We start from the raw sequence: 72,089 nt of genomic DNA on the forward strand, positions 1-72,089 counted from the left end.
GTAATATCACTTAAATTTTTTTATAAAATCTTCCTATTCAAACCCAATTCAATAAAAAATTTAATTTTGTTGTTATTTTAAATTGGTTATTAATTATTTAATAGATTAAGTAAATTCTGTCGTAGTGTATTTGTTGGTGTAGGTTAACTCATTTAACCTGTGAGTTTTACAGGACAAATGCTATTTATAAAAAAACTAAAATCCGTTTAAAATATGAAATATATGATCGGATTTTTTATAATACAAGTTTATGCGAGTGTGGGCTTAAAGGGATAGTATGCTTAAATGTGAAATAATGATATCTTAATAAAATTAACTACTCAAAGTCCATTAATTATTTATTACATATTAATATAAAACTAAATATAAAATACAAAAGATCACACCAAAACTCATGATAGCCAACTAATTATTAAACAAAAATAGTAATTTTTAATTTTGGAAAAGGAAAAAAAATATTTTTCAATAGTTAAAACAAAAATTCAGTCATTCTAAAAATATTAAAAATAACAAATTTCAAATTTTAGAAACATTAAAAACAAAAAATGTTCAATTTACAAGAATCGCATTTAAACCTAACTTTCAATTACTAGTTGATTTTAACCCCTTAACAGCTTATCTATTATTTACAAAACATAAAATATTCAACATTTTTTTTTAATTAAGAGTTCCTTTTAAATGCGTCCAAATGTCATACTCTTCTTTGATCATGTTAAAATAAACCAAAAATAATTTTACGTAAAATATTAGGTTAATTTTTAATGAAAAGTAATTAATCCATTTTAGTTCACTCTCGATAATTTTACAATTAATTTATTTCAAAATCAATAATTAAAATGTTTATTATCATATATATACATATATAATATTTCTCATATTCAATCAAAATGTTTTTAATTATTTATTCAATTAAAAATAATTCTATTTTCTAAATTTTAATCAGCATAAAAAAAATTCAATGAAATTTAACAATGATAGAAATATTTATAAATCACTACTTAACATATTCTATCCATTGTGTTTTGACCACATGTGAATAATGTAAGTAAAAAAAATGTTAAATTGAGTAAAGAACACAGAAGCTACTTTAGAAGCTTCTCGTCTGGTACGACCGTATATTATATTATATTTTATTTAATAACAGGTGCAGATCCTCTATAGTTGAACGCAAACCGAAACATACTATAATTGTTTTTTATTATTAAAAGTTTTAAATATATAATCCTTAAATAAAACATGTTAAATTAACCACCAACTGGGTGGATTTAATTTAACTTCTCAATGGTAAGGACAAAAAAAAAAGGAAAAAAACAAGTAACAGAAAATTTTTAAAAAATGAAAATGAAAGTTCTTAAGTTAAAAATAAATTAATAGAAAATATTTTTATATTAATAACATTATTTTTTATTATAAGAGAATAAAATTTGAAAAAATATATATGTAAACTTCATAATCAGTTCTGCTATATATTTGTGTTCTTTTCTTTTTCTCCATCATTTAGTATGAATGAATAAAATCACATTTTTTGAAAAAATCATTACTAAAATTTGTTATCAATTTTTCCATAAATTTGGCAACTATAATTTTTTATTTTGTTTTAAATAATTTTCATTTTTTATACATAAAATAATATCATATTAATTATTTTTTTCTTAATATGTTTAAGCTTAAACATATTATTTATTACTAAAAAAATATTAAATAGAAATTAATTTTAGAGAAAAAAACTTAGATAATTAATTAAATATCAATTTAAAAATTATTTATCAATAATAAAAACTAATTTAGATATTAATAATTATTTTAGTTTCTATAATAATAACTAATTTAATTAATATTTTTATTTTTAAAATCAGTTTTTAATTAATGATTTTTTAATAGTGTTGGATTGAGTTCTATATTTTCTTTCTTCTAGTTTTGAAGCTCGATATGTTTTTTCTCTTCTAAAACTCATTTTGCTTAGTGGAGTTAAAACTAATTTGCAGATTAGTTTTCCTTTTAAATTAAAACGTTTAATTACACTTTTATCATCAATTTATTAACTTCTTACAAAATTTATCCAAACTATTTTTTACTCGCATTTTGTCTCTTGTTTATCAAAGTATTATAAATTTTGCATTTTTATTATATTTTAAATGACATTAACATTTATGTTTTTCAATTTTGAATTGATTCATCACATTTTTAAATTTATTATAATGAATTAATAAATTTTTCTTTCTTTCACCTCCTTACCATTTCACACAAAAAAAAAACATTGAGGAATTGTTTTATAGTCCGGAAGAGAAAAATTAATTAAAATACAAATGAATATTTTATCATTTAAAATATATAAAATTAAATATAATATAAATTTATTTATTTAAAGCATTTTATTTCTATGAAATATAAAATCTTTTGATTTTTTTTCTAGATTTATGAGGTTCTCGTTTTTATTTATTTAATTATATAACATAAGACAACCTTACTTTGATAAGATTTTTTTTATTGCATGCGTAAGTTTTAGTGATATCATGTGAGATCTAAGTTTAATAGATGAATTTATACTATTTTTAAGTCCATAATGATTTAGTTTGGGAATTAGGTTTTCTGAAAGTAAATTAGAACTTTTTTTTGTTATTTTAAGTTTTTGGAGTATTTCGTTAAAAGAATACATGAATTGAGGTAAGGAAAAATAATTTGAATTATTATATTTATAAAAATTGGTTTAATGTAAAAAGTTGGAATTTATGTTGATGGGAGAGGTTTCACTTCAAGACCAACCACTAGAGTTATGACAAGGAGAATACAAGAAGATTCAGACTCTACTTGTGATGAGAGAGACACTCTCTTATACATGTTCAAAAGTGTCATAACCTAGTGTAAATTCTAGAATGAGTTTAAATTTAATTTTTCTTGTTTAAAAGTATATTAGAATTTTTGCTTTAAGTAAATTAAGGTTAGGGTTAGGTTTCTAAAACGTACATAAGATATAATTGAGTTTAATTACAACACACATTAAACCCTAGGTTGGTCATTAGACCTAATTAGGTCACATGGTGCACACTTGATCATGTTTGCCTTGTGACTTAAGTTAGGTGCCTAATTCAAACCTTTTTGCATTTGAATTTCCCACCAAATTGCTTGTAACTTGGTCGACACCTATAAGTTGAGGTGCTTGACTCATGTTTTAGTAGATCAAATATACGAGTGTTATGTTGTTAAACTGCAAGTCTAAGCAATCTCTTGTCTAAACCTCTCTAGGATAAACATCTTTTGTCTCCTCTTCCAACTCTCCAAGTGATATGGTTGAACCAATTATTCTTCACGCTCTTCATGACAACTCTAAGGAATCCATAGCTCCAACGGAGCCATCCTTGACACATCTCTTCCATTCAGCTTTCGCCAACTCTCACTCAATTTCAAGAAAAACCAATTCGAATGAAGGAGATGTTATCATTTGGTATCTATAGCTTTGGTTCTTCAAGAGCTAAGTATCTTCTTCTCTTAATTTTCTTTCTCTTATTTTGTGTTGTTCATATGACGTTATTGATTGTCTTGTTGGTTCAATTCCATTTTACTAATCACCTTATGATGTTTGTGTTAATTTCAATTGATTCAAAGTGTTTGTGTTCTTGAACCATCCATTTTAAATTTTTGTAGGATTCATTTGAGTGTATTGTGTTGCTTTTACATTTTGTTGAGTTTTTATTTCCATTTTATTCGGTGCAAATCCTTTTATTTTGAGTCATTTTCATTTTGAAATCAAGTTCAAGTAATGTCTAGTCATGTTCTTCCTAATTGTCATTAAATCAGTGTGGTGCCTTTGCTAATTGATTTTGGTTGTTTGTTTTAATTTGAGTCTTGATTCCAATCTGAATTTGAGCTATGATGCATTTTAATTTTTCACATATTTGATTTCTATACTTGTTGTTAGTTCCATACAAGTTTCAATTTCACAAAATTCTATTATGTTTTGAGTTTTCAATTCAATTTTTGAAATACAAATAGGTTACACTATTTTTTTCAGATTTTTGTGCTGACTGAAAAAGTTTATCATAATTTGAATTGTTGGTAAAAAAAATATGAAACTATGGATTTGAGTACTTTGAAGTGTTTAGAGAAAGTGAAAAAAAAAAGAATTACATCAAAATTCAAAATAGAAAAAAAAATGACAAATGAAAAACAGACAATGTAAAAAAAGTTTGGCTATGCAAATTTGAATTGAGCAGCAAATTTAAAACCATTATTGCAATCCATTATTGCAATTAATTGGCACATTGTTTCTGTGAATTTGAACGCCAATATTCAGCTTATACATTGAAGTTTTAGTGGTTAAAATTTCAAAGTTTGAATTCAAATATTCTCATCAGCATAAATTCGTCAAGTTGTGAAAATTTCTTACAAAAAAATTTTGTAGTGCATTTTGGTTTTATTCATCTATTCGAGAACCTTTCTTGGATTCCATTTGTGTGCTATCCTTTCTTTGTGAACCTTAGTCTTTTGCTTGACAATTTTTTGTCTACTCATTTGAAGTCATGTCTATCATAAACTCTCTTTGAAGTAGTCCTTAAATTTTAAATTGAGCTTTTGTTGCTTTGAATTGTTTGACCTCTATTTGTGGAAGTGGTTGAATCTCTTTGGCGAGTTGAGCTGAAAATTTTTGTGCAAGGTACATCACTAAAAGAGGTAAAACCGAATGCCATAGGTTGAATATCCTAAGGAGGTGAAGCAAGGGAGAACAACCTAAAGTTCACATAAAAACATAGCAATATAAGCAACATTAGGGAGTGCACATAATAGGAATTTATTTTGCATACAACTTGTTGACCTAATTTTCATTGTATTTTCTTTAAGTTGTAATTATTTTAACTTCTTTAATTAGTGGTTTAACGTCACGCTTAGTTCGGTGAGTGTGTCTTCAAGGTTCATGGTGCCAAGAAGCCTGAACTAGGAACTGTCTAGTCTAAAGCTTTCTATTAAGCAATTTTCAATTGTTGTATTGCTTTTCATATTTTTTGTTAAGTGTTTTCATCTATGTTTGTGCTCTTAGTAATTTTCTTAGAGAAAAGTTTGTGAAATGTTGTGGGATATTCTTTGGCTAAGAATGACTTGTTACTTAAGCGATCCAAGTGATCCATCTCCCTTTCCTTGGAAAATACCTATTTCATAAAGTCTATTTTTCTTTTTGGGAATTGCTTCTAACACAAACTTTAACATGTTTAAACACACTTCCAATCTTCATGAAAATGATTTGAGCTCTACAAAATCTATTGAAACAAATGAATAAAGACATTTAATCACTTACACTAAGACAATTACAACATGAGAATCAAATCATTGAGGAAAAGAAAGAAATGGATTCTCATCTTACAATTCTTGTGGAAGAGTTAAAACTTGTTAAAGAAAGAGATAAGTACATAAGAAAACATAAAAAGTCTCACCCATCTAGTTCTAGGTCTAGTGACTCTCATGCTGAGGAAAAAGGTCTTAAAATAAATTATTATTATCAACCTACACCTAGGAGAACTAGAAGAGAAAGCCAACCAACTGAGACTAGGGTTGACCTACCTTATTTCTATGCTAAGGAAAATTTTGAAGTATATCTAGACTGGGAGATGAAAGTAGAACAACTTTTTGCTTGCCATCATGTGAGTGAGGAAAGGAAGGTACCCCTTAACAACCTTAAGCTTTCAATCTAATGTAATGTATTGGTGAACTGCCCTAGAGAGAAAAACGTCTCCACCAGGACCCTCCCATTACCTATTGGAATGATCTTAGGGGAGCCTTGAGACGCCATGATATTCCTTCATACTACAATAGGGAGTTAATGGACAAGCTCCAAGGACTCCAACAAAAGAACATGAGTGTAGAGGAGTATAGGCATAAAATGGAGTTGTATATGATGAGAACATCCATTAGGGAGGAAGAAACCACCATCATCTCTAGGTTTCTAAGTGGACTCAATCTTGAGATAAGAGACAAAGTAGAACTTTTGCCCTACATAAACTTGAATGAATTCATCCAACTTTGCATAAAAGTTGAGCATCAAAATTTGAAAAAAAGGGTCAAGTCGCTAGGAAAACTCTTACTTTAGCTCTTATCCCATAAAGGAGTATAAGAAACAAAGGATGGATAGTTATTCTAAAGATAAACCTAAGTTAGAAACTCCCAAAAGCCCAAAGAGAGGGAAAGATATGCAAACCTCACAAACTCGCACTAGAGATATTCGATTTTTAAATGTCTTGGTAGAGGACACATAGCATATCAATGTTCGAATAGGAGAACCATGATCCTAAGGGGAAAATACGAGTATAGCAGTCAAGAAGATGAATCTAGTGAAGAGGAAAAATAAAAGAGGGAGAAAGCATATCCTTGTGAGAGGGAATTATTGATGATTATAAGAACCCTCAATAATCAACCTAGTGTGAAACATAAAACACAAAGAAAGAACATCTTTCATACAAGATGTAAAATTTTAGAAAATACTTGTTCTCTATTTGTGGATAGGTGGTTCTTGTTGCAATTGTTGTAGCACTAGGTTGGTTGAAAAGTTTGATCTACAAGTTATACCCCATCCCAAACCCTATAAGTTGCAATGGTTGAATGAAGAAGGGGATTTAACTATAGATAAGCAGGTAAAAGTCAGTCTTTTTGTGAGGAACTACAAAGATAATGTTTTATGTGATGTAGTACCCATCGAATCATGTCATATCTTATTGGGAAGGTCATGCCAATTTGATAAGAAAACCACACATAATGGCCTTACCAACGAGATCACTTTTACCCACAAAGAGAAAAAGTTTGTACTTTATCCTTTAACACCTGCACAAGTGGCAGAGGATCAAGTACAAATGAAAATAAAAAGAGATAATGAAAAAAAAAATCTTGAAAGTCAAAGGATAGTCATTAGGGACAATATTGAGGCGTAGGTAAAAGTTCTCTTTCCCACGAGGTCATTCAAATAAAAACAAATTTAAAGAAAAAGAAGTTAAAATAATTCTTCTATTTGAACAACCTTCAGGCCTCCTTCTTTCTAAAGGAGAACTTACATGCACTGCCACACTTTCAAAATCCAGTGTTCTACCTCTTAAGGTCAAAAGTCTTATAAAAGAATTTGATGATGTGTTCCCTAAGGAATGACCAATTGGACTTTCACCTTTTAGGGCATAGAACATCAAATCAATTTAGTGTCTGGAGCTAGTATGCCAAATAGACCGATATACAAAACTAATTCTGAAGAGACTAAGGAGATAGAATCCCAAGTTTAGGAATTGTTGGAGAAGGGTTGAGTCCAAAAGAGCCTAAGTCCTTGTGTTGCTCCTATTTTGTTGGTGCCTAAGAAAGATGGCAAGTGGAGAATGTGTTGTGACTGTATAACTGATATGACCCAACTTTACAAGAAGCTAACAACGAACTCAAAGGACTATTCAAGGCTAGGTCTAACATTTTAGGCGGAAACACATGACCCTACCATCTATTAGAAGATCCTTAGGAGAAGAACAACCGGGCATGGGCTAGAGTATCAATTATTTTTCCTTCTAGTATTTTAAGACAAGTTTAATTTGTAATCAATTAGGTTCACATTAGCCCAATTAGATGAAGAATAAGCTAGCTTAGGCTTCTAGAAACCCTAGTTTCTAAAAGATCACCCATGTGCCACCCATGTGCTCACCTTTGACCTAGATTCTAGAAGACTCCCCCATGTGCTCACATTTGACCTAGTTTCTAGAAGTTTGTAGTCATTTACGCCCCTATCCTTCCCTTCTTCCTCTCCAAGGCATCATATCTATAAATAGGATGCCTCCACTTTTGTAAATCATATTGAATGTTGAAGTAAAGAAACTTTGCTTGATTGAGTGTAGAGTGTTTCTATATTTTCTCTTAGTCTTATCTTGACAGAGATAACTGCAAGTGGTGACTCCATCCTCACTTGGAGCTTCCTCACCCAGGTGGTGTGATTCCTCTTCATTTATTTCCACTCCCTAAGCTTCCTTTACTTCTTACTCTTTTCTCTTCAATTCCGCCATTACTCTTCATTTCTTTTGTTCATTATCTCTTTAATTGTTCCGCCATTTTAGCTTTCTTTTCATTCCGATTTATTCATTCCTTTGTCTTGCTTTAATTTCCACAATCATCATCACCATCATACTAATTGTGTTTTTATTTTGATCTTTTGAAGAGAACCTTCACACTTACTCAACCACTTGGTTAAGTTCGTGTCCAATGAAAATTTTCACTGAGTTTCACCTATCATTGCTAATCAAAATCATAATCTAAGAAAAATCATCTAAAATGTGCAATTCAATCAACTCAAATAAGAGCCATCAACAATATCACAATCAAATATAGGCATCCAATTCCTAGACTTGATGATATGCTTGATGAATTGCATGGAGCCACAATATTTTTCAAGATTCATCTCAAAAGTGGTTATCACCAAATTAGAATCAAAGATGGTGATGAGTGGAAAATTGCTTTTATGACCAAGTTTAGACTATGGTTAGTGATGTCTTTTGGTCTTACTAATACACCTAGCACTTTCATGAGGCTTATGAATCATGTCCTTAGGGATTATATAGGTAAATATGTAGTAGTTTACTTTGATGATATCTTAGTTTATAGTCAGAGTCTAGAGTCTCATATAGTTCATCTTAGGGAAGTCTTGTTAGTTTTTAGTAATAACAATTTGTTTGCTAATATAGAGAAATGCATTTTTTGTGTTGATATTGTAGTCTTTTTTAGGTTTTATTGTAAAAAAAAATGGGGTTGTTGACCCTTAGAAAATCAACCATCAAAGAGTGGCCAACACCGAGAATGTAGGAGATGTTAGGAGCTTTCATGGATTAACAAGTTTCTATAGAAGATTTGTTCCCAACTTCTCTAGTTTAGCTTCACCACATAATGAGTTAGTGAAGAAAGACATTCCATTTTGTTGGATTGACAAACATGAGCAAGCCTTTCAAATGTTGAAACCTCAACTCACTAATGCACTCATTCTAGCTTTACCAAACTTTTCAAAAACTTTTGAGCTAGAGTGTGATGAATCAAAAATAGCATATGTGCAGTGTTATTGCAGGATGGACATCCAATTTCATATTTTAGTGAAAAATTACATGGTTCAGCCTTCAATTACCCCACCTATGATGAAAATCTTTATGCACTTATGAGGGCCCTGCAGACTTGGGGACACTATTTGGTTTCAAAAGAATTTGTCATTCATAGTGATCATGAGTCTTTGAAATATCTTAAGTGATGCGAATCAAGTCAACAAGAAGATGCTAAATTACACAATGAGAAGTCATCTCAAAGTAGAGACCTCACCAGAGGGAGAATTGGACAAGGACCAAAGCACCTAAAGTTCTTCCTACTAGTCTTCTTAATGATTAGAAAAATGTTGTAAATAAGTTGGGCTCACTTTAGGGGTCCAAAAAGCAAAGATAGGCTAGAATAAGGTACCATTAGCATAATAAGGGGTGTGGGTAGCATTTTAGCTTGTTCCTAGTTCGTTTGGAAGACATTTTGACCTAGTTTCTAGAAGGACAAGCCTAGGATGCGGGATTGACTTAGTCAAACCCTAAGGCTGCCCATTTTTTTCCTTTTTCCCGTCCTACCCCTTTAGTTTGTTCTCCAAGGCTCTTTCACCTATAAATAGGAGGCCTACCTAATGTATTTTACAAGTTGAATGAAATAGAAAAAAGTTATTCTGCACATTTTGTGTGAGATACTAGTGAGGCTTGTTCCTCTTAGTCTTATCTTGTGAGAATTTGAGAGCTCTCAAGTGGCGGCTTCCAACACTTATCTTGGAGTCATTTCATCATCTAAGTGGTGTGTTCATCATCTGAAACTCCATTTCTCATAAGCTTCCTTTTCCTTCATCTTTTGCTTCCATTTTCATTCCATTCAATTCATAAATATGTTCTTGTTTTGCTTCCTTATTTCTATTCGGTCATTTCCTTTTGTTATTGCTTTCATTGTTTAATTCCCGCACCATATCTTGTAATCATCTTCACCTTATACTTAACCTTCACATCTACTTAACCACTTGATTAAGTTAATGTCCAGTGGGGATTTTCCTTAGGTTTTCACTCTTAATTGCCTTAAAAATCTCAATCATAAATCTAAAGTGTCACTTAAATGAACAATCCTAAAATCAACTCACATCATTAAGGGTCAGTATAAGTTGAAAAAACGCCATGCAAAGTGGATGGAATTTCTAGAGCAATTTCCATATGTTATCAAAATACAAGAAGGGCATTACAAATATTGTGCTAGATGCTCTATCTTTGAGACATGCCCTCTTTTCTAAACTTGGAGCCCAAATTTTTGGAGTTGAAAACATACCTGAGCTTTATGAGAATGATCAAGATTTTGCATCCACCTTTGCTAGTTGCAAATATAGAGCATAAGGAGGTTTCTATATTTCTAAGAAGTATTTGTTTAAAGAAGGAAAACTTTGTATATCTCAAGGAACACATAGAAAACTCATTGTCAAAGAGTCACATGAAGGAGGTCTCATGAGTCATTTTGGAGTTGATAAAACTCTAGAGCTTTCAAAAGGAAAATTCTTTTGGCCCATATGAGAAAAGAAGTTCAAAGACATTGTCATAGATGTATTTCATGTTTAAAAGCTAAGTCTAAGACAATGTCTCGTGGACTTTATATTTCTTTGCCTCTTGCTTATGCTCCATTGGAAGATGTTAACATGGACTTCATTTTAGAGCTTCCCAAGACACAAAGAGGCTTTGATTCCATCTTTGTGGTAGTGGATAGGTTTAACAAGATGACTCATTTCATACCCTGCCATAAAGTGGATGATGCTAACAACATCTCCAAACTCTTCTTTAGAGAAGTGGTAAGACTTCATGGTCTACCTAAAACTATAATTTCAGATAGAGATCCAAATTTTTTTTATCTATTTCTGGAGAACTCTTTAGAAAAGGCTAGGAACTAAGTTGACTTTTTCAACCTCTTATCATCCTTAAACTGATGGACAAACAGAGGTAGTAAATAGATCTCTATCAACTATGCTTAGGTCGGTCATGAAAGGAAACCACAAATCTTGGGACCAATACCTTCCTCATATTAAGTTTGCATACAATAAAGTAGTCCATAAGACTACTAATATTTCTCCATTTGAGGTTGTATAGGAGAGGATTAAAAATCAAATTCATAAACAAAATGAGAAATACATAAAAAATTACAATAAGGGGAAGAGGGAGATAGTTTTTAAAGAGAAGAATGGGTTTGGTTGCATCTTAGAAAAGATAGACTCCCCAGTAAAAGGAAGTTTAAGCTTAGTCCCTAAGGAGATGGTCCTCTCTAAGTCCTCAAGAGAGTCAATAATAATGCATATAAGTTGGATTTGCCTGAAGAATATGGAGTACATGCTACTTTTAATGTTATAGACCTAACACCTTTTGCAGATAACACAAATGATGAGGCAGAGACTTTTGATTTGAGAACAAATCCTCTTTAAGAGGAAGGGGATGATGGTAGATGCCTCAACTCAGGACCAACAACTAGTGCTATGGCAAGGAGAATACAAGAAGATTGAGACTCTACTATTGTGGCAGAGACACTCTCTTATACATGTTCAAAAGTGTCATAACCTAGTGTAAATTCTAAAGTAGGATTTAAATTTCCTTGCTTAAAAGTAGAGTATAATTTTTGCTTGTAATTTTTCTTTAAGTAAATTAGGGTTAGTGTTAAGCGTCTAAAACCTACCTAGGGTATAATTGAACTTAATTAAAACTCACATTAAACCTTAGGTCGGTCATTAGACCAAATTAGGTCCCATGGTGCACACTTGATCATGCTTGCCTTGTGACTTAAGTTTAGGCACCTAATTCAAACTTTTTTTGCATTTGAATTTCCCACCAAATTGCTTGTAGCTTGGCTGACCTTATCACCTATAAATTGAGGTGCTTGACTCATGTTTTAGTAGATCAAATATATGAATGTTACGTTGCCAAATTTCAAGCCTAAACACTCTCTTGCCTAAACATCTTTAGGATAAACATCTTTGGTTTCCTCTTCCACCCCTCCAAGTGAAATGGTCGAACCAATCGCTCTCCACATTCTTCATGGCAACTCCAAGGAATCCATAGCTCCAATGAAGCCATTCTTGACACATCTCTTCCATTAAGCTTTCGCCAATTGTCACTCAATTTCAAGAAAAAACAATTCAGATGAAGGAGATGCTATCATATATGGAAATGGAACCTTAGGATACATAACAAATTTTTGGCTAAGGGTTGTTGATTTTGATGATGGAGTGAGAATTACTTGGTAGGAATTATATGTGATAAGTATTTTTTTAGTTATGTAAACCTTGAGTTTTTATGAGATGTATTATATTGATTTTAAATTAATCTATTATTATTTTGTTTTGAATTTTATTTATGTGATATCTTTGTTTAGGACTATATGAAAATGAAACTAATGATATAAAGATGGATAATTTGTGGAAATGAAAATTTTATGCAATACTTTTGATCTTGGTAAAATTATATTTTTTGGATATGAATTTATTATTTAAGACATAGATAATATTTCATATGATTAGTGGTAACTTCTTGGTAATCATACCAATTTGTCACAAGTATTAAATGAACAAAGGTTTAAGTATGGACTCCACATAGACTTGCTCTGATACCACATGATGTGAGTTGATTTTAAGATTACACATTTTATTGGTTGCTCTTTGTTTATGACTTTTAATTTACCAATTATGGTGAGAACCCTAAGAAGATTCCCACTGGACACGAACTTAACCAAGTGGTTAAGTAAGTGTGAAAGTGCACTTCATAAGGGCAAATAGAAAAACACAAGTATATGGTGTGGATGATGCAAAAAGGGCGGAAACTAACATAAACAAAGGTGAAGATGACAAAATATGGACCGAACATAAAAGATATAAGAAGATGAAAATGAAAATGATATGATAATTGGTGCAAAGAGGAAGCAAGAGGAATAAAAGGAAAAGATGAAGAGATAGAGAGAGCTTATGGAGAAAAGATGATGTCACGCCACTTGGAGTAGAGGGAATCCAAGATGAGTGATGCAAGAGCCGCAACTTGAGATATTACGCACTCAAGATAAGACCTGGATAACTAGAATCGCCACTTGAGATATTACCCACCTAAGATAAGACCCAAAACCATTTAGGAGACTAAGCTCACTAATCACTAAAGCAAAGTTTCTTTACTATTCAAAATCAAGTTGTGAATACATGAGGCAAGACACTCTATTTATAGGAATGGGTGCCTTGGTGGGCAAGATGGGTAAGGGTAAAAGGGGAAAAGAGAGAGGGGCGACCAAGAGGGGGTTGACCAAGGTCAAAACCGCCCCTTCTAGAAGGTAGGTCAACCTTCCTAAACCTAGATGCCTTGTTTTGACCCATTTCGCTAAGTACACTCCCTCCTATGCTATGTGAACCTACTCTAGCCTATTTTGCTCTTTGGACTCCCAAAGTGAGCCCAATTTATTACATACAAGTTTTTGTCTTTTAAGAAGACCAGAAAAAAGAACATTTGATGTTCTGGTCAAAACCCGGTTCTTCTTCTGCTGAGGTATGTCTGATGTTTGGTGGGGCATTGACTTGATTGTTGAGATGACTGCTCACAGTATGAATTGTCTCTTAAGTCCTTGGCCATCTTCTTGGCTACTTGGATTGTATCAACATAGACTTGTTATATATATAATTATTTTTAACTACAAAGAAAATAAAATTAAAAACTCAAAATTTGAAATTAAAAACAATTACATAAAATAAAAAGGCTTGATTTATATAGTGAAAGGTAGATATAGATAGATGATATATAATCAAAGACAATGATGAAGATCGAAGGTAATTCAAATATATAAAGAGATGTCAAAGATTGATTTCATTAACATTTACCATACAATTCACTTTAATCCTTATCCAATAGTTTTGATTACTCTATTAATTTAATGTTCAATGAATTTAATTTAAATATATGTTCTAGATTACTTAAGTAAGATTATAGTTTGTTAGTGAAATCTTCTAAACAATCAACATTAAAGCCAAAGACATAAAAATTGATTTATCATCCTTACCACATTCATAGGGATAAGTGGTAATAATATTTTTACATGCATCCTAATTAAAATAAGGTTTCCTAACCTTAATTAAAATTATCAAAGTGTGATTTGATTGATTAAGCCAAAACAAGCATTAAGAATAGAGTAAAAACAATTAATCTTAGTGTTTCATACCTTAGTAATATGTTACTTAGGGTTTCATACCTCCATTACTCTATTAATTTCTCTAACTAATCTTAGTGTTCTTTGTTATGGTATTGTGTCGTGATTACCCCTCTAACCTTGAGTTTATAACATTTTGTTTGGGTTTTTGTCTTGCAACCCACTCAGACTATGCCTAGGTCAGGTGTACAATAGCTTTAGTGTTCATGTGACCCTAATAGTTTGTTCAAGTAAGTCAAATTTTTGCTTGAGTGAAAATTCTTCTTCCTGGATTTGCTTATTAAAATAAAATGAAAATAAAAAGGGTAAATTTAAAATAAAAATAATTCTTATAGAATTAAATTAAAAATTAATAAAATATAAAAAAATGATAAATGTTTAAATAAATGCACTCACACACACATGACACTTATCAAATAGAACCAAGTTTAAATCTTAGAGTCTTGTCTAAGAAATCCATAATTTTGATAAAAAAAATATATGTTTTGACGTGTCTAATAGTTTAACTAGTGTGGATCAAATATAAATTTTTTTAATACTAAGGACACTAAACAAAATCTAATTAAGGGACTATATGAAGTATGCACACAAAATCAAACACATATAAAAACTATACAAAGTTTATAAGATAAAATGCATATAGATAGTACATGAAGTATATATGAAGACATAACAAAGAACTATATATACTTGAAATAAGGGGTGTTAATATTTTATGAGATATTTTAATATATAAGTCTTTTGAAAATTATTGAGTTGTACCAAATTGCCTTGATGATATTTGTATACTAATAAAGCTTGAAATGAGTCAGGTTTAATTTGTTGGATGTTGTGATTCCTTGGATTGTATATATGAATTATGATTTGGATTATGATCATCAATGTAATGATTGAGTGTGATTAATCATGAAAAACATGGTCAATGATGCTTCAGTAATAAATTTATATATGTATTCATATTTGAAAATTTATTTAAGTTAGTTTACCCTTGTTTGTGTTTTGTTTTATGATGATTATTAAAATCATATTTGGTATGTAAGCGGATAATATGCAGATAAGGACAACAATTCAAAGTAAATATTATTACTTTTTATATTTGGTTTACTTTATGATTTTGTATTGTACACACATCTACCTACTTAGTAAAGTTATATATTATAAGATGTTACAAACACCATAATGATTCCTTTTGACACAAACTCTAAGATTGAAAGAAGCACCAAAATTATGTTTAGCAAAACTAGTTATAAAGTTTGTTAAGATTGAAAAGTTAACAGGTAGCTATTAATAGTGCATATTTGGTTCTATATCAAACAATACCTATTTTGTTTTTAATAGTGCATATTTGGTTCTATATCAAACAATACAAACATTTTGCATAATTATGAGGTTTATAAGACAAATTAATTAATAAAATTTAATATGAGTCACTTTGACTATTTTGGTATATTTTTTGGAACATCAAAGGAGACAACCAAATCCAATAAATTCATAACTTCTATAAAGTGAGTCATAGTCTCACTCAATAAGACTTGATTTTTTTTTAATTGAATCATGATTTTACACTAATGAGATGAAATATTTCTAATCAAGAATAATGAGTTGATGTTTTTGTTACCTACATGCAATTTTCAAGCTAGGGACTACATATGTTAAGCAAAAACAGTGATAAAGAGGTGTTCTGGGTCAAAGTAGTAACTTTAAATCAATGAGTTCAAGTGTCTCTTACCATTTTGGACACATAATATTTATAGGCATTTCCCCTCTTATTAGCACTCATAGGATTAAGTTAAGTACCGGAAAACTAATTCGAGAGGTAGAAGATATAAGGTACCATCAAACAAGTTCCGACATCTACGGATTCAGTTGTTGCTCAAATTTTCAAAATTTTGGTAACATAGTTATAGTTTCTGCTAATCTCATTAGACATGACGGAGATGATGCCTTGGGACTGACACACCCATCACCTAATGGACGACCAATGATCAACGAACATGTCGACTGAAAGACAATGTTCTATTATCTAACTCTTAAGTCTTAATTCTCAATACTACCTTGAGATGTCCCTTTCGGCACGTACTCAACTAGTCATGACTATCACTCAAAATTCAGAACGATACAAGACAACATTTGAGTGACACTAAGTGAGAGGTTATTCTCATATAGTAAATATTAGTATAGAGCGTAAAAATTATCAATTTATGATATCTCATTAAGTGAGAGAACTTCAAAGAGTAAAGTCTAGTAAAATTACAAGCATGCTAAGCAAAATTGTAGTTTCAATTATGCATATTATCTTTATAACCAATATTATTTCAATTTGGTACACAATTGTTACTCTTAAAATTAGAATACTGAGACATATTCTCTTCATAACAAATAACAATAGTTACTAGTTATTAAATTAGGATTCAAAGTATTTACATTACTTCTCTTGTCCTTATTATTTAAAGGTGAACAAACATATATTAGTCCATGTTTGAGTTGAAATAAACGATAATGGAGTTTATTATGTTTTTTAATTGGATGTTACTTTTTAAGTATTATAATAATTATGGAAAATGTTAAAGTTTCATGTAGCTATAAAAAAATAGTTCTCTTGCCTACTATGTTATTATTATTTACAATTACAGTTGGTTTTAGGTGAAAAGTCAATATTTTGCTATAAAAATGACTATTTTTCTTGTAAACTTTTATTTTTCTTATTTTCCTCTAAAACTTTTGTTCGTCATTGTGTAATAATTCACATAGCTTAAATATTTTTGTAATGTTTAAAAGTGTAATAAGTTTAGAAAACTATAAATATTGTGTGGTTGCTTTTTGATTTTGCATGATTGTACATGTGCATGCACATCATAGGTAAAAATGCCAAAAAAACTTACGGAAACGTTCTTAAAACTTAAAACAAATTAAGAATTAATTTAAGATTAAAACTTAGATTTCATTCTTAGAATTCATAAAAAATAAATCAAGCACAAAATAATAAATTATCTTCACATTTAGTGTTTTTTATATTTGCAAATTTTCACAAATAATTGATTATCTACTTGGAGTAATCGATTATTCACTCTTAGAAATAAAATTGGTTTACAGAGATAATCGGTTTCCTCGTATACTAATTAATTATTTTGCTCCTGAAGGAACTTGAATAATTATTATTGTCTAACTGCTTAATAATCAATATATTTTGAAGATAACTCAACCACTTTTTTTTCACTTTGAACTATGTATAATATTGTTATTTTGCAATTAATTTGTTGAAATTAGAAACATAATTTAAATATTTTGGCTATAAGAACCAGTCCCTAATTTTTGGTGATGTAAGGAGAAAAAGAGACCTGGAATTGAAGGTCAAAGAATATAATAAATTAATAAGAAAGTTAATTACCTTCAACCAAATCTCACTAAGTAAATCCAATTCAAGTATGATAAAATAAGATAAAGAAAGTATCTACTCCTAATCTACCCAACATACTATTTTTGCTAATTGAATTTATGGAAAAAGGAATTCTAAGAAATACTGGTAGGGATGGTAAACACCATTGCCACCCTTTTTTTTTTGTGTTAGGTAATATACACCCACTTCACACTTTAATAAATAAATATTTTAATTATATTTAATTTATTTTTAAATATAAAATATTATTTTGTTGGGTTGTCAAATAAAAGTGTTTGTGATGATATATATATATATATATATATATATATATATATATATTTCTTTTGTGTTAGAATTACTATTCAATCTCTACCCACCCATGATTAAAGATTTCTATTTTTTAAGCCTAATTCCTCCAACACAATAAAACATTTGTAGTTCAACACTGATTTTTTTTTAGTGAATTGTATTCAATAAAAATGTTATTTTAACCGTCATACACTAAAAATATTAATTTATAATTATGATGTAAAATAATGTAATTTTAAAATTATTTTTCTCTTCAATTATAATTGATTCTCATTATATCAACATTCATCTAAATAGTAATAATTTGTTTGCTTCCTTTCCTTGTACTCTGCACATAAATAAATAATAGAGTCAATCCCCACACAATAAAGTCTTATTCATCACCTGACTCAACAAGTGCTATTCATCCCACCCTAATTTTACACCTGATTTAACTCAAAATTATTAGGAGCATAAATTTGACATTAATTTTTGTTTAGCTGGAATCATATAGGCCTTTATACTGTCCTCATGCACAGAGCATCTACATTTGACTAAAAAGTTACCAATCATTTGACAATATGTATAAAAATGTGGAATTTTCTTTTTTCCCAATCTACAACCAGGGCATAACCATTTCTTTCAACCATGACCTGAAAAGAGATATCAAATTGACTTTTTATTTATTTATTTATTTTTACCTTTTTTTAATGTATTAAACTTTTTGTGTCATGACTTTTGCTTTCCTTATTTTTACCTTGGATGAAATGATACATTACTTTTTCTTTTCAAAATATCTTTGTTACTTTAGTATTTGTATCTTGAAACTAGGGTTGACAAGATCATTCCATCTAGACCATTTTGACTTATCATCATTAGTTTGCCAAAAATGGATTAAGAGGTATTCATCTACAAATCATAGACTGTCTCCTTTAAGAGCATTTCACAAGCTAGGAAGAAATTTTAGTCAATTTATAGTAAAACACTCACACTTCAAAGTATGCTTTCTTATACCTTAATATATTGACTTCAATAAGATACTTAGTGAATTTGTATGGAATAGATTCATCATTGAGTTCAATCCAAAAAAAAAAAATACAATTTAGATGCTTTCTTAACCAATAATAAATGTGCGGTCACATTTAAAAATAAATTAATGGGTAGAATTGAGGATTAATAGATAAAATCGTGCCATAATTCATTTGTGCTTTACAAGATCTTGAATAACTTAAATTGTATATTAAGCAATAATAAATACGCATTACTTGTTTTCAAGAACACTGGATGAATGAGAAGTTTAACAAATTGTATAAAAGGCTAACATAAACTACAAATACGAATTCTTTGTATTGTAGTAACACTTTTTCCTTCTCTTGGATATTCAAGGAGTTTCTTGGTAGGGACAATCGTTATGTTATCATTATACCTGTTTTCAATCACAGAACTTGAAATAATACCCTAAGGAAAAACACTAAGTAAAGTGAAGGAAAGAAGAAAATATTAAATATATTTTTAATTTTTTTAGTTCAAATTTTAAATTTTTTTACACTAAGAAAATTATTGAAACGAGTTTTTCTTAATTTTTTTAGATGATAAACTTATTTTCAGTGTGAAATAAGACATTGAAATATTTTATGTTGTTTTATGTTGATTTATCATTAACGTTGATGTTATATAATACAACTTGCATTAGAAATTTGTTTATGTAGAAAAAACTAATAAAAATTTATTATAATAATTTTTTATTATAAATATTTAAAATTTAAAAGTAGAGATAAAATTTAATTTTATATAATATTATATAAACGAAAAATATATTTAATTCAATAAATTGAATACATAAGAATGATAGAGCAATGAAGGAATTCCATTTTCCTTTTGTGTGTTGGGTAGGGTGAATTTGATTTATAGGTATAGATAGATAGAAAGATGAGAAATGAATTATTAAGATTGAAAGGATGTGCAACTTTTGGGGAGCAAACAGGGATGGCCCCCTAAACCCCACCCACATAAATAAATTCATAAATATCATATCATCTGTATCCATTAAATCTATATTATTTTCCTTATTGCCTCCCTGCCCATGTCTCCTCCATTAAATTTTTCCCACTCATAATTGTAACCTGTGAGGGGAATAGGATCTCCATAGCTCAACCATTTTTTAAATATCAATTAAAAAACACCAGAAAAGGGCTAAAAGAATTAATATTATATTAATAATACATACTTTATTGTATTGCCATGTAACATAGTAGATGGTAGATACTACATACACATATATTAATGCTTTTGACAATCCACAAGTATAGCTATTAGCTAGTGCTCTTTCATAATCATCACCATCACCATTCTTTCTCTTTCTTTCTCTCTCTCTCTCTCCCCCCAATCCTTCCTTCGCACACTCTACACGACACAACCAAGCTTGGGAATCATTCTCACTATTCTAATGCACCCTATTGAACTTTGCTCTGACCAAGAGATACCCTTTTTCTGCAATCTTAATCTCCTAGATGATTGACACAGAATTTACATGTACTAGGGCATGAGAACCTTCAAGCTCCTTTTTTTCGACTCCATTTCCATTGCTCCAACATTGCTGATCGGTGAGTTTTCTCTGCCTCACCCTGCAAAAATTGTATCTTTTACACAACCCTTTTCAAAGAACGGGTTGCGTTTTGTTTTCGCACTGGTTGGGCCTGAGCTGAGAAGCTTTGAGTTTGTTTTTTCTTTCTTTCTGAGATGGGTCTGTTATTGCACCCACTGTTTGGCCATTGTTCCAGTTTGGGGCACCTGTTTCTTGGAATGGCTTTCTTTGTGTGCTTTGCTTTAATTTCTCTTTCTCTCTTCCGATGATAGCATCTAGCTTGTGATGGGGTTCAGATTTCTAGGATTTTAATGCACGTGGAGATTCTGGATTCTCTTTTGTACACTTCATGATGAGTCGCTAGTTTCCTATAGTTTTCTTCTGGTGGGTTCACTTTGTATATATCAGTTGAAGATTTGCTGTAGCTTTGGCTTTAAAGGGATTGCAGTCCTAATATTTGATTTAGTGCCAAAGAGGTGTTGATGTTTTGTATGAAAATGTATAATCGATAACTCTTGGGTACCATATTATACTTGAGAGATTGTATTTTACGTCTTCACTGTAGATGGACTGGCCTTTACAACTAAAGAACTTGCCTAATGATCTCTATTTCCCTTAGGTTGTATTTTGCCTGTCTGTTGATGATTTTTTCTTATACTTTGTAAAAACTAATAGAGCTTCAAGTTGAGATGTATTGGGGCATTCCAGTTTATGTTGTTTGTCTTATGTACATGAAATAGTACTTTTTCACTTTTTAGGTTTACTTTATCCTGATGAAGTTTACTTTGTGTGAACCTTTTTCTTCTGCTGTATAAGCCTATGCGTAAACCTGTATAAAACATGTTCTCTGAACTGTTTTCTCCACCTATGTTGAAATTGGTTTGTTAATTGAAAAATCATTGTAGTTTGAGTTTAACTGGAAATGGCGTTTTGATATGAATAAGTGGATCTGGGTCTTTCATTTTCGAAGTTTATTGAAGATACGTTTGGTGTGATGTAGGAGAATTGACCGATGAATCAGAACCGATTGGACTTAAGAGCTCATCATTCTGGATCGACACAATCAGAGGAGTCCGCTCTGGACCTGGAAAGGAGCTACTATGATCATCTTAACCCTTCATCTAGTCCTTCACACTTGCAACCTTTTGCTGGAGGTGCTCAGCATTCTGAGAGCACCGCTGCCTACTTTTCATGGCCTACATTGAGTCGCTGGAATGATGCAGCGGAAGATAGAGCCAACTATTTTGGAAACCTTCAAAAGGGTGTGCTGCCTGAAACCTTGGGTCGATTGCCAACTGGACAGCAAGCTACTACCTTGCTTGAGTTGATGACAATTAGAGCATTTCATAGCAAGATCTTACGCCGGTTCAGTCTTGGCACTGCAATTGGATTTCGAATTAGAGGAGGTGTTTTGACTGATATTCCTGCTATTCTTGTCTTCGTTGCTCATAAAGTTCACAGGCAATGGCTCAACCATGTCCAGTGCCTACCTGCTGCCCTTGAGGTGGGGAATTTTGGTTCTTCTGGCTATGTTGCAGGTTTCTACATGGCTTTAGTGGATCTCCTCACACTTTTCAATCAAATTGATTATTTACTTTTGTTGTTTCAATTTTGGTTGCCTTTGTATTTTGTATTTAGTATTTTACAGATGGGTAACATATTGCCACCATGGTTTTTTGGATTTATAAATGGAAAAAAAAAGAAAATACTTTAGAATGCTAGATATAGGAAAATTTTTAAGTGTTGGCTTGCTGAAACTTTTTCACTATTCTTTTTAACTATTGAGGATTATGTTGGAAATAAACATGATTTAACATAAGAAACAGGTGCAGGTTATTCAGAAATTTTTGGGACACAATGGATGTTTTATAAAGGCTAAAAGCAAAATGGTTTTCCACATGCTGATAAGGCACTAATTAGTCGATATCCTTAAGTTATCTTAAGCCTACAATGGCCTCTTATCAGAAAAAAATTTCCGGAATAGAAAAAGTAAGCTTGTCTCAGATTATGTGTGTATGAAAATCTGTGTTGCATTAACATAAAATTTTTCTACACGGTTTAGGTATCAAATGTTTATAAAATATAATCTATCAAACTACAATGTGTTTTTTCTTTTTAGTTTTTTGGAAATTTATTTAAACATATGGTGATAACCTAACTTATTATAAAATGTATTTTCCTCCAAAGTTACCATCTTAAATAAAAAATGAAACTGTTGTAACATTATTTAAGATCTAAAATTTGTTGTAATTTTCAGTGAGGCTTTTCTATTTAGTGATGCTGAAGCATTTCTTTCCAAACAGGGACCAGGAGGTGTTTGGTGTGACGTGGATGTTGTGGAGTTCTCCTATTATGGTGCACCTGCACAAACCAGTAAAGAACAATTATATACGGAGCTTGCTGATGGCTTAAGAGGAAGTGCTTCATGTGTTGGCTCCGGTTCTCAGGTACTTCTGCTTTGAAGAATCAATTTCCTCTGTATTACATTTTCTGCGTACTGAATGCAAGTAAAAGGAAAGTAGCGTGTCTTAATTTGATATTAGAGAAGAGATGTATCATCTTGCTGTATTTTTATGGAATCAATAACACATTTGATATTAACACTTCTTCCTTTTCCAAACAGACTAGATGATAATGGTACCAGTTAATATAACTGTCATTTCTCTAAAAATTTTGGCATTTCCTCTTGGTTCAAATCATGAGATGGCGATAAATTTATTTTGTTATATGTACTATAGATTTTATTTTATGTTTCCGCCCAGTCATTGGTCTATGGTGGAAAATTCTCAAGGAAGTGTTATTGCTATACAAATAGAAGCATGTATATAAATGATAAAAGGCACAGTTGTTACTATTAACCGTAACAGATAGGGGTTCCAGTAATAAGTATTTGTGTCTTCTTGTTCCTAGCTTTTCGTTGTGGTTGTACTCACCTGTATTCTCAAGTCACCTAAATTGAAGTTACAAATGTCATGTTTTTAATGGACTGAGATAATAGTTTTCCATCACAGAAATACATTTCTTAAGTATGAAATGGTCGCTAAAATGGTCGAGCAGTCATATTTGCAAACAAATAATTCTCTATTCAGGGCATTGATGGTTATTCTATGCTGTTGACAAGTAGCTTCATTCTTTCACTAGATAAATAAATGATGCTATACGAAACTCATTTCATTTGTTCTTGTACTTTTAAATTGTTCAGATACTGCTTTGCTTAGATTTGTTCATATTTTTATTTTTTTCCAAATATTGATTTCTGCTCCTTTATTACCTTCCTTGAACCTTGATCTAATGCTGGCATCTATCTGATGTCTCGGTAATTATTTCCCCTTTTTTCCTTTATAATGTCTCCCCCTCTAAGGTTGCAAGCCAAGAGACATATGGAACCTTGGGTGCTATTGTCAAAAGCCGAACAGGAAATCGAGAAGTTGGCTTTCTAACAAATCGTCATGTGGCTGTTGATTTAGACTATCCAAACCAGAAGATGTTTCATCCATTACCACCCAGCCTAGGACCTGGTGTATATCTTGGTGCCGTTGAGAGGGCAACATCATTTATTACTGACGATCTTTGGTATGGGATTTTTGCTGGAACAAACCCAGGTAATGTTTGTATATCATGAATATTTTACCTGTGGTGGTCAACATGCTGAAGTTCTCAGTCAAGCTATTTGTCAATCTTAAAATTTGGAGTTTTTCTGCCAATTATTTCTTTGAAGTGTTATATTGTTTAGCTTGACATGAAAAAATTGTGCCAAATAATCCGTTGTGTTCTCCCTGTACTTTCTCCACAGTAACGACTACACTGCCTGAGATGGGAACAACCCTATAATGTAATTTTGGTTTCACTTTCATCCCAGCATTACATTATACGCTAAATCTAATTCTTTCACCGTACCTGGAGATGTTTCACTTTAGTAGTGATTTAAGTTCTTATAATGACATAAAAGGGTATGTTTGAGCATCTTTCCAATTCCTAAGTTGCATGTGAAATTCATGATATTCTCATTTTGATTTAGTTGGTTATGATTCTGACTAAGAATTCTGTTGGATCCTAACCCTTGATTATTGCACATTCACATTACAATTTTTTATTCTTGCAGAAACATTTGTGCGAGCTGATGGGGCCTTCATCCCATTTGCAGAAGATTTTAATATGAACAATGTAATTACAACTGTAAAAGGTGTAGGTGAGATTGGTGATGTAAACATCATCGACTTGCAGTCTCCAATCAACAGTCTCATTGGAAGACAAGTGGTTAAAGTCGGAAGAAGTTCTGGTTTGACTACAGGGACTATAATGGCCTATGCCCTAGAGTACAATGATGAGAAAGGGATTTGTTTTCTCACCGATTTTCTTGTTGTTGGTGAGAACCAGCAGACATTTGACCTTGAAGGTGATAGTGGCAGCCTCATTCTCTTGACTGGACAAAATGGGGAGAAGCCACGCCCTGTTGGCATTATCTGGGGTGGGACAGCTAATCGGGGTCGTTTGAAACTGAAAGTTGGTCAACCTCCAGAAAATTGGACAAGTGGAGTTGATCTTGGTCGACTTCTTGATCTTCTTGAACTTGACCTCATTACTACAAATGAAGCACTCCAAGGTTTGCTAACATTCAGTTAATAATTCAGTTCCCTCAATTAATAAATATTAAAAGGCTGCAGTTTCCAGTGTTTTGTTGTTTCACAATTGTTTGGAACTTTATGGTTTAGGCAAGGAAAATGAAGAAGAGCAAAAAAGGATAGCTATGTATTTTAAGATTAAAATGTTACGTATAGATGATGCATTAACCTAATGCACCTATTGATACTATTAATTAGGTCAAGCACTAGACTACTAGCACTTCTAGTACAGTCCTTCATATTACTACTGAGTAAAAACTACTAATATATTTTCTAACACCTCTCCAGCCTAAGCTGATTACAGGTACCAAACCCATTAACAAAAGCAAAGAACATTGCAAACTTCTAAATCAATTGAACCGATCTTAAAGAAATTTGGAACTAGTACTTAACTGATGTAGCTCAGAAATCTGCACACCCTGTTGGATCAGACAGGCGCTGAGCAAATTGTTGATTGTATTTCTGAATGCCCTGTATAGATTTGGTGTTAGGATACACAGAAGAGAAATTAGTTAGAATTAGAATAGTCATGAGTTAGTTACTTGAGGTGCTAGTTAGATATAAATAAGAAAGAAGGAGTGGGGGAGGGGGCAGTTTGATTTTTTTGTAGATTGAGCATTAGCTCTTTGTGAAGGGGAAGAAGCCCTTGAAGGAGAGAGTGCTCTCCTATTTCTTGTTCTTTTTATTCTATTCAATAAAAACCTTTATTTTCTCCTCTTTATAATTCTTGGTTCCTAACATTTGGGCAATGCTATTTATACATCATCCTAGACCCTTCTATTCTTTAGGCCTTTCAACTAGTCAACTAGCAACTTTTGCTTTTTCAGAAAAACTCTCAACTTACTACCAAAAAACGGGAAAGTGACGAAAAATTACCAATATGCAGTAGGATGACTAGTCTTGGATTTTAGTTAAGGCTTAATTCAACCACCAAAGCTAGTACATGAGGTGAGGATTACTCAAGGTTTTGTAAGCTTCACTTTAGCTACCTATATAGTTGATATGTGATCTCAACTACTGCTGGAAGATGGCTCCTTTCTTCTCCTTGGGGCACCACAAGCAAAAGACGTGAGTTTATAGAGTCTGTTAAAATATATCGTAGATTACTTTTTATGAATAATTTTCATATTTTCTCATCATCTCTCAGGATTTGTTACCAAATTTCTTTATTCCCTCATTAGTTAGGATCATGATTAGAATATTTGTTCAATCACCACTCCACTTCTGAGTTCCCTTATAATTTGTATTTTAACTCAATTCTTCCTTTTCCTCTTTCAAATTACTGTTTTCTCCTGCTGTGTCATCTTTATGGCTTGGAGTTTGTCCGAGTTTTGATCTCCCCCACCATGCATTTTACCAGCATGTTTCAAGTAGCTTGACTCCAAGTTTCGTATCCTCATCTAAAGCACCCATTTGAAATAGATGGAAGCTGGATTAAATGACAGCAGATTACAGAAACTACAACATTCTCTTGCTGTCCCTGAGTTGAGAAATTTTTAGAAATTAAATGACACTCCCATAACACCACTGCACCAGTACAGTTGAATTTGAATGATAAAAACCAGTGAGTATGTACTCAGCTGATAAATGTTGTGTATGTATAACACATGAATACAAAGCATATCTCAAAGAGGGAGGCTATAGCCTATGTTCCTCAGCCTAAAGCTAGGTACACCCAAAAACAGCTTTATGGAAGCCGTACAATGACAATCATAATTTTAACTCTCCTCAAGATGGAGCATATAAATTGTATGCATCAACCTTGAAACATATAAATTGAATTCTAGGCCCTCTCAAGGACAAGTTCACAAGTGGCCAGCGCCATAGATTTATATTCAGCTTCTGTACTGGATTGGGCAGCATTTTGTTGCTTGCTCATCTAGGAGATATTATTCCTTCCAATGAATACACTATCCTGTGGTGGATCTTCTGTTAATGGAATAACCAGCCCAAATACCCTATAATTTGAGTATTTCCTTTGTCCTCATACAACAATCCTTGTCCTGGAGTCTTTTTGATGTATTTGAGAATGAGAATTACAGCATTTCAGTGATCAATGTGAAGATTTTACATGAATTGAGTAACAACTCTCAACATAAGAAATACCAAATCTTGTAATATTGAGAAAAAATTAGTTTTCCCATTAGCCTCCTGTATCTTTTTGGATATGAAAAAGTTTTGCCTTTGTCTACCATGAAATTTTGATTTGGATCCATTGGACTATTAATAGGCTTTCAATTTGCCAACCCCGTCTCTAGAATGTCAAGAACATATTTTCTTTGTGAAATAACAACACCTTCCTCTGATTGAGCCAACTTTGACACTCAAAAAGTATTTTAGAAAATCAAGATCTCTAGTTTGAAGATGATTGAGTAAGTACTCTTCTAGTTGAGAGATCCTAATGGTATCAATTTGTGTAATAACTATATCATCAACACAGACCATTAGATTAATACACTTCGCAGGAGAAGTATGACAATACAAAATTGAATGATCTGCCTCACTTGGTTTCAATCCAAAAGCCTGCATGGTAATTTATCAAACCAAGATCGGGGTGATTGTTTCAGACCATGAAGAGAGCGACATAATTTGCCCACTAGACTAGACTCCCCCTAAGTAACAAATCTAAGAGGTTGCTCCATGTAAATTTTCTCCTCACGATCACCATGAAGAAAACCACTTTTAATGACAAGCTGAAGTGGCCTATGGCAAAAAGAAATTATTGCAAATAAGAGCCTGACTGTGCTGAATTTGGCCATAGAAGGGAAAGTAACACAGTAGTCAAGTCCATAAATTTGTGTATATCACCAACTGAACTTTAAGGCAATCAACTTTGCCACTAGGTGCAACTTAAACTGCATAGTCTGATCTACAACTAAAAATCTTCTTTCCAGAGGGAAGAGGAACAAGCTCCAACATGTCATTGCTTGCTAGAGCTTTCATCAATCATGGCAAGTCGCCATCTAGGATGATCAAGTGCCTCATGAATAGTTTTAGGAACAATGGAAAAGAAGAATATAATGAAGACAAACAATGATAGCTCAAAATTATAAACATGATATGGATTACGAGTAGACCAAATACCTTTCCTAAGAGCAATAGGCCAATCTGAAGTAGAGTAATGTGGGAGTTGATGGAGAAGGATCTATGGCATGGGAAGCTGTTGGAGGAGGATCTGAATCATGAGAGATTTCGGGAAGAGTGGGAGGAGTTCTCATATGGATGGTATTGAAGGAAATGTGGAGTAATGTTAGACTGGTTTTCATTAGGGTTGGAGCCAAAGGAAGCCAAAATCATTAGAGGGCCAAAGGTTGGAATATGGAGAATATGTTGAATGAACACAAGAACTCTCATGGAGGATGAGAAAAAAAGGGTGTTTTCTTTAAAAATGCAATATCTGCTGACATATAGTATCTTTTGGTAGTTGAAGAGTAGCATTTGTATCTCTTTTGAAGATGAAAATATCCAAAAAAACATATTTAGTAGCCTTTGTTGAGAGTTTGTCTAAACCTAGAGAGATATTATGAACAAAACAAGTATAACTAAATACCTTAGGAAACATGTGTGCCTGGTGAGGGCCCGACAAAGATCGCATGGAAGAGCTTTTGGTCATGCAACTACTGGGCTTGGGTTACGCTCCTCTAGTAGTACCTAACACTTACTTTGCTGGACAGAAAAGCGGCGGAGGCAGGCAACCGGAGACAACGGACAGTGGTGGTCTGGTGACTATGCTTTGATAATGACTCAATTTGAATGATAAAAATCAGTGAGTTTGTACTCAACTGATGTATGTGTGTGTATATATATAAAAGATGGGTACAGGCATATCTCAAAGAGGAAGGCTGTCGTCTATGTTCCTTAACCTAAAGCTAGGTACACTGAAAAACACCTTTATGTTAGCGGTATACTACAATAGCAATCATAATTATAACAAATACAATCAAAGTAGCATATACCTTTTCCTTACAGAAACTATTGCATGTCATTTATTATTTATTGAATATAGATATCAGAGGAAATAACAATATTATTGTATTTATATCACGAACATTGTTATATCTGTCTAACAGAAAACAGCTCAGTCAAAACTGAAAAATGAAGGTAGGTATGACTGTTTAACAGAAAAATAAAGACAATTGATATCTTACACACCCAAAGCTCAATGAGGATGAGAAGGAAGAATCTCAGTAACATTGATCTTGTCTCTTGGTAAAAGAAACTGAGCTGATGAGCAAGGCTTGTTAAGTACATTGCCCCACTGATCCTGGGCTGGAACATTGAACAACAGAACTTCATATCCAGAACATTCTCACGTACTAAGAAAATATCAAATTCTGTACGTTTAGTTTTTGTATGAAGAACGGGATTATGAGACAACAAAATCAGTTTTGTGGGATTGAATTAGTCCCAAACCCACATTCTAATTATTGTTAAATTGCCTATTCTGGTAGGCTCACCTGGATTGGCATGCATTTGTTGATGTGGGTATTGGGCATTGCCTACCTTAATTCTTAAAGCCTTAATTCTTAAAGTGTGATTTTGGGCAATTTCGCATAGTATGTTTTAGGTTTAAGACAAAATCTGACACTACATTTCCATAGAATAAACTTTCCAAAATTATTGGACTCTGGATATCTGATGCCTTGCCATCTGCCCTTAGCGTATTTGAGTCCTTTCCAGCCAGGCAGTCACCATCCTCTGATCTCAGTTCCCAAAGCTTCATGAATTATAAGCACCGAATCTTTGGTCTATTTTTTTCTCTAACTGTTCTGCAGTGTGTGGTACTATATGTTTCCAGCGGACGCGCTTGTCTCCTTGGCATTGTGGGTGGAAATAGGTCAGGTCTGTCAAAATCCTATGACCTAGTTTGGCCTGTTTATTAAAAAGGCCAGGTTTAGGTTTTTTAAGAAGTTTTTTTTTTAAACTGAAAAGGTCAGATTTTATAATAAGTCTTTATGCCTGTCAGACTGAGCTGTTTATATATTTATAATATATAATATATGATACACATATTTTAAACACATGTGTATATACACATTGTACTATTAATGATAAATTTTAAGCTTAATTATTTTTTTAGTTCCTCATAAATTTTGGTATTTTCAATTGTGTCTCTATTAAATTTATTTGGTGTTCTTACCGAAAATGAGCTTGGGAGTGCTACTCGGTGATAAGAGGGTTGTCTCTTGAGGACGAGTTCCAGCTGGTCTCCAATGCCCAAGGACACCAATTGAAGCAATAAATAGTCGTTACACGGCTAATTCAAGGGACTCATAACAATCCACTTAAAAGACACCACCTGATTAACCTATATATATATATATATTCACTCTCCAGGAAGTACATTAGCATCTTATCTCTTACTTTGAACTCTCATACTATTGAGAACTTGTTATCTTTATGCTCTTACTGACTTAAGCGTCGGAGAGTCATTTTCAAATGGACCTCTCCTTTTGCATTGAAGACCAGCTAGAACTCTTCCTTGAGAAACAACCCTTTTTTCACCAAGTAGCACTCCTGAGCTCATTTTCAGTAAGAACATGTGGCGCCCACCGTGGGGCCGAAAAGGTTCCTTAGCCCCTCAATTAAGGGGAATCCTCCCCTTGGACCTCCACTGGGGGGCTTGTTCCGGTACGTCCAATATAGTCCCACATCCCTCAGGAGTCGAGGCCAATGACAATTTATATACTCCTTTCTCCTCTAATCCACTAAGGTGCCTTTTAAGGATAAAACTGTGACGGAGCATGACCTCCAAAACGGACAATATCTCGGATGCGGTGATTGACCCTAGTGATGTTATCTCTCGAACTTGAGGTCGGAACAATTGTACTTAGTATCCAAATTTTTATACTTTTCTTTTCTGTCATTTAAATTTTCCAATAATTTGATGATGTGGTTATTATTTTATCTCGTCGTCTTGGTTTACTTGTCTCTATGTGCTAAGAAATGGAAGTTTTGTTAATATAAAATGATATTATAGTTAACGTAAAAAACAAGTGACTTTCATTGTTTTTTTATTGAAAACATGTTGGATAACAAGAGACTTTTGGTGTTACCTACAACAATGGTAGTGATGGTGACAATCGTTGTAGGTGATGATGTGAAAGTCATTGGGGAGCGTGTCGACATTATTATCCAACATGTTTTTAATAAAAGCAATAAAAATCACTTGTCATTCTACAAAAACGATAATATCATTTTTTTTTAATCACTACACTCACATTGACAAGTAAGCAAGATGACAGAGTAAGATAACGATCATGTCACTCAGTTCACTGAAAAATTAAATGATAGTCTCAATTGGAAAATATAAGAATTGAGTACTTAATTTATTTTTTTATTTTTCTATTTTTGATCAGCAAATTGAGTACTTAATAGAACAAGTTTTTTTTGATAAGGACTCAATTAAAATACAGAAATTTATGAGGAATTTAAAACTTAATTAAGCCTAAATTTTATATTAAAAATAATATAAATTTATAATTTTAAAATGTTAGTCATTTGGATTTTTGGGTAACCCATTGTCATTGATCCATATTTCCATCCCTACTTCTAAATAATAAAAAATTTATTAGTTTATTCAATCTAAATGTCAGTTATATAGTACAAGTAAAGAAAATAATAAGATTACAAAAATTAAAGTGAAGTGAAATAATAGAAGATATAAGTTGGATGGATACACACAATTTAATAATATTATTTAATTATAAATTACTATTAGTATAAATTTTAAGATAATTATGATAAAATTTAATAAATTTATTATATAATAATTTATAATTAAATAAAACCTATTTTTACTGTTACTATATAATTAAATAAAAACTATTTTTGTTTACCTAGTTAAGACTTATTCACTTGTTTGTACGTCATTCCATACACAGGTTTTCAAGAAAGATCAGACTTTTAAACTTGCCAGAGGCTTAGAAAAAAATGCATGTAATAGATAAATAGGTCAGACCCAGGTTTAATAATAATGATGATGCAGACCATGTTTTGCCCTGTCCAAGCCTGACCTGTTTCCACTTCCATTTGGCATCCTCATCCTAGATCTACCATTGGTTTGTTGGTTTCTGAGCTCAGGTCTCCCTGCTGTTATTTTCTTTTGCCAATGTTTGGTTTACTTTCTTTCTACTCCACTCTTCCCACTTTGGTATTGGACACTATGAGAGAAATCAGTTGATCTCATGGCTTTCCTAGAGAGATTAACTTGGCCCCTCAACTTCTCTAGAATTATTTGTTGGCCATGCAGCTTTCCCAGATAAATCAGCTTGAACCTGCTAGTTTCCCAGGACCCTGCGGCTTGCCAACAATTTTATTCATCATAGTCATTGAGTATTGTTTAACCAATTTTTCTATTCAATTATGGTTCAAGGGTCCTTATGTGGCAATATTTTATCCAAATATTCCTATCATCGTTGAGTGCCTGATATCTCTCCCAAAACCAACCCTTTCACTCTAGAACTGAATGCCACTAGTCTTCTTCCCCTATCTATTTGTAGCTTACTGTGTCCATTATATTAAAAGTGTGACCAACAATTATTGAATGTGACTTCTTCAATTAACAGAATCATTGGACTTACCAAACAGTACTCTCAGTAAGCATTCACCTCATACTGAACGTGAACAGCTTATGGCAGCTGAAAATAAAGCCTCGTCAGGGTTTCATTGTTTGAAGCATGATGAAGAAGAATGCTGTCTACCAGGGTTCCATACATTCAATGGATATGTGATTAGCAATTACCCTTTTTTAAACTGTTCATCCCCTTGAGTTTTTTTTTTATCCATATAATTTTTGACTTCCAATTTCTGGTTCAGGTAGTTTCAATCTTGTCCTCCCTCCCTCCAGGTTATAGTATTCCTATGTGATTGATCATCACAAGGCTGCAGTGTGAATTTCCATTCACCTACCAAGTCTGAGTCCAGAGGCTGTATTTGACTTGTTCTTTTCTCTACAGTATGTCTGGACCTTTCAATTGTCCCATTTGGCCTCATCAGATCAAAATGTTCTTTCCTCTTGTATTTCTTCATCTTTTATCCAAGGCAATCGTTTGCGTGTCACCTGTGTTGTGCACCCACAAAAATAGGGGCTATATGTACAGGGAGTGGGTTTCTTCTATTCTCACCTCCTTTGCTTTTGGGTGAACCTTCTATATTTCCTCTGCCTGGAAAATTGCACATCATTTATGTTTATTTACCTCCAAGCTGCTTATTCTTTGCACTTCAAACCCTCGTATTTTCTGTTTTCTTGCACTCAAGAATCTTCACCCTGTCCTGTTCAATTGTATTTAGTTTGGAACTGCTTGAGGATATCCTTCTCAAAGGAGTCACATTTTAATGGTGCCATTTCCACCCAAGCTATCGAGATCATAAGCACTTTATAGCACTAACTGACTTTTGTTAGTAAATATGAAGAATATCCAATATCTAGATTTTTGTATTTTAGAATAATTTAGAATATGTAGATCATCATCTCATATGATTAGTTTCAATATTTCTTAATTTTTCTTGATTTATTTTCTTATTTAGTTAGGATTATGATCTAGTATTAGTACAAATAAGGGTTTGTGCCATATGTTGTCTTACAACAACACATTACAATATTGAAGAGAATATTACTTCTAAGCTTTATTCTCTCAATTATTTTCCTCGGTACCTAGAACCTTATAATTTCAAAATGGTATCCTAGCAGTAGTATCTTCCACGACCTGTCACTATTTTTCTGCCAAGTTCTATAAATCTAGAGCTCTACTTTATCTCAATGACTATTTCCCTCATTTGTAGTCACTCACTGTGTTTCATCTTCTGTTCTTAGCATCTCATCATGTCATCCTCCAAGCATCTGGTTTGTAAGCCCATTATACGCTGTCTAATTTTCATCCACATGGCTGAATGACCTTTAAGCCCCTTATAATCTCAAGCTCCAACTGAGAAAAAATGTGATGAAGTTTGAGTTTTCTACTTCTGCTATATAGTGAATGCCATATGTAGAGGGTTTGAGGCATTGCCCACTTTGTCAACCATTTTTAGAAATGGAGTTGGAGCATCAGTAGAAATATCCTAGCTTATGATGATTTATTTCATTGTTAAACATTTACAGCTGACTTTTCCTTTTTTTGTCATTTTTGTAGCTGCGGTGCTAGAGCAAAGAAATGGTCCCGCTGCTGGAATTGACTCTACAGTTGCAGAATCCTCTCCAGCTGTGATAATAAAAGAAAAGCTGGAAGAGAGCTTTGAGCCTATTTGCTTGAATATCCCACATGCTCAAGTTGAAGATGAACCCTCACAAAGAATCAATCCATCATTAAGGGGCTGTGGGTTTCATATTAGAAATGAGATTGAAACACATCCAAATGTAGAACACCAATTCTTACCAAGTTATGCGGGCAAGTCTCCAGTGCGTCACAGCTACCTGAAAGAAGACATGGAGCTGAAGAGTCTAGCTGACCTTAGGCGTGTCCCTGGTGAAGATAATTTTGTTTCCTTGCATTTAGGAGAGCCGGAAATGAAGAGAAGAAAGCACTCAGATCCTTCCTTTTGCATCAAAGAATTAAAGTAACTAGTAGGTTTAAAGATGAAGTAAAATGCAGCATATATACTAGATGAAGCGACTGCCTCATTTGCATGGCCGTTCTGCTACAGAAACGCAAAGCCTTTAGCATGTGGTGCCTATTATGGGAGGAGCTTCAAAAGCAAAGGATAAACAAGGTTCACTTCTGGATGATATTCTTATTCTTTTTTTTTTCCTTTTATAAATCTTGTTTCGGCAAAGTGATATTAGTCACTTGTGGGTTATATATAATATTTTATAGAGGACAATTAGCTTGTACTGTGTTGAATGATTTATACCACTTTTGTAGACTTTGTATTATAAGCACTCCTGATGGAGAAGCAGCTATTGTAAGTTAACAGAATATGAAAAATATCTTTGTTAAGCAGCTTCGGTTCAGTATCATGTTATATCCTCATACTTTCGGTTTCTAGTGTCATGCCTGAAATTCTTTTCCTTTTACTTGATAGTTAATGTATTTATGCCAAAGGCAATTTAGTTTCTAGCCCTTTATGGAATCCTATGGTGGTCTTTTTGTTGGAGCTTTGAAGGATGAGTTTGTTTTTCTTTGTGCTCATATTTTCTAGTTGGTAATTTTCTTTCAGGCGATGGCCTCAATAGCAAGCTCGGTCTTTTAAATTTGTGCTTGACAAAAGACTAATTGAGTATTTAGTTGCAACTCTGCATTAGTTACATTTCGTTTTATAACCTTGTATAGTCAAAAACATTAATTAATTATTATTTTTTTGTATGATTAAGTACGTTTTAAAAATATATATTCAACCAAGAAATATACGATGTATAGTTTGAACTGCTGACTCAATGAAGTGTGTTTTTAATGTTACATATGATGAAGTCGATGCAACCTAAGTAATTTATAACATATTTGGTCATATTTACATATTTAAAATACACAACTCCATTGTTCGAGAGGTTGCAGGAGACCTAACTTTTAAAAATCAACTTAATCACAATTGTTTCAGAGAGCACCTATGTATCTAATCACCATCTTTTTTGAGTTCACACATTTTTTCATTTTTTTTTTACTTATTCATGATTTTTAACATGAATTTTTTTCTCTTTTTTTTCATCAATATGAATAGATTCTTCCTATTTTCCACTTTTTTGAACTTCCAACATTTAGAAGCAACCATTCCCTTCTCTATATTTATTGTATCTATGTTCTCTTTCTTTAAACATGCTAAAGGGTAGGAAAATATATAATCAAAGATTTAGGGTGTAATAATAACAAAAATTCTTGGCTCAAAAGGGATATGTAAAAAAATTAATTCTAAAAAGATAAAGGTTGTCTATTTGACCTTGATTTCCTAATTAACACAAATGCCTCAATCATCTTCATGCTCTTTTATGATGTAACAAAAAATAAAAATTAAACAACCACCACGGTCAATTCATGAGTAAAACTCTCTCAAAATTGTTTAAGGTTCATACACTCACTTGTTGTAATTGGTCTCACTCCTTTTTGTTTTGTCATTCTCTGTCCTAATCAATCATCCTGGTAAATTTTTATGTATCACAATCTGAACTATATTTGAATAGATATTCAATCATATTTTCTTTTTTAACCTGTGTCTAATTCATCTCACTATTTAACATTTAAACACAAAATCCTTTTTTCTACAATTCAAAATTAATATTGTAGTTCTTTTTAATTTAAGAAAAATAAAACTAGAAATCCAATTAAATTAAAACTGGAAATTTATTCAAGAAAAATAATTCAAGACATAAAATAATCAAATAAGCAATAACAAAAAAATTATTTAAGAATACCAATACATTTGTCCTGCTTCATTTGCTGGATCTGTGCCCCTTGAACAATAGAACTTGTCCCTAAGGCAAGCTACATAAACTGCAAATTGGTTCAGAAACATGTAGGGATTAGGTTGTCCTTTAAGGCAAAAAGAAGATTTTTTTTTCAATTCTTTTTTTGCAAAAAAAATTTGCTCAAGGGAGCTTGATCTTGCTTGAGCGAGATCCCCTGCACGAAAAATCTATTTTTCGACGTCAAACTTGCTCACGTGAGATTGATCTCGCTTGAGCAAGATGATTCCAAAGAGCATCCTTATTTTCGTCGTTCAACTCGCCTAAGTGAGTTTGGAGTCGCCTCGGTGAGAATCCCTGCAAGAAAACTTGGTTTTTGAAAGGTAAACTCAAAACAAAGATAACAACAAAACATACAACTAAAATGTGGATTGGGTTGTCTCCCAGTAAGCTCGTTTAATGTCATCTTGATGTCTGTTTATCTCAAAGTGGACCACTCCCTTTTGTACGCATTTCTCCCCTACATTAATTTTTTTTAACCATAAAAAAGATTAAAAGTTACCTCATTATCTTGAGATCTAACTTGAAATTCTCCTTTATCAACATCAACTATGATTGTAGCAGTTTTCATAAAGGGTCTGGCAAGTATCAAGGGAACCTCCACATCTTCTTTCATGTCCATTATAACAAAATCCACAGGGAATATGAACTTATCCACCTAGACGAGAACATCTTCAACCACACTATATGGATACTTGGTTACTCTATAAGCTAACTTTAATGTTATCTTGGTGGGTTTAATCTCCAAATCACCTATTTTCTTCAACATTGTCAAAGGAATTATATTTATGCTTGACCCCAAATCTAGTAAGGCCTTGTCCACTGATAAAGCACCTATAGTCACAGGAAGATTAAAACTTCCTGGGTCATTGGATTTTTTAAGCAAGCCCTTTTGAATAAGGGCATTGTATCTATCCTCCAGTTCTATATTGCTCTCTTCAATATAGTTCCTATTCTTTCAGAATCTTTCAAATGTTGAATCTTGCTTCAGATTTTCTACAAAATAATTTTTAGGGAGCAATTTATCAAAAAAATTTCTTTCCTTTTTTTTTGAAGGAGCATGAGGATATGATAAATCTTTTTCGAGAACACCTTTCTCCTTATTTTTAATTTTTCTTCCTCACTTCTTTTCTTTTCTCTCTCTTTCTCATCTCTTTTCCCCTCAGTCTCCTTTTTCCTTTCTTTTTCAGCTACTACATTATTACCATCCCTCCCCCCTGTTATTTTACCACTTCTAGAGACAATTTCATTGCAATGCTCTTTTGGGTTGGTTTGCGCATTGGCTGAAAAAGGACAACTTTGTCTCTCTACTAATTGTTTGGCCATTTGTCCCATTTGAATTTCCATATTCCTGATTGTCGCCATATTATTCCCTTGATTGGCCATAGTAGCTTTCATGAAATTTTCCCAGGTATCTTGAAGTTTATTCAGTCTTTCAGTAACTGATGGGTAACTGGGTAGTTGTTGCTTGCTTCTCCAACCTTGAGAATAATTGTTGGAGAAGTCACCTTGCCTTCCTTGATTGCCCATGTAATTTACCTCAACTTTAGGTTAATTGTTTTAATAAGAACAATGACCATTAGGATGATCATTTCCACAAAAATCACACCAGATTGGTTGACTCTAGCTTTGAGATGAATGAACAACATGTAATTGTTGGGGCAATTTAGCCATTTGTGCAGTTAATTGCTCAATTTGCTGCGTCAAAATTTTATTTTGAGCCAAAAGTGCATATGAAGTATTCAACTCTAACAACCCTTTCTTTTGGATACCTTTCCTATCATATTCGGCTTGATAATTAGTTGTTACGAATGCATCAATAATCCATGTCACTTGTTCAACATCAACCATCATCATTGTGCCATCAACTGCGACATTTAGGAGCGTCTTTGTGTCAAATCTAAAACCATTAAGAAATATGTTTAGTTGAGCAATATCTTCAAACCCATGATTTGGGCATTTTCTAAGCATAATTTTGAATCTCTCTTATGTCTCATAAAAAGGTTCATCTGCTCCCTGTTTGGACATAGAAATTTCAGACTTTGCTTTGATGTAGCGAGGGATTGGAAAAAATCTTTGTTGAAATTTTTCCTCTACATCCTTCCAGCTAGTGAGGCTCTGATTTGGATGTGATTTGAGCCACTCTTTAGCTTTACCTGCCAATGAAAAAGGAAACAAGCGCATATAAACATTTTCAATATCACATGCTTGGAAGCCCATTGTTCCCACCAATTCATAAAATGTATCCAAATGTGTATATGGATCCTCACGGTGGTGGGTACTGATGAGACTAAGGAAAGCGAGTTTCATCTCCAAGGCCTTGGTGGTAGAAGGAATTGAAATACTAAAAAAATGCCTTGACCCTTGATACATGACATAATCTCCAAGTGTCCTCATAGGAGGTGGTGCTTGCCCTTCTGCCATGTTGCTTTCCTCCTAAAAAATATTAGTGGAAAAAGGAAAGTGATTGAAGATTCCTCTCTAGTGTCTCCTTGTCTCACTTTGTCTTTGTCTTTTTGTTTCTTTTAGATGCCCTTTCAATCTCTTCTTCAATTAACAAATTGTCTTTGAGAATTTGACCTCTCAATATCATATAAGACAACTAAATCAATGGTTAGCACAAGGATTCACTAGAGTAACAATTTTTTTTCTTCTATTTTTTTTAAAATAAACAGAATAAAATAAATTCAAATAAAAAATAAAAATAAAAATAAAAATCAAATAAATTCAAAATAAATCTGAAAATAAAATAAAACAAATAAAAATAAATCTGCAAATAAAATAAAATAAACAAAAATAAAACAAGAAACAAAATAAACACAATAAACCAATATAAAAAAATTAAATTTGATATGCAAATTAAAATAGAATCAAATCAAATCAACTATAATAAAATAAAATAATCAATATAAAAACAAATTTGTAAACAAAGCAAAATAAAACAGTAACAAATATAAACATAATAAACTTGATTTGATTAATAAACACAATCAAACTGTTCCCGACAATGACGCCAAAAACTTTGATTCATTTTTTTTATGGCAAGTGCATCGTGTTGTCAGAAGTAATAATGTGTCTCTAAATATTTGTTTGTGAGAGTTGTTATAATGCCAAAAATTAACAAGAAAACAAGTCACAAAATTGTTGCTTCAATTGAAAAAATAGGGATTGAGTTTCATCTTTCTCACTCTTTTGTATTTTGATTAACATAATAATATTGTGCTATTTGTTTGATATTGATGCTCGTATAAAAATAATTTATATCGATTCTTCGCATATAAAATTCTTAAGGTGTTTTCTAAACATCAATTCCTCGCATATTTATAAAAACAACTTAACTTTAAGATTAAACATTGATAGCAATTAACATTTCAAGTCTATTCTTAGCACTCAAATATGTTAAGTATTATTTTTTAAGTCAAAACCATAAAAATACTTTCCAGTCGGATTTAAGATTCTAGATCAAGAATTAGAAGCAAAACAATAATACCAATAATCAATCAAGAACAAAATATTATATTTAAATATCACCTCAATACATTGGAGTTTGAACAAATTATTCCCAATCCCAAAGGGTAGAATTTGCCACACATCTTCTAACACCTTATATTCTCCTAATTAGATTACAAGTCACTCAATGGTGTTTCCCTCTCAATCTTGAACTCTAGGGTTGTGTCTCAAGCCCCCTATTTAACCTAATTTGTTTGGGCTTAAATGGATTCTCGCTCAAGCAAGATTTACTCGCTTGAGCAAGTAAAACGTCAAATTTGTCCAATGTTGCTGGAGCATTATGCTCTAATGTTGAGTTGGAGTTTTGTGTGCTTGTGCATTTCAGGGCCTTCTAGCTTTCCCTTTTAGCTTATATTACTCTTCTTTTGCCTAGTCATCTCCATTTTTCACTAGAATCTTGAAATTAACACCAAATTTGAGAATAAAATATTCTTATTCAAATAAAAATCATAAAATATGTAAAAATGTATAAATTCATAAATTGAAGATTATTTTATACTTATTTTAGCAATTAATACTCATAAGTTCCTATATTTTAATATGAAATATTACTAAAACTTGACACTTATCATGAGACTAACTGAATTCTTACTAGATTAATTGTATTAAGTAGATACAATCTTATTCATTTGCATACATTGAGTTTGGAAACTTTTATAGTCTAAGACAGTTTGTAACTATAGGCACTTATTGTTTTTATAGAAGGAACTACTAAACTTTATAACTTAGTCAGTTACTCTTTGAGCATAAGGAACAAAATATAAAAATAAAATTGTGATCTCCCTTTTCTTCTGTGCTCCATAAAACTATAAGCTCCTTGATCTTCATATTCATATTGTTCCCCGCAAAACATTATTCTCCTATTTTAATTTTATTACTTTTAAGCTTCCTTATCTTCTCCCCCTTTTAAGCAATAATAATAAAGGGGTGGATGCCTCAATGAATCTCCTACATCTTCTCATCGTCTGATGAAAGTTACATTGGATCAAATAAGGTAGTAGTCCGCAAGGATCTAGATCTATGTCCCATTAAAAGTTCTACCATGGCTCTCTTGTCTTGATGGCTTCCTTAATGGCTTGGTCACGAGTGTCTAGTGTTGACTAAAGTATGTCACTAGCAGTATCAAAAGTAGTTTTAAGGTCTAATTCTTAACTTTGAGGAATAAAATCTTGACATGATTGCTCTAGGTGGAGAGTAATAGAGCATGTGGGCAAGGTTACAAAGAAGGTTCTTTCCCTCTAAAAGGCATAGAAATACATACTATGTACTTTACTGAACATCATGGCGAGAGTATTGAAATATCCACTTATGGAAAGAGATATTTATGTAGACACTAACGAAATCGTTGCATTCGTTTGAGTTCACGAGCAAACCAATTTTCCTCTTCTTTTTCTAGCATAATATGCATTTCTTGTCTTGCTGTTATGATTGGACGATCCTTGGCCAATATGCGAGGAGATGTATCTTTTTCATCAACACTTACCTTTTCTTTTCCCTTGTAAATGGAAAAGGGCATGCACACTCCGATGTGTGCTCTCTATTCAAATGAAGGAAAAATTAGGTCTCTTGAACAAAGCTGGGATGTACAGAACCATAAGCAAAAATTCGGCCCAAGGCATGCAACTTGATGGCTTGGGGCATTGATCGTGTTTTTGCAACATCACTTGGAGCATCTGAAGTTTGAAAAGATCTGAATGATCTTTCCATTCTTCATAATCATCATTGTGCTTATTTGGCACAATCAAATTCATAGAGCCTCTATTGGTAGGTAGGTTTTGAAAAATGAATCCAAGGAAGAAGTAAGCTTACTTCCATTCCAGTGTTGATCATTTTATTCAAATTGATAGGGACTACAAAAGGAATATCTTCTTCGTATTGATCAGCACGCATTCTTAAATCGGAGATTTACAAGTGCAACTATTTAGCTGCATTCGTAAATGCGATTTATAAAAGCGACTATGGTAAATAGTCGCATTCTTATTTAATTATTTAAAAAAAAATAAAACCCTAAATCCTAAGGCAGCAATAGCGGTGGCAGCAGTAACAATGGAGCAAATACGACATATCAATAACACAAACAATAGGCAATGAAGCACTGGTGACCTTGGTCAATACAAGAAAACAAATAGATAAGAGAAACGAAAAAAATATATATAAACCAATGGTGAAGAAGAAAGAGAACTCGAAATGAACTTATAATGGCAGAAAGAAGACAATGAAAGCTCGTAGAAAACGAGAGGAAGCACGAGAGCAGAAACAAAAGAGAAAATGAAGCGTCAGAGAATCCTTCGCCAATGCAAGAAAACAAACAAATAAGTGAAACGAATTTTTTTTATAAACCATTGGTTAAGAAGAAAGAGAACGAATCAAAACGAACTTACAATGGTATGAGAACACAATGAAACTCGTAGAAGAAGAGAGGAACACCAAAGCAGAAACAAAGAGAAAAACGCGAAGCGTCAAAAAGAAAGAAAGTATGAAAGCGTAAGTGGCGATGCGGCTATTAGTAATAGCCGCATTCTTAAATCATGCGCTTTGATTTACAAATGCGGATATTATAAATAGCCGCATTCGTAAATCATGTGCTTTGATTTAAGAATGCGGCTATTTAAATAGCCACATTCGTAAATCATGTGTTTGGATTTAAGAATGCGGCTATTACATATAGCCGCATTCATAAATGAAATTAATTTAAAAAATACCACTGCGTTTTGAATGATAGCGGCTAACCCTAAAACCACATTAAATAAATAGTCGTTGTTTATACATGGGAGCTGAGCACCAGCTAGTCTCTTTGTTTTTAATTTCAGTAAAATAGATTTCATATAACATAAATAGGAGCGTACTTAGCAACACGGGCTTATGCCAAGCCCAAAGGTGAGGAAAGGTAACCCTAGCTTCTATAAACTAGGTCTAGGAGGTGGCATTGACCTTGATCAAACCCTAGGGCCACTCCTCTTCATGGCCTTTTCTACCCTCCCCTCATCTTGCTCTTCAAGTCACTCCTCCCTATATAAAGGGTACCTCTCTCCATGTATAGACACATTGAATTTGATTTAGTAAAAAAACTCTGGAAGAGTGATTTTGTGAGACTTGAGAGTTCTCATAGTGGGTCTTATCTTGAGTGTGTGAGCACTTCAAGTGAGGACTCCTTCATCACTCATCTTGGAGTACCTTCTTCTCCAAGTGGCGTGACAACCTTCTTCTTCCATAAGCTTTCTTCATACCTTCATCATTTTTATTCTTTTCTTGCACCACTTTCCATTCCATATATATCTTTCTCTACTTTTTGATTGGTCTTTATTTTTGTATTGTTCTTTATTTGTTTCTTGTCTTTAATTCCGCACCATTATATCATCCACACCATATAATTGTGTTTTTCTCTTTGCCCTCTAGAAGTGAACCTTCACACTTGGTTAAGTTCGTGTCTAGTGGAAATCTTCTTTGGGTTTCTCACCATATTTTGTTAATCCCGAAAAGCTAATCAAAAGAGATATCTCTAAAAATGTGTCAATCTAAAATCAACTCACATCATGTGGTAATCTGAGCATAGTATTGTGTTTATCTTTCTGAGTTGATTTTCTGCTTTAAAATTCTAGCACATTTCAATTTTGCTTTTATATACCATCAATTTAAATTCCGCTTTACATTCAACACTTTTCAAATTCCTCCTTAAAATTCTCGTCATTTACAATTTCACCTTTTTATTCATTAAGCACTTCATTTGCTGTGTCAATTTTTTGCCTTACGTCATTTGCTTGAGTTTTATGTTCTTAGTGTTCTAGGAGTCTTAAATTCATTTTGCTTATTTTGATTTTAATTATGAAGAACTAAAATCAAATTAGAAGTTGTTTGAGTAGTGGTTGATTTAATTCAAAACATAGAATGCAAGTGTTCATATGAATTGAATCCCAATCCAATATCTTTTTCCAAAAATTGAAAAGTGAATTCAAATATGCATGAACAAAAGAATATGGAAATTCTGAATCCATAAAAATATAAAAAAAAACAAATTGAGTACATTCACATTTCAAATTACTAAAGGGGATTCTAAGTACATGGCAAATTTTTTTCATACTTGTGTTATTTAGTCCTTCTTGCTTTCACAATTTCTAAGGACATTAAACCTTTGAGTCTTCATAAGTTCTTTTTTTGTTTGTCTTGTTTTACATTTTTTCATTATCTTAATTCCAATTTGGTTTAACTTTCTTTCTTTTATCTTTTCTTGCTTGTTTGTAAATCTTTCTTAAGTTTTGTTTGGGGTTCTTTGGTGAGCAAGTGTTAAGAGCTTTGACCTCTTTCACTTGAAGTGTTGCTACAAAGTGTACACCTTGTTGGAGTACAAGTCTTTCTTTAGTGAATTAAAATTTTGTCCCTCCTTTACTAAATAGTCAAGTTATACAAGTGAGTGAGTGGATTAAATTTTTATTTTCACTAATTATTTGTTTCCTTTTGTGCAAAATTATAGCTTATTTGTCTTAAGAAGAATCTTCAAAGCCACATTCTCCTCAAAAGGCACATCTTTTGGGAGAGCTTGCCGATGCCAAGAGAAGATTGACCCATAAAGAAGAGGAAATTAAGCAATTAGTGGAAAGGATGCAAAGATTAGAAGAGACTCAAGAGAGACAAGCTAGTGAAGGGAAATGGGAGCCTAGAAGAGCTACTAGAAATTACATGCATTATGGAAGCCAAGAAGAAGAACAAGATTGGAGAGTGCACAATTTTGAAGAAAGGTGCCATCAACACCAACAACCAAAGATTTCTTTTCCTTTTGTTGAATTACCTAGTTTTAGTGGGAAAGTGACCCTAATTTGTATTTATGATGAAAAGCCAAAGTAGATCAAATCTTTAATGTGTATGAGGTCGAAGAGGACCAAAAGGTTAAGTTAGATTCCCTAGAGTTTTTAGACTATGCCATGCAGTAAAGAAGGATGTAGTGTTCAAATGGGGCCAAGAACAAGCAAATGCCTTTGAAAACTTGAAAGACAAATTAACCAAGGCACCCATTTTAACACTCCCAAACTTTGCTAAAACATTTGAGATTGAATATGATGTCTCTAACATAGCCATTGGGGCTATCCTCCTTCAATAGGGTCACTCCATAGCTTATTTTAGTGAGAAACTTAAAGGGAGTAATCTCAATTACTCCACCTATGACAAAGAGATTTATACTGATGTTAGGGCTTTGCAAAATTGGCAACACTACCTTTTTTCCAAAAGAGTTTGTGATACATAGTGATCATGAATCTATTAAATATTTGTAAAGTCAAAGCAAACTTAACAAGAGACATGCCAAATGGGTAGAGTTTATTGAGAAATTTTCCTATGTGATCAAACATAAGCAAGGCAAGTCTAATGTGGTGGCAGATGCTCTTTGTAGAAGACATACCTTGCTTAATGTCTTGGACACTCAATACTTGGGGTTTGATCACATCAAGGAAATTTACAAAGACGACCTTGACTTTTCTCTCATCTTTCTAGAGCTTTCAAAGGGCGGCCACAAAGACTTTTTCATACATGATGGCTTTCTCTTTAAAGGGAAAATACTTTAAGTGCCCCAAGGGTCTTTGAGAAAATCTCTTGTAAAGGAGGCACATGAGGGTGGTTTAATAGGACACTTTGGGGTAGCAAAAACCTTAGATACATTGCATGAACATTTCTTTTGGCCCCACATGCGTAAATTTGTACATAACTTTTCTTATAAGCGCATAACATGTAGGAAAGCTAAGTCTAAGGTGCAACCCCATGGTTTATATACCCCTCTTCCCATACCAGACATGCCTTGGGTAGACCTTTCTATGGACTTCATTTTAGGTCTTCCCAAGACATCATCTAAGGGTATGGATTCTATCTTTGTGGTAGTGGATCGTTTTTCCTAAATGGCCCATTTTATCATATTGCAAATCTCTTCATTAAGGAAGTTATCCGATTGCATGGGCTTCATAAAAGTATCGTATATGAGAGAGACTATAAGTTCTTGAGTCACTTCGGGAAGACATTATGGCGAAAACTTGGCACTAAACTTTTTTTTTCTACTACTTTCCATCCCCAAACTAACGGTCAAACAAAAGTGGTAAATAGAACTTTGACCCAAATGTTAAGATGTCTTATTTTCGGGAACCCTAGGGTTTAGGAGGAATTACTTCCTCATATTGAGTTTGCTTATAACCGAGTAGTTAACTTTACTATTTCTCACACCCCTTTTGAGGTTGTGTATGGGTTCAATCCTTTCACACCCCTTTACCTACTTCCTATTCCTGTACTTGATGATGTTTTGTGCAAGGATGGTTTTGAAAAAGCATCTTTTATTAAAAACTTACACCAACACATCAAGCGCCAAATTGAAAGGAAGGTAGGCAAGTATGCACAATATGCCAATAAGGGGTGCAAAGCATTGATCTTTGAGCCCGGGGATTGAGTTTGGCTTCACTTGAGGAATGATCACTTCCCTACTCAAAGGAATCCAAACTTCTGCCTCGTGGTAATGGTCCCTTCAAGATCATTAAAAGGATTAATGATAATGCTTATGAGTTAGATTTACCTAACACATATCTATGGAGTAATTCTTTTAATGTTAGTGATTTGACTCCTTTCTCTTTAGGTGTTACAAATTCGTGGACAAATTCTTTCCCACTCGGAGAGCATGATGAAGAGCTGAGAGATAGAGCATTCACTGTCCAAGCCCAACCTTCCAGAAGGATGAACCGGAGTATGACACATGATCCAGAGCTAGGTCAGGATCAACCACTAACAAGTGCCTCAGAGGCTATCATTCCTCAGAGGATCACCAGGAGCAGAGCTCATGTGATGGGAACTGAGAACTAACTAGTCTCTTTGTTTTTAATTTCAGTAAAATAGGTTTCACATAGCTTAAATAGGAGTGTACTTGGCAACTTGGACTTGTGCCAAGCCCATAGGTGAGGAAAGGTAACCCTAGCTTCTAGAAACTAGGTATAGGGGGCGACATTGACCTTGGTTAAACCCTAAGGCCGCCCCTCTTCATGGTCTTTTCTACCCTCCCCTCATCTTGCTCTTAAAGTCACACTCGTCACTCGTCACTCATCCATATATAAAGGGTGCCTCCCTCCATGTATTGACACATTGAATTTGATTATAGTAAAAAAACTCTGTAGGAGTGATTTTGTGAGACTTGGGAGTTCTCATAGTGGGTCTTATCTTGAGTGTGTGAGCACTTCAAGTGGCGAATCCTTCACCATTCATCTTGGAGTACCTCCTTCTCCAAGTGGTCTGACAACCTTCTTCTTCCATAAGCTTTCTTCATTCCTTCATCATTTTTATTCTTTTCTTGCACCACTTTCCATTCCATATATGTCTTTCTCTACTCTTTGATTGGTCTTTGCTTTGGTTTTGTTCTTTGTCTTTAATTCCGCACCATTGCATCATCCACACCATATAATTGTGTTTTCTCTTTGCCCTTTAGAAGTGAACCTGTACACTTACTTAGCCACTTAGTTATGTTCGTGTTCAGTGGGAATCTTATTTCAGTTTCTGACCATATTTTGTTAATCGCAAAAAGCTAATTGTTCTTGCTAGTTGATTGGATGGGCAAGCTCCTCTTCTAGACTGTCCCCTCCTGGTGCATTGGAACAATGCTCCATTGAGACATCGGGGGCTCTACCTGTTAATCACACTCTGACGATCAAGTCAGTGAGAGCATGCAATATAATAATGAGTTTCAATCTCTAGTCCTCAGAAATAACATACCTTTACCCGGGGTCTTAAACCCCTTTTATAGTTATTCCTCTAACAGATTTCACTCACGAGAATATAATCTCTACTAAAAGCATAAAATAATAACAGAAAACCACATGATCACATGCACCTTTCATGTTTGGGTCCTAACAACAGGAAAATATTCTGTTCATGGGCACCTTTACTCACGGTGCTAACGACAGAAGAGAATGTCGTACACCTTTATTATCGGGTGCTCTCCACTTATTTAACAACTTTATATATTCAACTAATAACTTTATCCATATGTTTATTTAACTAACATATATGTGTATATTCACATATATTCTACTCTATCAGCTTAATATATATCGACATATATATTTAAATAACAGCTTTATCTTAATATATGACCAATCTTGTTATTTTCTCTATTTTAATTATTCTCCAATGGGCTTACCAATGAAACTGGGCTGAGCCCATGACTCACTTTTGGGCCCAAATTCGAGCTGACCATACCCAAATATTTGGACAGATGTCCCGAGCACACGAGCACTCCTGTCCAATACACTAATCAAAAGAGAAACCTCTAAAAATGTGCCAATCTAAAATTAACTCACATCACATCTTCATCTGATCCTTAGATATAGACTCTACCAACACATAATCTTCATTTGTGTCTTCCTTGGAGTTGGCGACTTGATCAACTATAGAAAAAGCAGTAAATGATTCAACGTTTTATCATTTTTAAATTTTTAAGTCTACATCTTCGGAGGATTTTATGGAGATTGGTCTGACATCAATGACCATGGAGATTTGCATCTGTCATCATGTTTTCATTTTCTTCAATTGATAAAGCGACACTAGGCTTGTGGCATGGAAGTATTAAGAGGGAGGGTTGATCACACATAAATGATGCACATGTTGTGTTTGTGATTGTCAAGAAGGACTTTGTCCAAATTTATCCTTATTTGAGGTAAAGGAGAAAGAGTTGTGAGATATTTTTCTAGCTTTCAACTGTAGATTTTTGTGGTTTGACAAGTATAATTTATTTTGTGAAATTTCATGCAAAAAGTTAGACATTTATTGACTTTAATTGTTGATTAATCTGAGACTCAACCCTAATTTGAAAAATAAGATTTTAATAATATATTTTGGAGTTATGAGATTAATAGAATTATATATTTTCAATTTTGTGTTATTTACAGGGATTTTAGAAGAGATAAAGCAAAGAGATATATGACGAATGAAGATGTCACTTACCCCAAACTCAATTAGGTTAAATAAGGATGTAAGGTAGAGACAAAGAGGGAGAAAGGAAACCCTAGGAGGCAACCGTCAAGGAGAAATGTTCTGGATCTTCTTCATTTTTCTTTCAATCATCTTTTGGTGCATGTAATGACTACGATGAATGACTAATTCCTTTCCTTTGGGATTGAATGTAATTGTGTTCAAACTTCTATATATTGAGGTGATATTTATCTATAATATTATGCTCTTATTTGATATTGTTATTTTCATTTTGCTTAAAGCTTGAATTTTTATTCTTTATTTAGATCTTTGAAAAATTGACTGAGAAGTACTTATGATGATCTAACTTAAATGAAAATATTTGATGTGTTTTAATAGTATGAATAAATTAAAATATATCAAATACTTCATAACATCTTTTTGTAATGATAAAAACTTTTGCTAAATAGTCGAGAAATCAATGTGAATGACTCTTTTTATTGCATCAATTTCAATTAAGTAAGAATGTTGTAAGTTTTTATTTTCCAAAATACAAAACAAATGAGAAATATTAACTTCAATCCCAATTTTATGAATCAAATTCTCATAATAATTTACTTTGTTTTTATTTTGTTCCGTACGGTTGACCAGGACGTCTTCGTGCGCGACCTCAACCGTCAGCTAGGGACTCCTTCCCACTGGTTGCCTGTGAATTCCTGCAAAAAAGAGGACAAAGAGGCGCCCTAGCGGCCGTGTGCACTCCGACGCTCAAGTCAGCCAGCAAGAAACACCAAAAACTGTTCACCTACGTGTCTGAGCGCCGCGTATGGCACTCTGAAGGTGGTAAAAGAACTGTGTATATGTGTGTGTTGTCTCTTTCAGGCAAAAATATTTCCCAGTCACTTGTACGTAACCTTCAATCACGAGCAAGCAACTAGAGAGTTCTCTGATAAATTTGCCAAAAGTTCCAACCCTTTTTCCAACATTCTCCGCGCTATTTAAACTGCCCAAGCATTTAAAGCGTCTTAAAGCGCTTTTAATCACAAACGTAACGCACTCATTAAAGTGCTTAATTAGAAAACGTAGCGCATTTAAGACGTTGAAACGCTCGGGAGCCATTATAGTACCTGAATGCTCGAAAGGGAAACTGTATTGAATAACCTTTAATTACCTGGCACCTGACTAAAGGGTGTTTCTATTCTGGCATGGCTGTCGTACACGTGGAGGGCCTCACGACGCCATGGCCCCATTCGGGGACGCTTCTGCCCATCTGGGGACGTTTCTACGTGTGAGTCCTCCTGCTGAGAGTGCTACTGCGCTAGGGGTGACTTTTTGGGTGCCAACTCATGCCCCCAAGTATCTAGTCACTTACTTTGAGAGCGTATCTGCCTTCCTTTTGTACTCTGCACCCGGTTGCCCTGGGCGTGACTTTCCTCTTGAGTCGTATCTGCCCTACGGGCGTCTTTGGGGCGGCAGGAGCACGTCACGAGTCAGGCTGCCCTTCACTGGTACTATTACTATGGCCTTGAAGCCACCTTTTCCTTCTCTTTATCGCTGCCCCTTGCTATTGGGACCTGAGGCCTTCCCACGGCGTCGTTCCCTCCATGGTCTTTCCTACCCATGGGTATCGGGGAACCACACCGTGATTGCCTTACTTTAGCACTGTTTGATCTGGCGACGCCCTGATTGGGCGACGCCTTCACCTAGGCGACGCCTTGCCTTGGCGACGCTTCTGCTTGGCTGTTTGAACTGGCGACGCCCTGGTGGGGGCGACGCCTTCACCAGGCGACGCCTCCTCCTGGCATTCCTCCACCTAGGCGACGCCTTGTGTTGACTTTGACTCTCCAGCGGTTGACTTTGACTCTCCAGCAGTTGACTTTGACCTTGACTTAGTCAACGCCCGGATACGGGACGGTACACAAGCCCCCCAGTCTTAAGCCGAAGACTTGTCTTCAGCGTCAAGACTAAAGCCTCGCCCACGCCGTCCGCGTGCCATCCGGATGACGTGGCATTCTCTGCTGACTCAGCAACTCTTCGAATTACTGACGTGACACTTTCTGAACCACAGAGGTATACTTAATGGCTGATTGGACAGCCCTAAAATGGGAAAAATGATGTCTTTTGAAGTTGCGCTTAATCACGTGCCACGTGGTTCATCGTGCGGTCGTCTTTAAGAACCTCTTGCGCTCCCCTTGAGCGCTTAATCTTGCAACACGTGGCATCATCACACGGTTATCATTTGATGTCCCTCGCGCTTCTCGTAACGTTCAAGTTACCCAAACCCCGCGCTTGCCACTACTGTTACATCCACTTTCTCAGAATCCCTTCTCACTGTTCATCTTCTCTGAATCTCTTCTCTCGCGACCCCTGCTCATTCGTGCTTCCGCTCTCCACACCCTTCAGCCCCAAAGGTATGGTTTTCCCCCTCCTTGATGTTTCTCTTCACTGTATGAACTGCTTGGGACTGTCCATATTACTGCATTTCTTTGGATATCGTTTGTGTGCCTCTTCGTTCCTCTTGTTCCTCTTTTCTGTCATGTGGGTAGGGTTTTCCTAGGGTTCTTCCATTTTTCCCTTTTCTTCTACCCAACCCCTTTTCTCTGAACCCTTTCTTTCTCTTTTGATCTTCAGCATTGGCATTGATGGCGAAAACTAAGACCACCGCGCCTCCCCCGCTCCCTAAGTCTTATTATAAGGGCGAATACGACTGGGCTCCCGACGAACTTCTGGACGAATGTTCCCTCCTGAACTCTGTTGAGGACGTGGAGGCTCACAGGGGGGACCCTGTTCTCTATAATTTCAATGCTTTCCACAAAAATCACGACTCCTAAGTCCTGGTAAGCCGGGTACGACTTGGGATGCCCGTTTGTGCGGACTCACGGGATACTGGGGGATGCCCCTTCTTCTTCCTCTATCAAATGGTGCTCAAGAGGGTGGGCCTGCGTCTGCCCCTCACTTCTTTCGAAAAAGAGCTACTGACAGAGATAAACACTGCTCCCGCCCAACTCCACCCCAACAGTTGGGCTTTCGTGAGGGGGTTCCAAATTCTCTGCGGCTATCTAGGTGTTCCCCCTTCTGTGGACGTTTTTCTTCACTTCTTCGAAGTAAAGAAGCAGGGGAAGAGCCTTTGGATGAGCTTTTCTGGCATCGCCGGGCGCATCATTCTTACGCTCTTCCAGAATTCGTTTAAAGGATGGAAGGGGAAATTCTTCAAGGTACGTGCGACCAAGCGCGATCCTACCATCCTAGAGGGCTTTCCGCTGTACTGGACAGACAAACCCATAACCATGAAGCCCTTGGCTTTGGACGAGCTTGATCCGCCTGACCGGGATGTGTGCAAAGCCTTGGCGGGACTGGGGATAGTCTTCGATACCGCCAAACTCATCGCGAACGAATTCAATGCCCATGGGCTTTCTACCTACTTCGGTATCTGCCCTTGATTGTTTATGATGCATTAGTTGTTGTGGTTATCTGCATATGTTTGGTCATAGAATTTTCCCTCTGTTTCCTCTGAACCAAACTTTACCTTACTATTTTTCGCTGTTGCAGGTTCAGTGATGACTTCCTCGAGACGGCTGGCTCTTGCCAAATTTTTGAAAAAGGCAAAATCTACCAAGGAAGGCGGGGACGCCGTAGCCTCCGACGTGCCCACCGTTGCTTCCCTGCCGATCCCATCAACCCCTGCCTCAGCGCGTCCTAACAAAGGGAAAAGGGTGTTGATAGTAGACTCCGACAGCGAAGGCTCGGGTTCTGCTCTGGTTCCTCATAAGAGGAGGGCCACGGGTCTCATTGCTTCACCCGCCGCGCCCCCCGGCGATGGGAACTCTCTCAGGGACGATCCTCCCAGTGCCACCTCACCGCCGCCTCCGCCAGTCCACGAGGAGCGAGAGGAAAGGATTGACTTGGTTCCCCCACCTTCGCCGTTGCCGCATCGTGACGTAGCTGAAGCGTCGGGCTCCGCCCCTCCTGTATCAGTCCCTGGCTCAACTTCGCGCAAACCCCGGATTCCTCGCTCCATCCATAGGGAGTTGACGCAGGGCTTCACCGAGGGGATGACGCCGACTGATCCTCAAAAAGGGGGAGGTATGCCTTACTATATGGGGGCCTTCCTGGCGGTGGCAATCAAATGGCGCACTCAGGCTCGAAATGCCATCAAAGGGAGGGAGGTTCTTCGCAAGCTGAGGCAAGAGGTGGTGGCGCTGAAGGAGGAGAAGCAGAACTGGGGACTTAAGGAGGAAGCTTCCCAATCTCTGCTAAGACTGGCCTAGGAGGGCAGGGAGGGAGCTGAGGCGTACGCGCGTGAACTGGAGCAGGCGCATGCCACTCAACTGGCCTAGCTCACCTCCTGTCAAATCCAAAACATTGGCCTCCAGGAGGCGGCTCTCACATCCGAGGTGCAGCGGAAAAAACTTGATGAGTTGGATGCTGCTTGGGGGCAGAAGCTGCGTGAAAATGAAGACGCGTTGACTGCTAAGGCTGAAGCTTTGAGCCTTCTACAAGCCGAGGCTAATAAGCTTCGGGTGGAGAAGGAATTCCTGGAGAAACAATTGACATCCAAGGATTCCAGGATCACCGAACTAGAAGGGGAGGTCCAAGAGCTGACTGGGAGATGGCGGGGGCGTTTGAGGAGGGTTTCCAAGAGGCTCTGGCCCAGGTGTCCTGCGAGAACACGGGCATTAATATTTCGAACTGCGACCCCACTCACCACGTCGTCGACGGGAAGGTCGTGCCCATGGACTTGGAAGACTGAGCCGCCGTCTCTCACCCGCCACCTTCAGCTTCACACTTAACTGCTTCATACTTTACCTTCGTTTTTGATTTTATCTGTTAAAAATTGTAATCCTTTGAACTATCCGTACTCTTGTTACTGATTTGGGATGTTCGTATGATTGCCTTTATGTCTTTGCCACATACGATTCTGCTTATGCGACCTCATTCTCATCTTTTCCCTTCACGCGCTTCGATTATTTTATCTGTGTTCCGCCCATTTCTTTCACTTTGTTGGGCGGTTTCGTATGATTGGGAAAGGTTGCACGTCAACCCTCACGCCCGTGGAGAGGCTCACTTAGTGACGCCGTATCGTTCCCGGGACGTTTCTGATACCGAAAGGTCCTTTCTTTGACCCTTAACGCTCGGCGCCCACGCCTGAGGAGAGGACTGCTACAGCAGCGCCGTATCGTCCCCGGGTGTCTAAAACGCTGAGTGCTATGGGGGGGTCCGTTCCCTCCATGGTCTTTCCTTCCCATAGGTATCGGGGAACGCCTTGCCAGTGATTCGCTGGCGTTTGGCGGTCTCGTCTCCCTCCACAGTCTTTCCTACCTGTGGGTATCGGGGAGGTGACGCCTGTGACTAACTTTGCCTTCTTTGAATTCGTCTCCCTCCACAGTCTTTCCTACCTGTGGGTATCGGGGAACGCCCTGCCAGTCATTCGCTGGCATCTGGCGATCTTATCTCCCTCCACAGTCTTTCCTACCCGTGGGTATCGGGGAAACAACGCCAGCAGCCGACTCTGCTTCCTTCACTTTCGTCTCCCTCCACAGTCTTTCCTACCTGTGGGTATCGGGGAGGCGACGCCAGTTGGTATTTGGGTTGGCGACGCCCGTAACGTCTCACGCTGGTGTCGCCCTTCACATCCTTCCGGGCGACACCTCGGGTGTTACCTTCACTTCGACATTGACTTCGATTCTCGCCTTGGTCGATGCCTGATGGCAGCGAAGAGCCCAAGGCTTTGTCTGTGCCATCCACGTGGCGCTCCTTGTATAGCTGATGGGACGTTCCGTCATTCGACTTGATCCACGTGGCGCTGCTTGTATGGTTGATGGGGCATCTAGTCATTCCATTTTCTTACTCCTGCTGTACCCCTGACTCACTTCCGGCAGCGCATCGTACCACTGGATATTCTGCTGACACGACGTTTTCTGATTTAAACCAGTGGTGCCAGTGTCATCCTTTCATCTTCTGCCACGTGTATCAATCGTGCGGTGCATCCATTCACGTCGTTTGGCGCTTTAACCGCTGTATTTAACTCTTCAAGCTCTGGAACTATCTTCATCATTTTCTCACTCTTCATAACCTACTTGCGTTCTTTCTTCTTGCACCCTTTCTTCTCTGTCGAAGGTTCGTTCTAGCCTTCGCTCCCCTCACTCAACTCTTGCATTTCTGGCAATCCTGATCTTGTTAGAGAATGTCATCTCACGCTGCTTCCTCGAGGGTTCGCCCCAAAGACTTGTACCCTTGGGCTTCGAATGAACTTCTTGACGAGTGTTCATGCTTACTCTCTACCAGGGCCATACGGGAGCACAAAGGGGAGTCATGTTCCTATGACCACCGGGCCTTCGCGAGGAGGCATGACGACGACATCGCTGTGCTCCCCTGCACTCTAGGGGAGCCAGTATGTGGAGACGAACGGGCCAACGACGGGGTCCCTTTCTTTTAGTTTTACCAGGTGGTGTTCAAGACCATCGGGGTGCGCTTACCCTTCTCCTGGTTCGAGAAGGAACTGCTGACGGAGATCAACGTCGCTCCGGCTCAGTTATACCCCAACAGCTGGGCCTTTGTCAAAGCCTTCGATGTTCTCTTCGGGTTTTTGGGTTGTGCACCCTCGGTTGACCTCTTTCTTCACTTCTTTGGGGTGAAGAGGCAGAGACACAACCTCTGGGTAACTCCCAGCAATGTACCCGGAAGAGTTCTCTTCACACCCTTTCAAAGCTCGTTCACGGGGTGGAAAGGCCGGTTCTTCAAGATCTGCCGTACTGATCTTGTTCCCGACGCCCTGGATGGGTTTCCGCTGTACTGGGTGAGAGAGGAAAAGGTCCTCAAAGCCAAACCCCTCAAGAATCTAGCTCCAAGTGATCAAATAGCTTGCCGGATTCTTGCTGAGGCGGGAGGTTTTGACTCTGCTACGGTGATCAGCCTGGAGTTCAACGCTGGGACTCTTGAGAAGTACATACGTAAGAACCACTGCCTTAGGAAACTCGACCTTCGTTACTTTCTAACTGTGCCTGTCTTTCTTCATGGTGCCTCTAACGCGTCTTTTCCCCTGGTGCAGGTTCGAAGCTAAACCAAGAAAAGAGGACACGACTTACTCAAGCGCTGCGGGCTGGAAAAGAGGCTTCGCCTTCCTCCAGTGATGACTCTGATGAGCGCTGAGAAATGGCTTGTTCGTGTTTTTGCATGATTTGTAGCGTTTGCTTCGTTTGTGCTGTTCCCATTGTACTGAACATTGCTTGTAACAACAATTTTTCAATGTCATACTTGATTTTTGTAACGCTACTTTACTTTGCATATGCTTCATGTACTGCGCGCTTTCTTTTCGTCTCGTTCTTCCAACGATGCATGCCTTCACTTGGGCGACGCCTGCTCAGGGCGACGCCCTTATCTAGGTGGCGCCTTCGTTCTGGGCGATGCCATGACCTGGGCGACGCCCTCTTTCTTGGCGACGCCATGGCCTAGGCGGCGCATCACATTACTTCTAACAAGGAAAGATAAAGGCTGAAAACCAAGGCACTTCTTTTTCTCAACTGGTTTTTCCTTTTATTAGGGTGACCTCGTTAAAAACCCCCGAAAAGGAAAAAGAGCGTCCCCTTCAACTAAATTGTTACATATTGCTTACATAAGTTAACTGAAATAAAATTTTAAGTTGGCTGCATTCCAACTGCGCGGGATAGAGCCTCCATCTAAGGTCTCCAGGTTGTACGAACCATTGCCCTTAGCCTCAGTAACCCTGAAGGGCCCGGTCCACTTGGGAGACAGCTTATTCTCCAACTCGTATGGGTGGGCTTTCTTCATCACTAGGTCGCCCACCTGAAACTGTCGCGGCTTTACCTTAGAGCTATATTGCCGCTCTACTCTTCTCTTCATCGCTTCAGCTTTTATTCTAGCTTCTTCCCTGGCCTCTTCTAGCAGATCCAGGTTTACCCGCCTCTCTTCATTGGACTCCTCCACCACAAAGTTTTGAAAGCGTGGTGAGCTTTCATGTATTTCTACTGGAATCATCGCGTCCGACCCGTAAACCAAACTGAAAGGCGTCTCCATAGTAGAGGATTGGGGGGTGGTGTGATAGGCCCATACGATCCTCGGTACCTCTTCCGCCCACGCCCCTTTGGCTTTCTCCAACCTTCTTTTTAACCCCCTCAGCAGAACTCTGTTTGCCGATTCTACCTGCCCATTAGTCTGGGGGTGCTCAACTGATGCAAACACCTGTTTGATTCCTACTTCAGCACACAGATTTCTCAATTGCTGACTGGCAAACTGGTCCCGTTGTCAGATATCAGGCGCCTGGGTACGCCAAAGCGACACACAATGTTTCTCCACACGAAATGCTGTACCTTATGCGCCGTGATCTGTGCCACGGGCTCTGCCTCTATCCACTTAGTGAAGTATTCGATGGCGACGATCAGATACTTCATCTGCCTGATTGCCAGTTGGAAAGGGCCCAGGATGTCAATTCCCCATGTATGGAAAGGCCACGGGCTGTATATGGACCGCAACTCTTCTGGCGGCGCCTTGTGCCAGTCGGCGTGCTTTTGGCATTGCCTACACCGCTGGGCGTGCCGTGCGCAATCCTCTTTCACTGTTGGCCAGAAGAAACCTGCGCGTATTACCTTGGAGGCTAAGGACCTTCCTCCTACATGGCTTCCGCAGATGCCTTCGTGTAGTTCTGCCATTATCCTGGTGCACTCATCGCCACTGACGCATGTTAGGATAGGGTGAGTGAAGCCGTGCCTGAACAGCACCCCATCCACCAAAGTATATCTTGCGGCATTTCTTTTGACTTTTTTACCCTCTTCAGGGTCCACTGGAAGAGCCCCATTCGCCAGGTATCGTTTATAGGGCGTCATCCAGGTGTCTCCCTTGGACAAAACGCAGACCTGCATCTGCTCTTCTTCAGGCACACCCGCGTATATGCTGATGCGGGGTGCCCTCTGCGTATCTTGGGTCAAAGAGGAATGACTCCTCGGCCTTCCCCTTGATGTATAAATCTGGAGGACATCCACCCTGTTGTCTTCCACGAAACGACGCGGAGCTTTGAGGGTTTCCTGGATCACTGTCCTCTGTCTACCCCCCTTGCCTGAGCTGGCCAGCTTTGCGAGCAGGTCAGCTCTGGCATTCTGCTCCCTCGGGACGTGTATCAACTCAAGAGCGTTGAACGCCCCCCTCAACAACTGGACGTATTTTAGATACGCCGCCATCTGTGGGTCCTTCGCCTGGAACTCACCCGACACCTGCCCCGTAATCAACTGAGAGTCGCTCTGTATGTCGAATTCTGACAGTTCCACTGCCCAGTGTACCATTCTTCCTGCCACATCAGGTTTTTGCAGCACTTTCTGTATAGGGAGATTGGTCATCACCACCACCGTAAAACTGTGGAAGTAATGACGGAGCCTCCTAGCAGAGAACACTACCGCAAGCGCCGCCTTCTCCAGTGCTTGGTACCTCGTCTCAGCCCCCTGTAAGGCCTTGCTTACGAAGTAGATGGGCTTCTGACTCTGGTCCTGCTCTTGGACCAACACAGAACTGATGGCCCGCTCCGTTACAGTAAAATACAACCGGAGGGGCATGCCCGTTACCGGCTTGCAGAGGACCGGTGGCGTCGCCAGGTACTCCTTCAGCTTAATGAAAGCCGCTTCGCATTCATCAGTCCATGCAAAGCGACTGTTTCTCTTGAGGCACTGGAAGTACGAGTGCCCCTTTTCTCCTCCGGCGGAAACAAACCTCGAGAGCGCCGCCATCCGCCCTGTCAACTGTTGCACCTCCTTTACCGATGTCGGGCTCCGCATGGCGATAATAGCCGCACATTTGTCGGGGTTCGCCTCTATCCCCCTCTCGGTGAGCAAAAAACCCAAGAACTTACCGGCCTCTACCCCGAAGACACACTTCTCGGGGTTCAACTTGAGGCGGTATTTGGATATTGTGTGGAACAGCTCTTCCAGGTCTGCCATGTGCTGCACCCTATTTTGCGACGCCACCACCATGTCGTCTACATATGCGTACACATTCCTCCCAAGCATTGGCGCCAGGACCTTGTCCATTAGTCTCTGGTATGTGGCGCTCGCATTTTTCAGCCCGAAGGGCATCACCTTATAGCAGTAACTGCATGTCTCGGTCATGAATGCAGTCTTGCTCTCGTCTCTTGGGTGCATCTTAATTTGGTTGTACCCTGAAAAGGCGTCCAAGAAACTTAGCACCTTGCTGCCGGACGCACTGTCTACTAAGGCGTCGATGCTGGGCAACGGATACGAGTTCTTCGGGCATGCCTTATTCAGGTCCGTGAAGTCAACACACATCCTCCACTTTCCGTTCGCCTTTTTCACCAAGACGATGTTGGCGAGCCACTCAGGGTACTGAATCTCCCTGATGTGGCCAGCGCTCAGCAGCTTCTGCGTTTCGTCTTTCACCACCTGTTGTCGTTCCTCATTAAACTTCCTCCTTCTTTGACGCACGGGGCGGACCGTGGCGTCCATGCTGAGGTGGTGACACAGGAAATCGGGGTCGATGCCTGGCATATCCGAGGCGGACCATGCGAAGGCATCCAGGTGGCGTGAAATCACTCCTGCCACCCCCTCCTGTTCTTCTGGGCTTAGCGAACTTCCTAATTTGAAAGTTTTGCCGCCAATCTCCCTTTCTATGGCGTTAACTGCAGGCTGTTCCCTGCTATCATCTTCGACGGGCGCCGCCTCTTCGACGGGCGCCGCCTCTTCCGCGAGCGCCGCGTCGTCAGGGCCTTCCTCCATTGGCACATCTGCTTCGGGCATCGCCCTCTCCACTATGGCCTCTTCAAGCGTCAGCCCAGCGGGCGTCGCCTCAATCATTGTCGCGTCCCCACTTGGCGGACGCTCATACACCATGAATACGCCTCTCTTCGTTTTCAGGCTGTTTTCATAGCATTTCCTCGCCTCCTCCTGGTCTGACCTGATGACTATCACCCGGCCACTGAGGTCCGGCAGCTTCATCTTCATGTGACGGGTGGAGGACACCGCACTCAGACGGTTTAACGCCGGTCTGCCCAGCAGAATATTGTAGGCAGAATTAGCATTCACGACGAGGTACCGGATGCTCTCGGTACGGGAGGCCTCTCCGTCTGTGAACGTAGTCCTCAACTCCAGGTACCCCCGGACTTCTACCTGGTTATCCCCGAACCCATACAAACATCCCGTATAGGGACTCAGCAGATCGGGGGACAACCGTAACTTATTAAAGGTCGACAGAAACATGACGTCTGCCGAGCTTCCTTGATCAACAAGCACTCTGTGGACCTTCCTTCCAGCTGTGACGACTGAGATGACAACGGGGTCGTTGTCGTGGGGTACCACATCTCGGAGGTCTCTTCTTGTGAACACAATATCTGACTCCCAAGGCTCCCCCGAGAGCCTTTCTTCGATTGAATTCACCCCCCTCGTGTATTTCTTCCGCTGGGAGGCGGTGGGTCCTCCGCCTGAAAAACCTCCAACAATGGTGTGGACCTCGCCAAGCACAGGCATCTCGTGGGCTGGCTCCTCTGCCGGCGGCGGCAAGGTGGCGGTCGTTGTGGAATCTGTGACATAATCTTTCAAAAACCCAGTTCTCACCAGCTCATCTAGCTGGTAGCCCAACGACAGGCAATTATCAATCTGGTGCCCGAAAGCCTCGTGGAATTCGCACCAAGAGTCTTTACGGGGCCCTAACACCTTGTCGGTCTTCGCCGGTCGCCTCAGCCTCTCAGCTATGTTGGGCACGGCGATCAAATCCTTCAACTCAACCACGAAGTTGTACCTCGCCGGTCTTGCTCTTTCTCTGGCGGGGCGTTCGCCTCCTGCTGGGCCCCGGGGCTGGGGCTTTCTGGCCTCGTAGGGGCATCTCGCCTCTGGCTTCTTTTTTCCCGTCGTGGTCTCATTGACTCTGACGGGTTGAACTCGCGCCGGTCCCCTCAGGCGTGAGGGCACGGCGCTGGTGCGCTTCACACATACCTCCCCTTCCGAAGCAATATGCTCTACCGCCCTGCGCCGTAATTCAGCGAAAGTCCTAGGGCGATTGCGGATAATGGATTCTCCGAAGGGGCCGGGGCACACGCCTTTCACAAACGCGTACACGATCATAGGCTCCTCTGTTGTGCCAACCTTCACGACCTGGGCCCCGAAGCGATTGATGTACTCCTTCAGGGTCTCCCCCTGATACTGCTTTACGTCGAACAGATCATAGGAGACCGGCGGCGGGGCCTTGTTGGCTAAGTACTGTTCTCGGAACAATCGCGACAATTGGCGGAAAGATGTGATATGACCCTCTGGGAGGCTAATGAACCAGTCCATAGCCATCCCGGTCAGGGTGCTCATGAAGAGCTTGCACTTGGCAGCATCAGAACCGCCTATCAGGACCATTTGCGTGTGAAATGCAGCCAGGTGCGTCTCTGGGTCCTCCATCCCGGTGAAGATCACCTTGGGTCCCGCGAACGTGTTTGGGATCGTTGCGTCTAGGATCTCCTGTGAGAAAGGAGTGGAAAACTCCCTTGGTGGGGAATGGTTCTCCATCTCGTCATGCCCAGGCCGCCTCCTATCGTTTCTCAGGCCCTGGCGCAACTCCTCATTCACACGGTGGAGCTCTTCGTTCCGCTCATGCGAGGCGTCAAGGTCTGCCTGCATGCGTTCCTGCTCCATTTTCGAATCCGCCATGTCCTGCTGCAGCCCCCTCATTATTTCCAGGACCTGCTGCATGGATAGGTCTGCTGGGGCTGCGCGTGCTGCTCTTCGTTTGGTGGGGGCCATTGTCACTCCAACCTCCTTCAGCACTACTGCAACCTGATAGATTTTCTCGAACTTGTGATGGGACTGATGTTTTATATCGGCCCCACGGTGGGCGCCAAATGTTCCGTACGGTTGACCAGGACGTCTTCGTGCGCGACCTCAACCGTCAGCTAGGGACTCCTTCCCACTGGTTGCCTGTGAATTCCTGCAAAAAAAGAGGACAAAGAGGCGCCCTAGCGGCCGTGTGCACTCTGACGCTCAAGTCAGCCAGCAAGAAACACCAAAAACTGTTCACCTACGTGTCTGAGCGCCGCGTATGGCACTCTGAAGGTGGTAAAAGAACTGTGTATATGTGTGTGTTGTCTCTTTTAGGCAAAAATATTTCCCAGTCACTTGTACGTAACCTTCAATCACGAGCAAGCAACTAGAGAGTTCTCTGATAAATTTGCCAAAAGTTCCAACCCTTTTTCCAACATTCTCCGCGCTATTTAAACTGCCCAAGCATTTAAAGCGTCTTAAAACGCTTTTAATCACAAACGTAACGCACTCATTAAAGCGCTTAATTAGAAAACGTAGCGCATTTAAGACGTTGAAACGCTCGAGAGCCATTATAGTACCTGAATGCTCGAAAGGGAAACTGTATTGAATAACCTTTAATTACCTGGCACCTGACTAAAGGGTGTTTCTATTCTGGCACGGCTGTCGTACACGTGGAGGGCCTCACGACGCCATGCCCCATCCGGGGACGCTTCTGCCCATCTGGGGACATTTCTACGTGTGAGTCCTCCTGCTGAGAGTGCTACTGCGCTAGGGGTGACTTTTTGGGTGCCAACTCATGCCCCCAAGTATCTAGTCACTTACTTTGAGAGCGTATCTGCCTTCCTTTTGTACTCTGCACCCGGTTGCCCTGGGCGTGACTTTCCTCTTGAGTCGTATCTGCCCTACGGGCGTCTCTGGGGCGGCAGGAGCACGTCACGAGTCAGGCTGCCCTTCACTGGTACTATTACTATGGCCTTGAAGCCACCTTTTCCTTCTCTTTATCGCTGCCCCTTGCTATTGGGACCTGAGGCCTTCCCACGGCGTCGTTCCCTCCATGGTCTTTCCTACCCATGGGTATCGGGGAACCACACCGTGATTGCCTTACTTTAGCACTGTTTGATCTGGCGACGCCCTGATTAGGCGACGCCTTCACCTAGGCGACGCCTTGCCTTGGCGACGCTTCTGCTTGGCTGTTTGAACTGGCGACGCCCTGGTGGGGGCGACGCCTTCACCAGGCGACGCCTCCTCCTGGCATTCCTCCACCTAGGCGACGCCTTGCGTTGACTTTGACTCTCCAGCGGTTGACTTTGACTCTCCAGTAGTTGACTTTGACCTTGACTTAGTCAACGCCCGGATACGGGACGGTACATATTTAAATTTCAAGAAATTTTTTTTAAACAATGCTCATATACCTTGAATCAATTTATTGCACATATTTCAATATAACTAATTGAATTATAGGAATGTTCTTCTTCTTTTAAAGTGTGCATTTTGTTTTATGAAAAACCAACCCAACCTTATTACAACCCTGTAAAGTCCCTAAGATTCATTTTTGTGATATGAAGAAAAATGAAGATTTGTTATGATTTGTTACCTGTAATGCCTCAATGCAACTATGATTTGTTATGATTTAGTGAAAATTGATAGCAAAACACTCGCTTGTGAGAATATGAGGAGAAGTTACTTACTAAAATTCTCATTTCATTATTACAGATGTTTATCCTGTAAATTGATTGCATTTATATATTGTTATATTTAAAGTTGGAAGCATCATTGGTTTCTAATTTAATCCATTGTCCAGTGAATGAAGTTGTTTTGATAATTAAAGCATGAATAGTGCAGAAAAGGGCTTCGACAACGGTTTTGTAACTGTAGTCTATCGGCACGTAGTCTATACGTTTGGGGTATAGACAGTGGTTCCATAACCGTCGTTTATAAGTCATATATATACGACGGTTCTTTTCACAACCACAATGTAAATAAATTGGGCTCACTTTAGGGGTCCACATAGCAAGATAGGCTAGAATAAGGTGCCTTTAGCATAATAGAGGGTGTAGTTATCATTTTAGCTTGTTTCTAGCCCTTTAGGAAGAAAAGTTGACCTAGTTTCTAGAACATTAAGAATAGGGTGTGTTTTTGACTTAGTCAAACCCTAAAGGAAACCGCTCACACATTTACCATCCTATCCTTGCTCATCTTGTTTTCCAAGGCACCTATTCCTATAAATAGGGTGCCTTACTCCATGTATTTTCATGTTGAATTTGAATAGAAAAGTTACTCTGTACAAATTGTGTGAGGTGTTTGTGAGGCTTGTTTCCTCTTAGCATTAGGTCTCATCTTGAGTGATTGTAGAGCTCTCAAGTGGCGGCCATCAACACTTATCTTGGAGGAAAACCACACTCCAAGTGGCATGACCAACTCTCTTTCATCATATAAACATTTCCTTCCTTCATCTTTTCCATTTTTCCATTACTCCATTTATCTTTGTGTTCTTATGTTCTTATTTTCCTCCATTGTCAATTCGGTTTCCTTCATGCTTTTATGTTTCCTTCCATGTTCTTTTAATTTCCGCCCTTCATCATCAATCACCATATATTTGTATTTTTCCTTTGCCCTCTAGAAGTGAACCTTAATACTTAGTTAACCACTTGGTGAAGTTCGTGTCCAGTGTGAATCTTCTTTGGGTTCTCACCATATAATTGCTAAAACCTCAATCCTAAGTAAAATGTCATATCTAAAATGGATAATCTAAAATCAACTCACATCACAGAGGGCCCAACTTTGGACCAATCATTAGAGCTATGGCAAGGAGGATACCAGAAGATTGGGACTCTACTACTAATGGTAAATACACCCTTTTATATATGTTCAAGAATGCCATAACCTAGTGTAATAATTTATTTTTCTTTCTAAAATTAAAGTAGGAAATTTATTTGTAATGCTTTCTTAAGTGAACTAGGGTTAGAGTTAAGCATCTAAAAACTAACCTAGGGTAAATTAGGACTTCATTAATGCCCATATTTAACCTAGGTCAGTCATTTAGACCTAATTAGGTCACATGGAGCACATTTGATCATGATGAGACACTAATGTGGAGCATAATGTTAGTTTTGATGGCTACAACAAGAGGAGGGGGGCGGGGGGGTGAATTGTATTCAAACTATTTTCAAAAATACTTTGCTTAGAATGAAGCTTTAACAAACAACACTCAGCAGCAGTTCAGAAAACCAATTCAATAGCTAAACAAAAACTGGAATAAGAAATTCAATCGGTTAAAATTGCGATTTAACCGGTTGTTTATGACAGCGGAAAATACAAACAGTTTAATGAGAGATGAGATAGAGAGAATTACACAGAGAGATTATACTGGTTCACTCAATAAAAAAGCTACATCCAGTCCTCAGTTAAACCATTGAGTTTTCACTATGCAATCAATCACAGATTACACAAACACCACACACAAGAAGGTGACTTTGAATCCCACAAAGTCTACTCACCCTTCTTGCACACAACAACCACCTCAAGCCAGAATGCCACTAACTTTACAGGATTTTACATAGTTATACAGAATGTTATATCAACAATTACAAGAACTTGAACAGGATTAGAAAACACCTGGTAAGACACAATATACCAGCACCCTATTGATCAATTCCCTAGTTAGAAGAACGCTTCACCTGTAAAGACGAAGGGCGCCCTTACGACAGTTTGCACTCCGATGCTCAAGTCAGTAAGGGCTAAAGAAACAATAATGTGTGTAAAGCAATTTCAGTCTTAGAAACGATGTACCTTTTCTAGGGTTCTTACCACCCTTTATATAGGTTGTATCTAGGGTTCCTGGGTGAATGTCCTTGCATCACTATTACACAATCTTAGCGTAATCTGGCGCATAAGACTTCCCTTTTTTGGAGTGCAATCTTTTTAACAGCTTAGCCGCCAAGGTACCTACTCACGTACCAGCGCTTGCGGCCTCATTTGTTCTGTAAGTGCCCTAAGTATTCACGTGCCATGCATGCAGTCTTTCCCTGGAAACCCTAACCCTAATGAGCCTTAGAACCTCCAAGGAACACTTGCTTGTCCCGTACTCAGATGCACCATACACACCTCAAACATGATATTCTCGTGACTTAGGCCTTTTTGGTATCTGGGTGTTAACTCATGTTAACTCATGCTATCTGTGGGCCCCACTTATGTGGCCCACCATTGCTATCATTCCACCGATGTCCGATGTCCGATGTCTTTCTCTCAGGCCGATGGCCGAGGTCTGGCCTGTACACAAGCCCCGCAGTCTCGAGCTATAACTTGTTTTAGCAAAGAGTGATGGAGAAATGCCTTCATGATTTGGAAATTTAGTTGATGATCGGCGGAAGCACAATGGATTGTAAGCGAACAAGGTCCTCCTAAGAGGTGTGGTGACCTTGGAGGTGCATGCTAGGTAGGGGATGAGAGTGGTGAGGCCATTTCTCTTTGGTAAGGTGAGAATTGAAGATCAATAGCCTAACCTAAGAGGTTTTGGACAAGAAGTGAAATTGGCTCAAATTTGGCAGCAATTCACTATGTATATTAATCTTGTAAAATCATGATCCAAGGCACTCCTTAAATAGAAATGGAGGCCGGTTTACACCAAGGTAAAAAGAGAGGGAAATTCAAAGCTATTCGAATTGAATATCGGCGCCTAGAATTGAGCACATGGAAGGCAAGTTCTAGAATCTAGAATGTGCAATTGGTTCTAGAACTTGCGCTCCAATTGGGCTAGCTTGGATTGGCCTAAGTTTAATTAAAGTTTAGGAATCTCTAATTAAACTTAGGTTGGTATTTTAGGTACCAATCTTCATTTTAACAAAATTACAAAACAAAAATCCTATGCTAAATTTGACAAGAATTTAAATGCTATTCTACACTAGAGTCTATGGCATCTTGAGCATGTTTAGATAGGTTTCTCTGCCATCATTAGCAGTAATCCAATCATCTTGAAGTTTCCTAGCCATGGCTCTAGTGATTGGCCCAATTTGACATGTTGGTGGGCTTTCAATGGAGTTGGTGCTTGGGCCTCTTCCATTATCCCCTCCCTCTTGAAAATGATTTGTCCTCAAATCCAATGCTTCGTCTTCTTCATTAAAAGTATCATGTACTCCATAATCCGCAGGTAAATCAACTTTATAAGCATTGTTATTGACTCTTTTGAGGACTTGAAAAGGCCCATCACCTCAGGGACTAAGTTTAGAATTTCTCTTATTTGGGAATCTATCCTTCCTAAGATGAAGCCAAACTAGGTATCCTTCCTCAAAAACGATTTCTCTCTTCCCCTTATTGTTATATCTGACATATTTCTCAGTTTGTTGTTGTATGTGTTCTTTAACCTTCTCATGCATTTTCTTAAAAAAATTCAGCTTTGGTAGCGCCTTCCTTATGCACAAAGGTTTGTGGATTAGGAAGGGGTAACAAATCTATAGGAGTAAGAGGGTTAAAGCCATATACTACTTCAAATGGAGAAATATTAGTAGCCTTGTGAACTACTCTATTGTATGCAAACTCAATATGGGGAAGATACTCATCCCAAGATTTGTGGCTACCCCTCATGACCGCCCTAAGCATAGTAGAAAGATAGCTATTGACTACTTCCGTTTGTCCATCCGTTTGAGGATGACAAGAAGTGGAAAATTGAAGTTTGGTTCCAAGTTTTTCCCAAAGAGTTTTCCAAAAATGGCTTATGAACTTGGGATCTCTATCCGATACTATGCTTCTAGGTAATCCATGAAGTCTTACCACTTCTCAAAAGAAGAGTTTGGAAATATTTTGAGCATCATCCACCTTGTGGCATGGTATAAAATGTGCCATTTTGCTAAAATGGTCCACAACCACAAAAATGGAGTCAAAACCTCTTGTAGTCCTAAAATAAAATCCATGCTAATGTCTTCCCATGGAGCACTTGCAATCGGTAAAGGAGTATAAAGTCCATGAGGCATTGTTTTAAATTTAGCATTTAAACATGAAATGCATCTAAAACAATGTCTTTGAACATCTCGTCTCATATGGGGCCAAAAGAATTTTCCTTTTAAAAGATCAAGAGTCTTATCAACTCCAAAGTGGCCCATGAGACCTCCTTCATGAGATTCCTTTACAAGAAGTTTTCGATGTGTGCCTTGAGGTATACAAAGTTTTCCTTCTTTAAAAAGATACCCCTCAGACAAATAAAATTCTTCTTGTGCTCTATGTTCACACTTAGCAAAGAGGGATGCAAAGTCTTGATCTTCTTTGTAAAGTTCTCTTATGTTGTCAAATCCAAGAATTTGGGCTCCAAGTTTTGAAAAGAGCACATGTCTCCTTGAGAGAGCATCGACCACTATATTTGTATTACCCTTCTTGTATTTGATGACATAAGGAAATTGTTCAAGAAATTCCATCCATTTTGCATGGCGTTTGTTCAACTTATGTTGACCTTTCAAATATTTTAAAGACTCATGATCACTATGAATGACAAATTCTTTAGAAACTAGATAATGTTCCCAAGTCTTTAAGGCCCTCAGAAGTGCATAAAGCTCTTTGTCATAGGTGGGGTAGTTAAGAGTGGCTCCATGAAGGTTTTCACTAAAATAAGCAATAGGATGTCCACCTTGTAACAAAACCGCACCTATGCCAACTTCCGATGCATCACACTCTAGCTCAAAAGTTTTTGCAAAATTTCGTAAAGCTAGAATGGGTGCATTAGTGGGTTGAGCTTTTAGCCTCTTAAAGGCTTATTCATGCTTCTCATTCCAACAAAATGGAGTGTCCTTCTTCACTAACTCATTGAGTGGTGAAGCTAGACTTGAGAAGTTAGGCACAAAACGTCTATAAAAGCTTGCCAAACCATGAAAGCTCCTAACATCTCCTACATTTTGTGGTGTTGGCCATTCTTGGATGGCTTTAATTTTCTCGGGGTCAACATGTACCTCATTTTTGTTAACTACAAAACCTAAAAAACTACACTATCAACACAAAAAGTTCATTTATCACTATTAGCAAACAAACTATTAATTCTAAGTAGTAAGAGAACTTCCCTAAGGTGTCTTAGGTGATCTTCTAGGCTTTGATTATAAACTAAGATATCATCAAAATAAACTGCTACATATTTACCTATACAATACCTTAAGACATGATTCATGAGCCTCATGAAGGTGCTAGGGGCATTAGTGAGACCAAAAGGCATCACCAACCACTCATATAGTCCAAATTTGGTTTTAAAAGAAGTTTTCCACTCATCACCCTTTTTTATTCGAATTTGGTGATATCCATTTTTAAGATCAATTTTGGAAAATATGATGGACCCATGCAACTCATCAAGCATATCATCTAGTCTTGGGATTGGATGCCTATACTTGATGGTGATGTTATTGATGGCTTTACAATCACAACACATTCTCCACTTGCCATCTTTTTTTGGCACCAACAAGACAGGTACAACACAAGGGCTTAAGCTCTTTTGAACCCAACCCTTCTCCAAAAATCTTGTACTTGTGATTCTGTCTCCTTTGTTTCCTCGGGATTAGTTCTATAGGCTGGTCTATTAGGTAGACTAGGCCCCGGAACTAAATCAATTTGATGTTCTATAGAGAATATATCATCAAACTCTTTTAAAAGCTCTTTTACTTGAGGAGGTAGAACAAAAGTCTTAAGATTAGTGGCAGTGCATGTAAGTGTTCCTTTACAAAAGATAAAGCTTGGATGATAGAAGAGGCCCAAGCACAAGCCCACATGCAAGCCCACCAAAGGGTAGATTTGGGCCAACCCCTAGAGTTATGGCCAAGAGGATCCAAGAAGACGTTCTTTTACATGTTCAAATGCCATAAACTCTAGTGTAGAGTAGACTTTAATTTCTTGTCAAAATTAGATTAGGAATTTTATTTTTAATTTTTCTTTAGATGAAATTTGGCACCTAAAAGTCAACCTTGGTTAAATTAGGATTTCTAAACCACCTAATTATAACCAAGGACGGTTACGTTTAACCAAGGCACATTTTCCATATATTCCATATTTAACATGTGCTAAACATTTTCCATCACATGTTAAATATGCTTCATGTGCTAAGTGTAAAATAGGCGCCAATTTCAAATTCTTTTTCCATTGAATTTCCCTCCAATTCTCTTGTTCAAATCCAACCCTCACTTGCTATATAATGAGGTGCTTGGGTCATGTAAATTCAAGATTAATATACTTAGTGAATTGCTGCCAAATTTTGCCAATTTCACTTCTTGCCCAAAACCTTATAGGTTAGGCTTTTAATATTCACAAACTTTCCCTTTCCAAGTAGAGTTGGTCTCACCACTCTCAATCCCTACCTCTCATGCACCTTCAAGGTCACCACCACTCTTAGGAGGACCTTGCTTCATCTTCAATCCATGATGCTTCCGCCATTCACCAACAAAATCTGAAAACTATGAAGGCACATCTCCATCATTTGGTATCTAGAGCCATGATCTTCAAGAGTTAAGTGCCTTATTTCTTTTTAATTTTTGTGTTCATCTTTTTTACGTGTTGTTCTTCATAAATCATTGATTGTCTTGCTGTTTTTGAGTTTAATTTTGTTTTAGATGCTGTTTTGGTTCAATCCAATCGGTGCATTCATGTTCAATTTGTTCTTGAGCTTTTATTTTGCAAATTTTGTGTAGGATCCATATAGATTTGTGTTGTTGTTCTGTTTTTGGTTTATTTGAGTCTTATTTGCAATTCTAATCGGTTCATATTGTGTGTCTTGAGTCATTTTGATTTTTAAATCCAATTGTGTTTTGTCTAGTCATGTTTCTCCTAAATTGTCATCAATTCTATGTAGTGCTTGTTTTTGATAATTTTGGTTTCTTGATTTGATTTGAGTCTAGTTTTAATCTGAGTTTGTTTGATCCTTTAGTGCATTTTTTCTTTTTAGATTTGAGTTCATATTTGTGTGTTAGATGCATACAAATTCATATACATCAATTCCATTGTGTTTTTGAAGTTTCTTCAAACTGTTTTTAATTCCAAAATTAGGATTACTCTGTTTTCAATTCTGTGCTGGCTGTTTTTTTCTTATGAAATTAAAATACGTTGAAGAAAAATTATGAAACTCTAGATGTATACATATTGATGTATTAAAAAAACAAGAAAAAAGAATCAGATCAAAAGACAAAATAGAAAAAAATGATAAATCAAACAAAAAAAGTGTACATCCTGGCGCCAACAGAAACGGTAATTTGACAAGAATTTTGAAAAATTTATCACAATTTTTTGGTGCATAATTTTGGTGTGATTCCAGCTCCAAAAGTTTTCTAAGATCTTGAATTGTTTGTGGTTCAAATTTCAGATTCAGATTTTAAATAGCCAGCTCAGCATAAATTTTATAAGTTACGCTTTTTGTACCTAAAATTTCCAGTAGTACTGTTTTGTTTTTTTTTTAATCAATTCTAGTGCCATTCTCTAGGTTCAATTTGTGTGCCACCTTTTGTTGAGTGCCTATTTGATTGCTTGTCAAAGTTATTCAATATTCCTTCTAGTTGTGTCCTACAAATTAATCCATTTGCTGTTGTCCTATTTTTTAAATTTGAATTGTTCTTTGCTTTAATTTCTTGACCTCTAATTGTTGGTGAACAAAAAAATTCAAATTGGTGCTTGTTAAGTTGGAATTAACCTTGTGGTAAGTCCATCCCTACTTAGTAGGTACTGTTTTGAAGATTTTAATTGGCTAACCATAAGAGGTTAAGGCAAGGAGCTGCAGCAAATATAAATACAAACACCTACACATTGTAGAACACATCAAGGAAGATCAACCACAAGGCAAGGAGTGCATAGTTTAGGAATTCTGAATTTTATTTTGTGTAATTCAATTTCTTTTGTATTTCATTTGAGTTGTAATTACATTCAACTTTGATTAATTAGTGGAATAATTACGTGTAGACGGTGAGTGTGTCTTCAATGGCTCAAAGTGTCTAGAAGCCTCACCTTAGGATTCGTCTAGTTTAAAGATTTTTAGTTAGCAATCTTTAAATTGTGCTTAGTTAATTGTTTTGCTTTAATTACTTGTTTGTATTGTTAATTGCTTTGCATAGTTTTCTTTGCATAAAATTGTGTTTTTATTTCTACTTGTGATTTACGTAGTTTACTTAGAAAAAGGTTTGTGACAAGTTGTGAGGGATAGATTTTGGCAAGGAAAGACTTGGTACTTAAGAAGTCCTAGTGACTCACCTCTCTTTCCTGGAAAGCTACCTTCACTACTATCCTTATCTTTTTTTGGGGTAAAATACTTAGAACACAAGTCTTTAACCATGTCTTCTCCATCTTGTGATTCTAATGAAAGTGATGTAACAATTCTTAAAACCCTTTTGGAAAAAGTTGCCTAAGATGTTCAAGCACTTTCATTTAGACAATTGCATCATGAGGCCCAACTTAAAGAGAGGGATGCTCAATTTGCTCTAATGCG

General features: G+C 37.0%; 1 protein-coding gene and 1 pseudogene across 4 annotated transcripts; both read left to right on the forward strand.

Annotated features, from left to right (window-relative positions):
* The first annotated feature begins 20,105 nt into the window (after positions 1–20,105).
* Positions 20,106–35,030, forward strand: LOC137810863 (protein NARROW LEAF 1). Of its 4 annotated transcripts, none has more exons than XM_068612330.2 (6): positions 20,106–20,478; positions 21,365–21,963; positions 22,763–22,906; positions 23,821–24,061; positions 24,562–25,062; positions 34,213–35,030. In XM_068612330.2, the coding sequence occupies exons 2-6, from the start codon at positions 21,472–21,474 to the stop codon at positions 34,638–34,640; spliced, it is 1,806 nt and encodes a 601-aa protein (XP_068468431.1). In that variant the 5' UTR covers positions 20,106–20,478; positions 21,365–21,471; the 3' UTR covers positions 34,641–35,030. The 4 variants fall into 4 exon arrangements, with proteins under 4 accessions (XP_068468431.1, XP_068468430.1, XP_068468432.1 ...); XM_068612329.2 differs by having other exon boundaries at positions 20,121–20,478; positions 21,460–21,963; XM_068612331.2 differs by having other exon boundaries at positions 20,149–20,478; positions 21,460–21,997.
* Positions 35,031–38,415: 3,385 nt separating this feature from the next.
* On the forward strand, positions 38,416–38,521 carry LOC137813088 (small nucleolar RNA R71; annotated as a pseudogene).
* Positions 38,522–72,089: the final 33,568 nt, after the last annotated feature.

This window comes from Phaseolus vulgaris, chromosome 2, assembly GCF_051622355.1.
Source record: "Phaseolus vulgaris cultivar YP4 chromosome 2, ASM5162235v1, whole genome shotgun sequence".
Lineage (NCBI taxonomy): Eukaryota > Viridiplantae > Streptophyta > Magnoliopsida > Fabales > Fabaceae > Phaseolus > Phaseolus vulgaris.

Excerpts from the sequence above, each read along its gene's own strand:
- LOC137810863 (XM_068612330.2), top strand. The coding sequence starts at position 21,472 with ATGAATCAGAACCGATTGGACTTAAGAGCTCATCATTCTGGATCGACA. Across the intron at positions 21,964-22,762 it reads GCCTACCTGCTGCCCTTGAG|GGACCAGGAGGTGTTTGGTG; the intron begins GTGGGGAATTTT and ends CTTTCCAAACAG. Across the intron at positions 22,907-23,820 it reads GTGTTGGCTCCGGTTCTCAG|GTTGCAAGCCAAGAGACATA; the intron begins GTACTTCTGCTT and ends TCCCCCTCTAAG.